At 42.7% G+C, this 72,089-nt stretch overlaps 2 protein-coding genes across 3 annotated transcripts; one reads left to right on the forward strand and one right to left on the reverse strand.

Annotated features, from left to right (window-relative positions):
- Positions 1 to 26,355: 26,355 nt before the first annotated feature.
- Positions 26,356 to 28,057, reverse strand: LOC117368191 (tigger transposable element-derived protein 1-like). Its single transcript, XM_033961579.1, has 2 exons — positions 27,591 to 28,057; positions 26,356 to 27,503 (listed from the first exon to the last, which is right to left on the reverse strand). The coding sequence occupies exon 2, from the start codon at positions 27,401 to 27,403 to the stop codon at positions 26,756 to 26,758; it is 648 nt and encodes a 215-aa protein (XP_033817470.1). The 5' UTR covers positions 27,404 to 27,503; positions 27,591 to 28,057; the 3' UTR covers positions 26,356 to 26,755.
- Positions 28,058 to 28,131: 74 nt separating this feature from the next.
- TMEM250 (transmembrane protein 250) lies at positions 28,132 to 33,490 on the forward strand. Of its 2 annotated transcripts, none has more exons than XM_033961580.1 (2): positions 28,132 to 28,455; positions 30,226 to 33,490. In XM_033961580.1, the coding sequence occupies exon 2, from the start codon at positions 30,360 to 30,362 to the stop codon at positions 30,777 to 30,779; it is 420 nt and encodes a 139-aa protein (XP_033817471.1). In that variant the 5' UTR covers positions 28,132 to 28,455; positions 30,226 to 30,359; the 3' UTR covers positions 30,780 to 33,490. The 2 variants fall into 2 exon arrangements, with proteins under 2 accessions (XP_033817471.1, XP_033817472.1); XM_033961581.1 differs by lacking the exon at positions 28,132 to 28,455 and adding an exon at positions 28,635 to 29,888.
- Positions 33,491 to 72,089: the final 38,599 nt, after the last annotated feature.

Raw genomic sequence — 72,089 nt, forward strand, 5'->3', positions numbered from 1 at the left:
TTCTTTCAAAAACTTTTAATGAATTGTTCACATTTCCATAGATTTATAGAGTGAACTGAATGCCTCCAAATATTATTTGTCACTTTGGCAGCAGCACCCAAAAAAAACCCTGGAAGATATTGCATTTAGAAATAAATCACAAATATATGCATCTTAAAAGAGTTTATTTTGGTCGTTAATGGTTGATGGGCACCCCCTTCCCCCCCTTGGGCAGGATTTAAAGTTAAATTATGCAAAATCAAAAACAAACCTCATAATACTTAATCAAACATGCATAAACCTGTCAGAACCAAATAAATTCTCTCAATTAACTCGCTTCAGATTGGGATTGCATTTACTAATTTAATCAACACTAGAATAATTTGAAAGCTGGGTAGTGATGAATAACAGTGCTGAAGTGCACATTAAAGCACGTTAAGGTAGTCTGTTCAGTTGTGCAATATGAGAAATGCTTTCTAGGCTAAGAAAAATATTACAAAACTGCCACAGCCCCCTTCTCTTCTAGGAACAATGATGTCTTTTTCTATCCTTATTCAGGTGTGAAAGGGCATTCCAAACCAAAAATTAATGGGCACCTTGAATAGAACTCTTTCATAAGAACATAAGAATAGCCTTACTGGGTCTGACCAATTCTCACAGTGGCCAATCCAGGTCCATAGTACCTAGCAAAAACCCAAGGAATAGCAACCAAGGAGTAGCAATCCGGGGCAAGCAGTAGCTACCCCCATGTCTGTATCAATGACAGACTATGGACTTTTCCACCAAGAAATTGTCCAAACCTTTCTTAAAACCAGCTACGCTATCTGCTCTTACCACAACCTCTGGCAACGCGTTCCAGAGCTTAACTATTCTCTGAGTGAAAAAAATATTTCCTCCTATTGGTTTTAAAAGTATTTCCCTGTAACTTCATCGAGTGTTCCCTAGTCTTTGTAATTTTTGACGGCGTGAAAAATCGATTCACTTCTACCCATTCTGCTCCACTCAGGATTTTGTAGACTTCAATCCTATCTCCCCTCAACCCTCTCTTTGCCAAGATGAAGAGCCCAAACCTTTTTAGTCTTTCCTCATATGAGAAGAGTTCCATCCCCTTTATCATCCTGGTCTCTCTTCTTTGAACCTTTTTTTAGTGCCGCTGCATTGCACAAAGGGCCTAAATTTAATAACAGGATATCCTTAATTATAAAGGCAATATAAAATAGACATCCGGATGCAGCCCCTTTAGTGTACAAATGCCCTTGCATACAGTTGCACTTGCTCTAACTGTATGTACTTCCTTTTTGAAATAAGAAGTCTGTTAAATTTTGGTAAGAAACTGAAACCTTGCCTCTTTTCTGTTTGCTACTCTCGGGATAACAATTCACTACTGGTGAATAGGTAGGCGTGGAAAGAAGTTGTAATTTTGAAATGCTTTTTTTTTTTTTTTTTTACTTTTATTGTATTTGCATTTATGATATGTTACTTTTATGTATTGTTTGTGTGGGGTGTAATTTTATATTCTTTTTATTGCTTTTATAAATTGTAAAACTGATTTGAAAGGTTGGTCCAAGATAATGGTATATAAGTTTTTATACATAAACACAGTGGGAGAATGTGGTGCAGCCTCGGCACCCTCGGGTTGTGGGTTCAAACCCACACTGCTCCTTGTGATCCTGGGCAAATTACTTAATCCCCCCATTGCCCCAGGTACATTAGATAGATTGTGAGCCCACCAGGACAGACAGGGAAAAATGCTTGAGTACCTGAATAAACTCATGTAAACCATTCTGAGCTCTCCTGGGAGAACACTATAGAAAATTGAATAAATAAAGTTATATAGTACTTGTCAAAGACTTACTCAATCTGCCCCCATATACCCTAAGTAGATCTCGAGGACTGGACTTGGGCAGCCCTGTTCTAGAGAGATAGATGCCATTGTGAGATTTTGGCACCATTTCTCATCATTGCCCTGAGCCAGGAGGAGGTGGAGACTTGAGAGAGAGGGGGGGAGATACCAAATCACAGGTTGGTGGAGAGGGAGAGAGATACTAGATCTCAGAGGTGGGGGCCCCAATGCAAAAGTTGGCTCAGGGCACCACGGTCCTGTCAGCCACCCCTGCCCTTTGTCCTTTCCTTTTAAGTGCATCTTGATCTACCAGCAGAACTGTAGTGCTCTGGGATCTCCTGCTGTGTGTGGGAGATGGCAACAGAGGTTCTATGTGCAGCATTTTAAAACAAGAACTGGCAGAACCAAGCTAAAGCATTAAATGAAAAGAGAGTTTTTGTTTGTTTGGGGTTTTTTTTATAATAATTTATATTCTGCATATCCTACAATTCTATGTGGATTACAAATTATTTAGGTACTCAAGCATTTTTTCCTAACTGTCCTGGTGGGCTCCCACTCTATTTAATGTACCTGGGGCAATGGGGATTAGTGACTTGCCCAGGATCATAAGGAGTAGTGTGGGATTTTAACTCACAACCTCAGGGTGCCAAGGTTGTAGCTCTAACCACTGCACCATACATTCCCACAATGGGGCACATGTTTTTCTTCATCCTGTTCACTTTCCGTGCACCCTATCACTATCAGTGCCTGCCTATAATCCTCAATACAACTTTGTGTGAATGTTCTTTGTTTACCGATAGCTCTGCTAGTGTGCTGGCGATACCCTGCAGTCTCTTACAGTAAAAATGAAATATGGAGAGAGGTCTGTTTCTAAATCAAACAGAACACATTAGGGAGACGTGCCAGAACTTGTATGCTGCCAAACTTTACTGCCGAGTCATGTTGGCTGACTTCATAACAAATGGGAAGAGAACTGGTTGCTATGCAGATTCACATCATGTTCATTGCTTCTCGGGCTGGATGTACTATCTATGCTTGATATATCAGAAACAGGCTAGGAGAACATCATTGATTTTGGTTTAAGGCACCTTTAAAACAGAAGAAAAAGAATATTGCCCATGATGAGGGTAGCTGCATAGCCACAGATGGGTCTTATGGGCAGAGATCCACCCAGTTTTGCTTCAGGCTCACATAGTGGCAGCATACATAGTAAGTGTAGCTAATGGGGATCCCGAGGCCCTGCCAACCGAAAAGTTCTCTCTGGAGTCGCACTGAGCAGCCTCATCCTCTGGACAGTCAGCAGTGTGTTTCCAACTGCCAATGCTGACACTTTCCCCTTCTGCACATGCTCAATTCACTTGGCAACCCCGCACTTTCATGCACAGGGGGTGGAGGAAGCTGGTTGATTGAACTGAGCATGCACAGGGTGAGGCGGAACAGTGCTGGTGTCAGGGACTGCAAACACACTGATGACTGGAACTTGTAAGAGAACTGAAGAGGCAGACTCTGACCTCTCCAAAGACAGCTGAGTCTGAATACCCAGACTCTCTTCTCACAGGACTAAAGAAGAACCTCTGGGGAATAGGCTGCCTAAACAGAGGGCACAGAGGCATGTCATGGGTCTCCCCATTGGAATTATATAATGGGCCGAGCAGCCATGCGTTGGAAATCCAACTCCAACAGCTGAACAAAAAACTGCAATATGGCTAACGTAACCATTTATTTTTTTCATCAAAACAGAACATCTATTAATTTTCAGTCCTGCCTCCAACCCCGCCCCCAATTTCTTCCATTCATTTATCATGTACACACAATATCTTATTAATTCATAATGGTAACCATAAATTTTTTTAAAAACCCACAAAGCACACTGTACGTAGAGAAAATGTTAATTATCATTTATGAGTCGTTTTTTTTTCAAAGATGTCAAGGCAGATGACTTTAAAATATGCAATGTCATCTTAGTAACTATAGAATAATAGACAAATAGAGTGCAAAATATAGACAGCAGATATAAATTCTCAAAACTGACACATTTTGATCACTAAATTGAAAATAAAATCATTTTTCCTACCTTTGTTGTCTGGTGATTTTATGAGTCTCTGGTTGCACTTCCTTCTGACTGTGCATCCAATCTTTCTTTCTGCCTCCTGCATGCTTCCTCTCCCCCAGACCTCAATCTATTCCCCATCTCTCCCTGTCCCTCCATGAGTCAAACTTTTTTTCTCTCCATCCCCCCTTTCTTTATTTCACTCCATCCCCCTTTCTTTCTCTCTCTCCATCCTCCCTTTCTTTCTTTCTTTCTCTCTGTCATCCCCTTTTTTTCAAAACGGTATGTATGGTCACCTTACGTATGGTCACATTAATTATAGGCTGTATTGACTCTGGGAAAACACAATCTCTCAAAATATTTTATGTAGGAACCAGAGAGAACAAATTACATACTACATATACTAACTCTCTGTTACACACTTTATTTATTAGATCATGGACCAATGGTCGGTGCTCTACACATTGGACTAATCTTTAATTTTGAATTATCAAAGATTACTTAGAGGAGGGGCCTCAGATCCCTGTGCACTGCCAGCAGTTAACTTATCAGCCTCACTAGAAAGGGAAACAACCTCATCGGCCTCCCTCCTCCTCCTGCCTAATGTTCTGAACCTCAATAGTTAGTAATCAAAAAACTTCAAACTTAGCTTAGGCAGAGAATGTTCAAAAAGTTCACGTAGTTGTTTAGTGAGAATATTGCTGTCTTCACTGGTCCACTTCTGCCAACGTGAAGCTAGCTGATGTTTCGCTATGTAGCTGCGTCAGGGCGGTGGACTCCTGTATGGAAAAAACACAGCAATATTAAAATGAGAAAAGTGAAGGACACCTCTCTCCGTATCCAAAACTTACTCAGCTGTATTCTCAAGCTCAAATCGGCAAAGATGGTGACTGCCTTGAATTGCTCAATTTTATCTGCATGCTGACATCTTAATGTGTGACATCTACAATGTGTCATAGTCAGCTGATCTGAATTGCAAAACTCTCCTGTCTGAATCTATATTGGACATTGTCCTTACACTTCAATTGTTGTTAAAGAAGCTCGGATTAATATCTGATGTAAATATTCAAACAAATAAATGTGAATATTCAAAACAGTGTAGATGTTCATAAAACAATGTAGATGTTAAATAAAACAAGTGCCACTCAATCTTGGCGTTCAATCCTTTGGGTTCTTCAGACTTCATGCGATAAATCCATTCCTGTTCTTTCCTCATTAAAGCAAGTCTCCTGTCACCCACCCCCTCTTCTCACTGGTGGCACATGATCAAGCACCAGGCATTGGAACTCTGTGGCTGAATGGCCCTGAGTGACATAATGTTGGACCAAGGGCTCCTCTATCCTATTACATGCCAAGCTGCTTCTATGTTCCCCTATCCTGGTGCAAAATGATCTGGTGGTTTGCCCGATGTATAGCTTTAAATAGGGGCAAATTATTGCATAAACCACATATAATATATCACAAGAAGTTCTATGCTGTAACCGACAGCTCATTCCTGTTTGTGGGTGAAGAAAGCGATCACTTACTTCTTTCGTCGTTTCACAAGTCTTACACCTGCCGCATCTTTTATGTTCTCCTGGTGTATCTGCTGTGTCAAATCTCCTGGAAGTATCCGATGGACACAATGTATCTTTGAGATTTTTTTGATGACTATAAGCTACTCTTAAATTCTTCCCAGTAAAGGGAGAATGTAGCTGAACTATAGACCAATTTCTCTTGATAATCTCAGCCACTTCACCAACTCCCCCTCCAAACGTAAGGACGCACATGGGGCACCAATCTTCTTTCTGCTTCAATCTTCTTTCTAACAATAAATCCCTATTCATATATCTAGCCCTAGTGTAAGCAGACTTCAATGTTCTGTCAGGATACCCACGTTGTTGCAATTTCTTACGTAATTCTGTGGCTTGAATTTTATAATTCTCCAATGAGGAACAATTTCTTCTAAATTGCAAAAATTGCGAGATAGGTAGACTGTCCTTCAGTTTTTGTGGGTGGCAACTGGTGTAATGTAGAAACGTATTTTTATCTGTTGGTTTATGATAAATTTTAGTTCCAAAGGCAATATCTGTCTTGGTAATCATCAAATCAAGGAAGGCTATAGAGGTATTATTTCTCTCTATGCTAAACTAAATGGCTGTGTGTCTATTGTTAATGTAACCATGGATTACAAAATAAATTTGAAATATGTTATAATTTACCCAGGGCAGAAGACCTGCTAGAAGTTTTTTTTCTCTAATATTTTAAAGTGAAAAGTTTTTTGTTGTTAGCCAGCAAAATTAATGCTATATTTGCCTGACTGACAGTAAGAATTCTAGAATGCTGATGTCTGCATCAGGTCTGATGATCTCGTGTAGAAGTAACAGTGCTGGTCAGGAATCTAAAACTGCCAGAGAGAGTGAGAGGAGTTGGGGAGTGATCAGTTTGGAAGACAGGTTGGTTTGGGGTTGCTTGAGAATAGTTTAAGATACATCGTGGGTGGAAAAAGTTTAAGGAATTTCAATTATCCATTCTTTTCTATGGGAAGTTAGTAAAAAAATAAAGAAACAAATATAATTTTCAGGGTGATAGAGTTTTGCTTCCTTAGATTTTTTTTAGTTAGGAAGTAGGTACGCTGTTGATTAGAGCTGAATCTCCATAGAGGAAAGAAGAAGCGCTGGTACCCAACGGCTGTGTAAATAAAACAACGGACTCCTGTGAGAAAAATTTACATCTTAACTCTGTGAGGATAAAATTATTTGAAAGGACTAAATTCTTTGAGGAAAATTTTTTTTTTGAAATCTTATAAAGTTATTTAGATATATATACTTTTTGTTAGAGTTGTAACAATAAAACCAACAAAAACTCTTATTCCTTGTATTTTTTATTTAAGGTAATTTTATATTTTTTGATAACTTTTCCCTCTTTTTGTTATAATTCTTACTTTATCTGGTTAGGTAACCTAAGATTAAAGGTTAAGAGAGTAGGAATTGGGAGTTCAAAGAGGGAGGGGTTACATTAAGCCAATTATAAAATTAATCTAAACACTCTTTAGTGCCTGCCCAGAGCATAAATATATCGTCTATGAAGCGTACCCATAATTTAATATGGTCCAAAAAATCATTTTGTGTAATCCGTTTTCATATACAAATTTGCGACTGACGGTGCCATAGTGACTCCCATCGCTACCCCTGATATTTGTTTGAAGAATTTTCTCTCATACATAAAGAAATTATTTTTCATTTCCATTTCTACAAGCCACTTGTAAGTACGCACTTAGGCTTAAGTTAGGCATAAGTTAGGCTTATGTTAGGCATAAGTTAGGCTTAAGTTAGGCATAAGTTATGCTTAAGTTAGGCATAAGTTAGGCTTATGTTAGGCATAAATTAGACTTAAGTTAGGCTTCAGATAGGCTTACTTTCAAAATTTCAACTTTCTGGCTGATGAATGGCATGTGCGCTTACTCCTCCCCTGCACCTTATCAGACACTGGGCTCTGCTTAAAGCGAAGAAAAAGCTGGTCTAAGTGTAGTTTATGCTTAATTTCAATGGAGTTTCAGCTTTCTTAGTTGGAGACTTCCTACAGACACAGATTAGGCGTGCTTTCAGCTTTCGCAATGATATTTCCTATAGTGAGTTTGAATATGTTTTTTTTTCTTCTTTTTCCCTCCTAATAGATTTAATAAGCCACCAAATCAACAGTAATTTGATTTACTCATTACACCACCTTAGTCTTTCCTGCTTAAAAAGAACCCCCTATTTTCTCAACAGTGCTGCAATCAGCTCTTCCTTGAAAGCAAAGAAAGAACATGAAAAACATATCATTATTGCACACATTATTTTATTTCTCAGCGCTTAAAAAGAGAAAAACCAGATACAGACCTTAACATGCATTTTCCCTCATTGCAAAATGGAACTCTTCAGCTTCACAAAGCTGACCTCATTGTGAGATCATCAAGCTGCACCTTCAAGATAGTATGCCACAATTAAAAGATGCGCTGGGTATTGAACTCACAATCTCTGCATGATCAGTATAGGACTTTAACCCATAGAGCTATATCAGCTGCTACTCAGGTAGATCTCAGTGCCCTTTCATATAATAGTTGACTGACCTGCATATGTATCATCTGATTAGCTATCATATCACAATCACCACAAAGAAAGCATTTCTGGCTCACCAGATTAATGCGCCTGGTTGTACTCTGTCCATCTCAAACTTCCTGGTTCAAATTCCAACTTTCTAACAGCTTCCTATTATCTATCATAAGAGGGTCTAGAACAGCGGTCTAAAACACGTGGGCCGCATGCAGCCCCCCAGGGACTATTTTGCGGCCCGCAATCTGTCCTCTCTACTTCACAAGTTTTCCAATTGTGGAGAGGACAATCGCGTACAGACCATGACTGCTTTAATTGGACTTGCAGAAGTCTCTCTGGAGGGAATGTCGGCAAATGGCTCGTGACTCGCCTAAAGCAGGGGTTCCCAATCTGCTTCCCTTCCCATCTCACTGCCTTCCCCCAAGCCACCGCAATCGGGGAACAGGCCAGCGCCGAGGTCTTCGCTCTCCCTGCTTATCTTCCCCAGCTCGAAGCCGACCAATCTCGCCACCCGACGTCAATTCACACCTAAACCACACCCAATCAGATTTGAAAGTTTTCTAGTAGGAAGTCTAAACAGTGCCTATGACATCAGAGGCTACTTAGGCATGCTTAGTATAGTATCAGAGCAGTGTTTTCTCTTTTAGGACACGTATTCTGTGTTAATGCTTATTTTTAAGACTTTACTTTTCTTGATTAATTTTTAACCTTTTCATTCCTATATCTGCCACAACTCTCTATTTCATAGGACAATTAGCAGCTATAGTAATTTGCAATTTTGATGTTTGTCTAACCTTTTTCATCTTTCCAGCAACAAATCTAGGTGAGAATGATATATTGCTAGCTATTTATGTGTCTTTATTAGATAAGAGCTCAGGCAGAACTGATTTCATCTTTTGGACTTCTTTTGGTGATTCTCCGTTAACTTTTTCTCCCCCTGAAATCTGCCACAATTCTCTCCATTCCACAGGGTCATTAGCAGGTCTGAGAATTAGTGATGATAATAATTGGTTCCAGGAATCTTGGCTGGAAAAAACCCCCCCATGCTGTTTGAAATTTTGGTGCCAGCAAAATGGATATGCAAGTTACATGAATATGTGGAACCTATAGCAGTGCTTTTCCTCATAGAGCTAAAGGTAAATCTTTTTAGAGTCATAATTGTTAGGTATCCTTATTATAAAAAAGGAACAGTGTTTCTTTTGCTTCTGTTCATTTAGCTGTTATTCTGAGACTGTGCTGCATTTTATTTTTCCATATATGACTATTTTTGCTTGCTTCTCTTTTCCAAGGTTTTACTTTTTTTTAAAAAAGTTTTCTAATGAAATAGTACTGTAAAAATTCTTTATAGTGCCATTACCCCTGATATGGGGTTACGGCATTATAGCTAAATATCAAAGCACTGATAAATGCAATTAATTATTTTTCTGTATACAATTTACTAAATAAAAAGCTGCATACCTCCCTGCTGCTGCTAATTGCAGCCCAGAAGCCTTCTTCCCAACGTTAATTCTGACGTCGGAGAGGATATTCCGGGCCAGCTAATTACTGCCTGGGGATCCCAAAACAGGATGGTCCCGTTCAAAATGGGATGTATGGTCACCTTAAATATGGCCCATAGTCTGCCTGCAATTTTGGCTTAGCAATGTCAAGGCAACATGACACAGACCATGTATGATTTTTGAGGCCTGAATACTGAGAAGCTGGCCAAACATCAGAAGCTGGGAATTTGTGAGGAGCTTACTGTTCCTCTGACTCCAACCTGGAAAGGCTAAGAAGCTATAAAGTCAGGAACATGTCACAGAAGCGAGATGCATGCCTGAAACACTAATGAAAATCAATCAGAAAATACCCCTTGCTGAGTGCAGGTGTGCTTCTAGCTAGCACTGCAGGTCTAATTGCCCAACTGCAGGAAAAGAAAAGAGTGGATCCCTTAGCAGCAAGGGGGAGCAGCTACAGAACTGGAAATCACCCAGCAAGGCTGAGGAGTCCAGGACGTCTAAACCATTCTCAAGGGAGCAGCATAATATACCACATTATGAGACCCAGTGAGCCTTGATTTAGAATGTCCTGGTGGCCCTGACGCAGCGGATGTTTTAAAATTCCCGCAAAACGCTGGCCGCGTCGGCAAACAAACACTAGTGACTGAATGAATCTTTAAAGACAAGTCAGCAACAAGATAAGTCTTTTTCTGGTCTATGTTTTTCAAATCCTGGCTTGCACTTATACACAGTACCCCTGAAAAAGTTTCTGAAGTTCGGGGTGAAGTTTTAGCTTTATTGAAATGCTTTAGAAAAATAAGTAAAAAAATATATATATCGGCCAATGATTGGAGCAGGAGCTGTATCACTATGCGGATTATCCTCAGTCTGTGATTTTCACTGCTGTGCGTAGTCTCCGATTCTGAGGCCATAGCCCTTCAAGTTTGTCGGGCTAACAATGCTGTTGTGTATTGTTTGCTATTAGCGGTATTTTCTGATTGATTTTCATTAGATTACTGTATACTGCTGGGGTGACTAGTTTTAGGTTGTGCCTGAAACACTGCCATGTCCTACCGGACACTGCCTGTGAGCATAGCCCTACCAACACAACGGAAGGAAGAACCTGGCTTTTGCCATTAGACAGGGAGATGCAGACTGGACCTGGCCGGCTAGCCCACAGTAACCATTCTGCCAGCCTAGGGACAGCCAAAGGAGCCACAACAGACAAAGAATCTAGTTATGACCTCCAGCAGCTAGAATAAAGTCCAGCATTCCCCGAAGCTAGGTGTAAGAATGCACACTCACAGGGAAAATGAGACCGTATGTACCTAGCGACTTGTGCCAGCCCAATCCTCACTTGTTGAGCCATGTGAACCAGTGGCGTACTTAGCATATGTGACACCCGAGACCCATCATTTTTTGACATCTCCCCCATTTATATGAAAAATATGATTTTTAGTAACAACCCACATATCGCACAACAAGAGTGTACCTAGGAAAAGGCAGCATCTTAAAAACTGCAGTGAGCACTAGAACACCAACATATACATTGTAAAACTAAAGAAGCCAGATCCCGCACAGTCAATTGATCCTGTACAGTCGATGCTATCAGAAAGCCATGTCCCTTTCATACACACAGACAGATACACTCTCACCCAATATGGAATAATCACAAACTAAAAATAGAAATATGTAGACAAAAGTTAAACTGAACCGCCAAGAAACCAGACTCTGCATACAATGCAACACCACAACACCACAAAAACAGTAATACATGTCCTCTAATAAGAACATAAGAACATAAGAAACGCCCTCACCGGATCAGACCGAGGTCCATCTAGTCTGGTGATCCGCACACGCGGCGGCCCATTTAGGTACTCCTTTTTGGAGACCTGGATTTACCGTATCCCTCAATATGATATGCAAGAAGGTGTGCATCTAACTTGCGTTTGAATCCCAGAACAGTAGTCTCCTCCACAACTTCCTCCGGGAGTGCATTCCAAGCACCCACCACGCGCTGTGTGAAACAGAATTTCCTGACATTTGTCCTAAACCTGCTGCCACTCAGTTTCAGTCTATGTCCTCTTGTCCTCGTCACATCAGAATGCTTCTTTTGGTCTATTTTATCAAATCCTTTTAATATTTTAAAAGTCTCTATCAAATCCCCTCTTAGTCTTCTCTTCTCAAGGGTAAACAGCCCCAGCTTCCTGAGTCGATCGTTGTAGGTCAAATTTTCCATTCCTTTGATAAGTTTCGTGGCTCGCCTTTGCACCTTTTCCAGCAGAGTTATATCTTTTTTAAGGTATGGAGACCAGTGTTGGACACAGTATTCTAAGTGCGGTCGGACCATTGTTCTATAAAGTGGCATTATGACCTCTTCCGTTCTACTCGTAATCCCCTTCTTAATTATGCCCAACATCCTGTTCGCTTTCTTCGCCGCTGCCGCACATTGTGCCAATGGTTTTAGGGTACTGTCAATCAGTACCCCCAAATCCCTTTCCTGCTCGCTTTTTGCTAACTTCACCCCCAACATCCTGTACTCATGTTCCTTGTTTTTCTTTCCTAGATGCATCACCTTGCATTTGTTTATATTAAAGTTCATCTGCCACTTTATCGCCCACGTTTCCAGCTTGTTCAGATCTTTCTGGAGGTCCTCGCAGTCCCTTTGAGAGCCAACCACCCGACATAGTTTTGTATCATCTGCAAACTTAATTATATTGCATGATGTATCCTCTTCCAGGTCGTTTATATAAATATTGAACAAGATAGGCCCAAGAACCGAGCCCTGGGGCACGCCGCTAGTCACTTTCTCCCAGTCCGAGAATTTCCCATTTATGCTAACCCGTTGCCTTCTGTTTTCCAGCCATTTGCCGATCCATCTATGTACTTCTCCTCCAATTCCATGGCTTATTAGTTTCTTCATAAGCCTTGCATGAGGGACTTTGTCAAACGCTTTCTGAAAGTCCAAGTAAATTATATCCACTGGTTTTCCACCATCCAATTGTTTGTTCACTTTCTCGAAGAATTGTAGTAAGTTTGTCAAACATGATTTCCCTTTCCTGAAACCGTGTTGACTATCCCTTATTAGATTGTGGTCTTCCAAGTGTTGTACAATGTTCTCTTTGATTAGTGTTTCAATTATTTTCCCTGGAACCGATGTGAGGTTCACAGGTCGGTAATTTCCTGGATCCCCTCTTGATCCTTTTTTGAAAATTGGGATGACATTAGCTATCCTCCAGTTTTCTGGTATTTGTCCAGTTCTAATTGACATGTTAGCCACTCTTAGTAATAGATCGCCAATTTCCTCCTTGAGTTCCTTTAAAACTCTCGGGTGAATTCCATCCGGTCCAGGGGATTTGTCGCTTTTTAGTTTGTCAATCTGGGAGTAAATCATGTCCAGAGTCATCTTCACTGTTGTTAGGCTTTCCTCTGTGGCCCTGGTGAATATCTTCCCTGTGTCCGGCATTATTGAAGTGTCCTCATTTGTGAAGACTGAGGCAAAGAATGTATTTAACCTGTCGGCAACCTGTTTATCCTCTTTAATTGACCCTTTCTTTCCATGATTATCGAGAGGTCCTACCGCCTCTCTTGCTGGTTTCTTTCCCTTTATATATCTAAAAAAGGGCTTGTAGTTTTTGTCTTCATGCGCTATCTTCTCCTCATAGACTTTTTTGGCGTCTCTTACCACTTTATGACACCTTTTTTGGTCAATTTTGTGACAGTTCCAGGCTTCCATCGTGTTTTCTCGTTTCCATTTTTTAAACGAGTTCCTCTTCTCCCTCACTGCGTCTTTTACCTCTTTGGATAACCAAGCTGGTTCACCATTTTTATTTTTACGCCTTCCGTTGTTTATCCTCGGAATGTGTAGATTCTGTGCTTCTATGATGGTGTTTTTCAGTAGAGACCATGCTTGTTCAACTGTTTGGATGTCTGCTATGCCCTTCTTTAGCCGTTTTCTAACCAAAGTTCTCATGCTGTCGTAATTTCCTTTTTTGTAGTTGAAGGTCGTGGTTTTACTCTTGATTGGTTTCTCTTTTCTGATGCCAATGGTAAAATTGATCATATTGTGATGACTTGTCCCTAGAGGGGCCGTAACTTCTACATCTGCTGCCCTTCCAGCAATGCCATTTATGACCAAGTCCAGGATTGCATTTCCTCTTGTCGGATCTCTTACCATTTGTTCAAGGAAGCAATAACCTAACATTTCAAGGAATTTTAACTCCCTGCCGCAGTTTGATGTTGCCAATTTCCAGTTGATCCCCGGAAAGTTGAAGTCTCCCATGATCGTTGTATTTCCCGATTTACTTCTCTGAGTAATTTCTTCCATCATTTCAATGTCTGTTTCCTCAGTCTGTCCCGGAGGTCGATAATAAAGACCAATTCGTGTGTCTGCTTCCTTTCGTCCAGGAATCTTTATCCAGAATGACTCTAGTTTACCATTTACTTCTGTATCTCCTTCACTAACCGACTCTATGTCTTCTTGGACATACAGGGCAATACCCCCCCCCCTTTTTGCCCAAACCTATCTCTTCTATATAGTCTATATCCTTTCAATGCCGTGTCCCATTCATTCTCTTCATTCCACCATGTTTCTGTTATTCCTATGATATCGAGTTGTTCTCTTCTTGCTAATTCTTCCAGCTCGCCCATTTTGTTTCCTAAGCTTCTGGCATTCGTGTACATACATTTAAAATGCACTAATTTACTGTGCAAAATATAAAGACAGTAGATGTAAATTTGAAAAAACTGATACATAACAATCACCACTTTACAAATTAACAAATAAAAATAAAACAAATAATGAGAAATAAGAAAATACCATTTTATTGGACTAATCCCCGTAAGCTCGGTCCCCATCCTCGCAAACCACCTGATTCCATCCACACAAGCCTTGAATTGTTTTATATTGAACTTATTATATTAAAGTATAAAAAGAAACAATATTCTGTACAATTGTCAAGGCTGATTTATAAATCAGCGTCTTCTCCCCACTCTCTCTTCCCCATTTCCCTTCAGCGTCCTCAGCCCACTCTCTCTCCACTTTCCTTCAGCACACGCACATAAAAACAAGCAAGTAATTTTATATCATTTTCATTCTATTCATTCATAGAAATTAAAGTCTAAATAATGCCAGTCACATAACAAAACATGATTTTACAAAAATAATTCCCTGCACAGTCAAGCCTGCAAGGATTACTAGATGTCTTTCAGCAGCTCTCTTCCCTCCCTCCCCCTTACCTTCGTGGCCAAGTCAAAATGATCTACCAACAATAAAATTTTAAAAACACAAAGCATACTTACGTAGAGAAAATGTTATTTATCATTTATATTCTGCGGGTTTTCAAAGAGGTCAAGGCAGATGACTTTATGCAATGTCACCTCAGTAACAACTATACAAAAATAGACAAATATACCCCCTCCCTTTTTACTAAACTGCAATAGCGTTTTTTAGTGCAGGGAGCTGCACTGAATGCCCCACACTACTCTCGATGCTCATAGGATGCTCATAGGCTCCCTGCGCTAAAAACCGCTATTGAGGTTTAGTAAAAGGGGGCCATAGTGCAAAGTATAGACAGCATATATAATTTCTCAAAACGGACACATTTTGATCACTAAATTGAAAATAAAATCATTTTTCCTACCTTTGTTTGGTAATTTCATCACTCTCTGGTTGCACTTTATTCTTCTGACTATGCTTCCTCTCCTCCAGACCTCATTCCCTCCCCCAACTTTTTCTTTGTTTCATCCTGCCCCCTTCTTTCTTTCTCTCGCCAAGCCCCCTTTCTTTCTGTATGTCTGTTTTTCTCTCTCTCTCTTCATGCCCCATTCCTTTCTTTCTTTCACCCTGCCCCCTTTTTTTCTTTATCTCTCCATGCCCCCTTTCTTTCTGTATGTCTGTCATTTTCTCTCTCTTTGTGCCCCATTTCTTTCTTTGTTTCGCCCTGCCACCTTCTTTCTTTCTCTCTCCATGCCCCCTTTCTTTCTGTATGTCTGTCTTTCTTTCTCTCTCTGTGCCCCATTTTTTTCTTTCTTTCTTTGTTTCACCCTGCCCCTTTTCTTTCTTTCTTTCTTTCTCCCTGCCCTCCCCCATGCCATCGCCATTTGGAAAAATGTTGCTGCCACCACCGCTGGGGAAAGGCTGCCAATGCCGCCATCGGGAACAGGCCGGCGCTGAGTTCTCCCTCCCTGATTTTCTTTCTCTTGGGGACGACCAACTCTCGCCGCCCGACGTCAATTCTAACGTCAGAGAGGATGTTCCGGGCCAGCCAGGCAGCGATTGGCTGGCCCAGAACGTCCTCTCCGACGTCAGAATTGACGTCGGGTGGCGAGAGTTGGTCGGCCCCGCGAGGAAGAAAAGCAGGAAGGGAGAACTCGGCGCTGGCCTGATCCCGATGGCAGCAGTGGCAGCCTTTCCCCGGTGGCAGCTTATTCCCCGGTGGGTGGCCAGCTGTGCACCCCCTTGGGGCGTACACCTGGGGCAGACCTCCCCCCCACGCCCCCCTTGGTACACCACTGATGTGAACCCAAAAGGTTGCCTTGCACTCCTGTGCCAGCACAACATTGAGGGCACTATGCCAGGAAACCCCAGCTCACCCACATAGGGGATGCAGCAACCACTCTAGTTATCCATAAGAACTACATCTGAATGGTCATTTCCGCTTCGATCAAAATTTTGGGTGTTATATTGGACCACCATTTAACTCTGGAAGATCACACAAATTTACTAGTAAAAAAATGCTACACAATCTTGTGGAAACTTCGGACGATAAAAATTTTTTTTGATAGTGCATCATTTAGATTACTGGTACAATCATCCATTCTGTCCATTCTGGATTATTGTAATATAATATATGTGGGACCTCATAAAAAGCTTCAAAAGAGATTGAGTCTTATACAGAACACGGCGGTCCGACTAATTTTTGGATTGAAAAAATATGACCATATTACTCCATCTTATCGACAGTTACATTGGTTGCCTTTTGAGGCTAAGTATTGTTTAAGTTTGGTTGTACTTGTTTTAAAGTACTGTTTGGTATGGCTCCTACTCATTTGTCTTTATGCTTTGAATGATACAAACCTAAAAGAATTACCCGAGGGCAATATTTATTTGTTTGCCCAACTATTAGGCCTTGTCATTATAAGAGATTTTTCGATAAATTGCTCGGTTTTCAGGCATGTAAAATAGATTTATGACTAAGCACTATTATTTCTCAGGTCCACTCATATATGTCCTTTAGGAAACTACTAAAAACTGATTTATTCGACAAATTTGTAAACTGATGTTCCAGAATATCAATTTGAAATTTGCATATTGATCTTATAGCTTGTACACTCTTGAGAAATTTATCGTATTTTAGAAAATTGCTTACTATTCATTTATTGTATAATTTTAGCACTGTTTTTAGAACATTGTATTTTTATTCATTGATTGTATAATTTTAGCATTGTATGTGAACCGCCTAGAACTATGTGGTAGGGCGGTATATAAAAATAAAATTATTATTATAATTATAAGAGAACCAAATAGACAGAGGTTGGAAATCCTGTAGGTGCGCCTGCCCCCACAGGGTCCACCAAGCTTGCTCCTGAGGAGAGATGCTGCCATACCCTCCCCTAGGAGCTAACAACAGAGGGAAAAGGGCAGAAGCTCCCAAAGGTACAATGTGGTTTCCAAAAGGTTATTCCCAAGGGGCTCGCCCTAGAAAAAAAAAAGAAGCCAAAACAAGTTCTGGACCAAACAGAGCTATACTGGGGAGACCAACTGTTCCTCCAGCCCAGCAGTGTCTCCTGGGTGGTCCAACCAGGGAAACCTAAAGTCCCCAAGTTGAAAGCTCCCCCTGAGCCGAATCCGGCTTAAAAAGAAAAATGAACATAAACCAGGCTGGAGCCCAAACCTGAGCCCATGCCACTCAGGCAGGCAAACTCTCCCTCACACACAGGAGGGGACGCTCAGAGTGCAAACCCCCCCTCCTTTTCCTTCCATCAGCCATATCAAGGTTCTGGCACCAAAAGGCGTCCCCGCGAACACCCAAAATCATAAAAAATGGCTGCTGCTGTCGCACAAAAAGGCACGTCAAATGCTATTCACATGGGAACCATGATTTCCAACTGTGACCTGAGCACAAAAATAACCAGAAAGACCTCAACACCACAAAGCAGGAGCATCAACAGGGCTGTCCTTACAAAGCAGAAGACCCCCCCCCCCCCTGTTACAGGTTTGGGAATTGCTGTGGGAAATTATCGCCACCGTAAAACCTTCTGAATATTCAGTCCGTCACCTCAAGAGCAGCATACTGCAGGCAATTGGCTCCTGAATGCCAGCATAACCATCCTCGGACCCTGATAACCCACCATGACGGAGAGGGAGGGAGAGGCACTCAAAAGGTACTCAGTTATTTATTTTGTAAGCAAAAAACATGTGGTACTCACCACATTGTCTAACCAGCACCAAGCAAAAACAAACTCCCACTGTCTGTCTAGCCTTGCCTCTAGTACACTGCACCCCACCTAGGTTTATTTATTTGTCAGTGAGAAGGGAGAAAGGAGTGCAGGATCAAGGCAAATGAAGCCACTGGGGATAGGTAGAGAATTGGCAACACCAGCTATACCAGTGGTCTCAAACTCAAACCATTTGCAGGGCCACATTTTGGATTTTTAGGTACTTGGAGGGCCTCAGAAAAAAAATAGTTAATATCTTATTAAAGAAATGACAATTTTGCATGAGGTAAAACTTTTTGTAGTTTATAAATCTTTCCTTTTAGATATGATCAAGAAACTGTTTTATTTTACTTTTGCGATTATGATAAACATACCGAGGGCCTCAAAATAGTACCTGGTGGGCCGCATGTGGCCCCCGGGCTGCGAGTTTGAGACCACTGAGCACCCTGTAATAGGCACCCAGGAAGCCTAATCACCTCGCTCAACTGAGTCAGCACAGCCAAAACAGGAGCCAAGCCAGACCAGACTGAACTACTGCTCTCCGGTCATGCTAAGCAGGAGAGACCATTCATCTGCCTGCAGAGATAGAGAATACTGGCTTACCAGCGAGCATACCATCCTGCAGGGTAGATGGACACAACCCATTTGTCTCTGGTTTCATCTGCTGCTGATGACAAGAAAAATTCTGTTCTCTTAGGCTTCTGCGGCTGGCATCATGATTGTAGCAGGTTTCTGGGTTTTGCTGCATCTGTGTAGAAAGAATCGACGTTTCAGCTATCATGCTGTGGCTTTCTTCAGGAAAATTCTGTTTTCATCATGCTCTCTTCTGTATTTTAGCAAAACTTTGACGTGGTTTCCACAATTCTCTGAATGCAAATGTTTAATGGTTTCTCTAGCTTTGTCATAACACTGCAGTACACAGGCATCTAAGTGACTGCTGACTTTTGACCTGTCGTATGCCTGTTTGTACGTATCTATGGTACAGGCATAGTAGGTCTTCCACCTGCCCTACACTGACCTTCATTCATGTCTGGCCTACTGCAATCCTTTCTTCAAATATTTAATGCACTATCTGAGCAGACAAGATTGAACTTAATGAATCTGCAGGACTTGAGGAACATTTCAGTCAATGTTTTGAGGACCACTGCATTAAAGCACGATATCTATTGCTGGTGTAAATGCCTGTACCTAGATATTAGCACCTATGATAGAATTATATATATATATATATATAATGTGTACCTATGTGCTCTGTCTAAACTCTACCCATGTCCAGAATAAGACCATTTGGACATGGGAGGGGCCAGCATTGTGATGGATTGGCTACCCAGACATGGCAACAGAGCAGTGGGGCCCCTTACAGGGCACTGCTGTGAATTTCACAAAAAGGGTGCCAGATAAACATCTCACCAGAACTCCCTTATAGGTTATGGTGAGCCCCCCAAAACCCACTATACCCACCTGTCTACAACCCCAATAGCCCTTATGGCTGCAGGTGGCACCTATATGGCAGCAAAGTAGGGTTTTGGTGGATGCACATGTTCCACCAGACATGTAGTGATTAGAATGGCTTATGAGCCTGGGTCCTCCTCTCTATGATTCACTAGCCCACCCCCCAGGCTACATAAGACACCTGTATGCAGCTCTACTAGGCTTTCCTTTACCAGATGCTGATGTTCTGGAGACAGGTATGTACGTTTTTATTCTGTGGGGGTGTGAGGGGGTCAGTGATCACTGGGGGAGTGTGTGGGGGGTCTTTACATTGTCTCTGCAGTGGTTATCTGGTCACTTTGGATACCTTTTTGGCATTTTACCAGTTTTCTAGCTCACAGCGTCTAGCTCACAACATTTAGTTTCATCCAGGAAGTCTTGTAAAACATTTGATTATCCCTGTAGGACAAAGTATAGGTCAGCCCACATCCCGCCCAAATATCGCCCTAATACACTCCTCCAGATACTCCCCTTTCAGCTCTGGGCGTACAGCGGCATTCAGAGGCCTAAAAAGCACCTCGATACATCCAGAAATTTGGTTTATTGGGACTTGGACAATCTGTCTTTTAGGTCGTCCAAGTGCCGACTTTGGCGGGTTTTTAGACGTGTTTAAGGTTTGATTATGAGCCCCACAGCATGGTAAACATAGCATGGCAGACATTGTTATATATACAAGCATAGCTTGACAAACATAGCATACTCTGGGCTCTTAACCCTTTGGGTCCTTATGTCATGAGTTCTTGTTCTAGAACTTCCTTGTATTGAAATCTGTGTGATGTCATGTATTATGTATAGTTTTGAGATATTTGAATGTTTCTTCAAGGTACCCATACCAAGTCCTTATATCTTATATCATACAGTTTATGATGCAGAGCAAACTATTAATCATTTTGGTAGTTCTTCTTTGGACTGCTTTTGATCTGTTTATACTGCATTCTTTTGAAGATATGTTGTTTAGAAATGGGCATAATGAACTAAATTCTATATAAGGCGCCTAAAAAACTGGTACAACAAACCCACTCAATGCCATTCTACAAATGGTGCTTAAAGTTAAATGCAATTTATAAAATAGCGCTTACACCCAGGACCCCTGCCTAACTTTAGGCATGACCATTTGCATCAGCTAATATGTGGTGCAAATCCTTGTGCCTAAATTAGGTATGAATCCCCCCTTATTCTATAACTACATCATAAATCCAAGGAATGCCCCCAATTCGCTCATGACCCTCCCATTTCGCACCCCTTTTTTGACTTGTGTATAAAATTTAAGCACAGATTCTACACCTAAATTTACATATGTAAATTTTAATTACAATTAATTAGCACAATTTCTCATTAACATCCCAATTATTGGTATTAATTGTAGGGTTACCAGACATCCAAGAAAATCCGGACATGTCCTCTTTTTAGAATAATAATAATAACTTTATTTTCTATACCGCAATACCAGAAGCAGTTCAGAGCAGTTTACAGAGGAAGAGACTGTACATTTACAGCAAAGTTACAGAGAATGATGTCAATTACATTGGAGGGGTGATTCGATTCCGTTAGTGAGTTGAGAATGGTTGGGTATGGCTGGAAATAGGTAGGTTATGCAATAGGTATATCAGAGATACAACACGGCAGAGAGGAGTTAGAGAAATTTGTCAAAGAGATAGGTTTTGATTGATTTCCTGAAGGCTTGGTAAGAGGACGTATTTGAAATGAGGGTGGTTAGGCATTTATTCCATTTGCCAGCTTGAAATGACAGTGTTCTATCTAGGAACCTCTTGTAGATGCATAGGCAAACAGATAGGTATTACTTGTGCAGGAGGTGCCTGGAAATATAAAATGGTGCGAGAGGTAGATCGGGGATGAGCCAGTTATGGTTTAGAAGCACAGGCAGGCAAACTTGAAGATGACCCTTGCCTCGATTGGTAACCAGTGAAATTTTCTGTAGAATGGGCTAACGTGGTCAGACTTTTTTAGACCACAGCAGTATTCTGTATGATTCTCAGACGTTTTATGGTTGATCCCAGGTATATGATATTACAGTAGTCCAAGGTGCTTAAAATAAGCGACTGAACCAGTAGTCGGAAGGAGAGGAAGTCAAAATAGTGTTTGATGGTACGTAGTTTCCAGAGAGTGCAAAAACATTTTTTAATCTGGGCGTTGGTATGGTCTTCGAACATTAGGCATTGATCCAGGGTGACTCCTAGGATTTTGATGGTGGGGTTGATTGGGTAGGTAAGCCCGTTTAGTTTCAGAGAGGTATTCGTTAGCTTGTGGTTGGGACTTGCTTGTATTTTCTGGATTTAGTTTTAATTTGAATTGAGTGGTCCATTGTTCTACCTTAGTGAGAACAGAAGTAGTGAGTTGTTCAGTCTCTTGTGTTAGTGAAATTATGGGAATGATGATTGTAATGTCATCTGCATAAATGTATGATTTTAGTTTTGAGTCGGATATCATACGGGCCAATGGAGAGAGAGGGAGCCTAGTGGGATTCCGCAGGGGTTGCTCCAGTTTTGGGAGAAGGTACCATCACTGTGGACTTGGTAGGTGCGGTTTTTTAAGAAGCCTGTGAACCAGGTTAGCACCTGTACCGAGATGCAAAGAGAATCAAGGCATCTGATCAGAATGTCGTGGTCAACAAGGTCGAAAGCACTGCTTAGGTCGAATTGAAGTCCCAGTGCGCTTTTTCCTAGGGAAAACAAATGGAAGAGGTGGTCAGTCAGTGATGCTAGGACAGTTTCTGTGCTGTAGTTTGTGCGAAATCCTGATTGAGAGTCGTGTAGAATGTTAAACTTCTCCTGGTGTTTTGTAAGGTCATGGTTAACTAGGCCTTCCATTAGTTTAAGGAAGAGAGGAATATCAATTGGTCTGTAGTTGGCAGCTGAAGAGACTGGTTCTTTGGAGTTTTTGATGATGGGAGTCACAAGAATGTGGCCGAGTTCCAGCGGGAAGTGGCCAGGCAAAGAGAGACCCAGCTGAAAAGTTCGGCTTTGAAAGAGGAGGGGGGCTGTTTTCATGGTAGTCAGAGGGCAATTATTTAGTAGGCAGTTTGATTTAGCGTATTTGGAGTAGAGCTTGAGGAATAGGTTCCAATCTGGGTTTTCGAAATGATTCCAGATCATGTCGGTAGTTGAGCCTTCATTTTCTAGGGTAAATAGGTTGATTGGAGGGTCTGAGCTTGTAGTTATAAGAGACGTTTTCAGAGTGCGAATTTTTTTGGCGAAGTGGTCGGCAAGGTTTACCGCTGGGGGTGGGAGATCTGTGTGGGAGCATTTATGTAGATCGATATCGAATAAGGAATTGACTATTTTGAAGAGTTCTTTGCTGTTCAGCGAAGGAGAATTGATTGCTTGGGAGTAATGTTTGCAGCGCTTTTCTTTGATCATTCTTTTGTACTCTTTTACTTTTGATCAACAAGTGTACCTGTCATTATTTTTTTTCTGATTTGCACCATATTCTTTCTAATTTACGTACTTCTCGTTTTAGAGATAGTAAGTCCACATCAAACCAGCTGGTTGATAGATGGTGTCTTTTTTTAGACTTTCAGTGGTGCAATGTTGTTGAGGACCTGATTACTGAAAATTTTCCATCCTTGGATAAAATTTGGGTCTAAATCCGGGATGGATGTTGGGCTATAGTGTGACCAAAATTTTATTGGGTTATTTGTCCTCTAGTCCAAATCCTTTTCTCTTTGTGACTGGTCCTTGGGTTCCTTTTGGTTTGTTTTTTTGCACCAGCGTAATTCAAAATTGCATAGGTAATGATCTGACCAGGGGGTGTTGGCCCAGGTTTCACCTGTAAAGCTTATACTGGGGGTGGTAGGGGCATTGGAAAGGAATGTGATCAGGTCTAAGTGGTGGCTTTTCTTGTGAGTTATTGTTGGAGGTGGTTTGGAGAAGCCTAGAGATGTGAGGAAGGAAAGTAGATCTGCAACATTAGAGTTTTCTTCCTGCTCGAGATGTAGATTGACATCTCCGACAAGAAGATTATAGGCGCCGGCTACAGAGTTTGTGAGGAGGAATTCGTAGAGATCTGCTTTTGCTAGGTTCCATTTGTTAGAGGGTGCGTAGAATACGGTAACAATCAAATTATCTTTATAGTCCTCTTTGGAGATTTTACAGGTGAGAATTTCCAGGTCATTGGTTTGTTTGGAGACCAAGTGTTTGAAACTGAAAGTGATCTCGGAGGATTATTGCTAAGCCACCTCCTCTCTTAACCTATAAAGTCATCCTGCTTATTTTTAAAATAAATCTCACAAACCAGCCTCTATTCCTTCATAAACTTCTTATCCCCCATAGCTCTCCACGAATTCTGAGGTCCACCGACCAAAAACTATTACGAATCCCTTCTATCAAAGAATACTATAATACTCGAAAAATAAATTTTACAGTTGTTGCCCCTACACTATGGAATGCATTACCTCAACAACTTAGAGAAGAACAACATTTAGATCAATTTAAGATCAATTTGAAGACATTTCTATTTCAGGATGCATTTTCTCTATCATAGTCTTTTTTTTTTATTTTGTTTTTTCTTCTTCCCTCTTCTCCCCATCCACTGTATTCATAAACTCGTCCGAATCCAATTCCTATATCCAACCGCTTTAAAAAAGCGACCCTACCCAAACTGTTTTTTCCCATCCCTACTTCTCCCTTTCTTCTCTAAAATATGTAACTTTCCCCCTCCCTTCCCCTCTTATCCACACGTTCATGTTAGTCAAATTATGTTTTAATGTTCACTCACTATATTTTATATTTAAACTTTTATAAATCTTATTGTAAACCGGCCAGATACTTTGTGATGGTCGGTATATTAAAAAGTCAATAAACTTGAAACTTGAAACTCTTTGAGTTTCTTGATAGGGGAATAATTTTGTAGTTTGAAGGTAGTAGGTCACCTATGATAGCGTCCTGATCAGAAATTAGCCATGTTTCGGTTAAAAGTAGTATATCTAGGTGGGATTCTTCTAGCCAGTCTTTGACCAGTTGGGCTTTGTTTCTAACAGAGCGAATGTTCAGATATGCACCAGTAATGGTGTGGTGTTCCGAAGGTGTTGGGGGATCAGCTCATTGTAAGTTTTAAGGAGACGTTTTTTTGTGTGATGGTCTAGAGAAGTGGCGGAAGGCATTAACTACGGAGATGGGGAAGAGACCTGATTCCATGTAGTCGTGGATGATACGGGAGGGGCAAAGTGATTTTTCAGGCCCCATGATTCTGTCCCATGTGAAGTAGGTTGGGATAGGTTCGAACGCTAAGGCTTTTGAGATCCAGTTTCTCGTGCTGAGTAGGTAGAGAAGGAGGACTGTAAGTTGTCCTATGGACTTGGTCATGTTTGCTCTGTGATTGATGGGGGAAATTTGAGAGGATGGAGATAGGTAGCTCGACAATAGTAGGGGAGAGGAGCAGGCTGTATTCTATGGGGAAAGGGGGGACGGTTGACTGCAATTCCCCTCGCTGAGCTGGCGGGAAGGTGGCCAAGGGTAGGGTCAGGATCACAGGAAGGTGTCAGGGTGTCCCGCTGAGGAAGGTGGAGGAGGTAGTTGGCTGACCCTGTGAGTACTTATGGGAATTAACCAGATATAGGAGTTAACCAGAGGTTGTAATAAACCAGATATTTAAAGAGGTTAACCAGATAATGAAATAGATGGACACTCTGGAGCTTGGGATAGTTTGGAGATAATTGGAGTCTTGTAAGTACGTAATATGTTATCAGTACTTAAGATGTGATGATTTAGCAAGAGATAAGCGAGCTGGTTTGCTGACAGATTTAAGTGTCCAGGCTGACTGGGGAAATGTAAGTTGATTATCTGGGTTCATGCAAGCTGATTATCTGGAGTCATGCAAGCTGATTATCTGGAGTCATGCAAGCTAATTATCTGGAGCATGAAAGCTAATTATCTGGAGTTATGCAAAATAATAAAGTGTAGTCGGCATGCATATACTTAGCCGCTTGGCCGGTCTTAGAAGTGGGGGGGATCCTCCAGAGCAGGAAGTAGGGCGCTCGAAGTAGGCCATCGGCAGTAGGTTCCCACGTCCACTGAGTGGGATCAGGTAGCTGGGTGGGCGGTGGTATGGAGTTGGGAGGCAGCACACCGTTCAGCTGGTCGAGATTAAATGCTCCTGGGAGGTACTGGGGGGGGGGGGGGGGCGGAGCACGCTCGGTCGCCGGCCCAGTGGAGGCAGATATCCAGGAGCTCTGTCGGGCGTAGTGCGTCGGTCTCGGTGGGAGCGAGGCAAAGACTGTCCAGGTGTCTGGATAGACTTTCCAAAACCTAGCAGTTTGTCTGGATTTTGGAAATCCCCGACAAACTCCAGCCGCATCTGAAGGGCCTCTGAGCATGCACGGATGACGTCACACACATCCATGCATGCTCCAGGCCCTCCAGACATGGCTGGTGCTCGTTGGGAAAGAAAGGAAGTTTGTGGGGGCAGAATGGAACAGGGCTGGAGGCAGAATGGGGCAGAATTCGGTGGGCCAGAGGCAGAACAGGGTGGGGCCATGTATCCAGGGTTTTGTGGCTAAAATATGGTAACCCTAGCTAATTGGCTTAAATTGGCTCATTGTTCAATTAAATGTGCAAATTGGGCATGTGCAATTTTTAGCACTTTTTATAGCATTCAGGTCATGCTTCCGATGAGGACTCACCAGTAATTTACAATCTCATTTCTGCTTTTGGCAATTCCTGTACTATATGCCTTAGCATGCCTCTGGCTTCAGCCAATGCTTTGCCACACTATTTTGCAATCTTGAGATCAACAGCAGCTCTCCTTCAATTCCTCTCTTTACCCACCCTTTGGATTTCTGCACCAAACAAGCATGGTTACACTTTTCCTACCAAGCACTTCATTACACTTCTCCCTCCGTATTCGCAGTGATAGGGGAATAGCAAGACAGCAAATATAGAAAACCCGCAAATAACTTTTTGTATGTTATTCGCAGTTTTCTATTAAAAACCATAGCAAATATTGAGAAAATGCAAATAACAAAAAAGACGAGATTGGCGATTTAAGTTGAAAACATTTATTGCAGCTTTTGAATAACACAGTGCTGTACATTAAACATGGGTAAATCAGTACTGTATAGAGTACTGTACAATAATTATCTCTTACTCAGTCGGTGTCTTCCTCCTCATCATCCAGGAAATGTACTACATGCAGTGCAGGAGGAGAAAAAGAGGATAAGTGAGCACCAGGTCCCTCCTCAGGCAGTGGAAGTGGATCCTCAGTATGCGGTGTAGGAGGAAGACAAAGAGATGAGGGGGATGCCTCCTCATGGGTGGAAGAGGTGGATGGAGAGGCAGTGGATAGAGGCAGTGACTCTAGGTATCTTTTGGAAATACATTGTGATTTCCGTCTGTCTCTTCTGCTTCATCATAGTTACTATATTCCTTGCAGCCTTGAAACCTAGTGCTCACTTATCCTCTTTGCTAATGAAAGTCCTCTGTGGCATTTTTTTCCAAAATAGATCAGTTTCATCGGCATTGAATGCCTGCTCAGGTTCATATCCCTTCTCTTCAATAATTTCCTTAAAGGTAGCAGGGAACTCTCTAGCTTCCTCTTGGTTGGCAGATGCTGCTTCTCCTGCCACTCTCACATTACGCAGGCCATACCTGTGACAGAATTTATCAAACCACCCTTTACTGGCCAGAAAGTCGATGGATTGTGACACTCCACCTTCTCTGCTCTTCAAGTTATCATACAACGACTTTGCCTTTCCTCTTATCATCACAGAGTCTACCGGAATTCTCTTCTTGTAGCAATCCTGCACCCACAGAAATGTTGCAGCTTCCATACGAGAGAGATTGACATCTCTCACAACATGTAATGTCTTCGCACCTGCTGGAGTAGCTGCTGCAACAGCTTCACGGATTGCTTTTTCATTCTTCTTTATGTATCTAACGGTAGATTCATTAATGCCATAATGCCGAGCAACAGCGGAGGATGACTTTACTCTCTGAAGCATATCCAATAATTCAACCTTTTCTTGTAAGGTTTTCACTTTTTTTTCCCTCTTGAGAGCACTTTCAGTAGTACCAGAAGTCTTGCGCTTTGAAGCCATAGTGGGAATCAGCAATTTCTCTGTGCAGTGCTGGGAAACAGAATTCTCTGTTTAAACGCTGAGGTTCAGTGATTTTCTCTGTGCAACTGGGAATCAACGATTTTATTTTTAAACGCTGAGGTTCAGCGTTTTACTCTGTGCAACTGGGAATCAGCGATTTCTTTGTGCATTGCTGGGAATCAGCGATTTTCTCTGTGCATTGCTGGGAATCAGTTGTGCATGCTGGAAATCAACGATTTTTTCTGTGCATGCTGAGAATCAGTGATTTTATCTGTACTGTATAAACGCTGGGAATCAGCAATTTTCTCTGTGCAACTGGGAATCAGCGATTTCTCAGTGCAGTGCTTGGAATCAGCAATTATATCTGTAAACGGTGTGAATCAGCGATTTCTGTGATGTAATTGGGGGGGGGGGGGGGAGAAGCAAACAACTGAAAAACTGTGAATAATCGAAACCACGATTGATGAAACCACAAATACAGCAGGAGAAGTGTACTTCAAAAGTCTGTGATGATCAAGTTGATCATGTCCTCTGGTGATAAAAAACCAGGATTAACTGGTAGCAAGCCCCTCTGAGTTCTGGCTTCAATACAGCAGAGTTCCTCCCCGATCTACTGGCGCGTGGGTGTGGCGACCTCCCTAGCGCACCAATCGAGCTGCAGGTGAACGTGCCACACGCATGCCCAGTAGATCAGATGACCTCAGCTGCCACTAGCCCGTGCACGTGTCAGCGTGAGTCTAGCAGCATCAGCCGGGGCAGACAGCAAGAGCGGCTGCGCTAAATTGACGAAGGCGGTACTCGGACGTCTTGGAGGATCCTGGGGGCGTAGTTGATCCCCGGAGAGGCTCCTAGATCGCACGGGAAAGCCGCAGGCCACGTTCTCTGGTGGCCCGCCCCCCTTTGACGCAACTATTTGTCCAATTCGCCTTCGATCCTCTGACACAACTTCCTGTTTCCGGCAAGGCGGGACGCATTCGAGGGGAAGAGGTTATGCCAGATGGGGCTGGTCACTGAAGAAGGCAAGCTGCCGGATTGGTGGTGGGCGATCTCAGGTATCGCTTTGACGGCAGGAGAGGGAGGGAGTCTTCAGGAAGAGATGTTGGGTCGCGATCCGGGAGGAGAGGGGGGGAAGCATGTTAGACCGGAGGGAGAGATGACAGACCACGGGGGAGGGGAGACCTGTCCTCTGAGAGGAGGGGTGCTCGGCGTGCGGGGGAGTGTGAGGATAGCCTAATGCGTGTGACTTGGTATCTCTGCATCAGTTCTTGACATGCCATAGCCTTGCACTGTTATGTGAACATTGGTCTAAAATTTGAAAGAAAAATGGTTGTCATAGTAGTTCACTTGACCTGACCAAAGACCAATCAAGAAATGTATGATTAGTCCAGTGAATAGCACTATATTTATTTTGTTTACCTTTATTTCCAAATAAACACAAGGAAAAAGGGGAAATTCTGTTGAGCTTTTTCCTCATATTACATGCCCCCACCTCACTGAGAGGTTTTTAAACTAAAGCTTAGCATGTGCTAAATGCTGCATGTCCCATCTTACACCTATGGGCCTAGCACCTTCTAAGATTTAACTAAGTGAATGACTGCAAGCTCCTTAACTTGGGGAGAGCTGCATGCAAAATCCTGTTTTGAATTTTAACTTAAAAATTTTATTCTATTTCCAACAAGATTTCATTTCCTCTTTCTGTATTATTTAGATTTAATGCATACCTTTCTGTCGGTAAGTAAGATGAGTTATAGTCAAATACATTAGGTATTTTCCTGTCCACAAAAGGCTTACAGATCTGGCTTTGTACCTGAGACAAGAGGGAATGAAATGTCATGCCCAAGGTGCAACAATGCGATTTTTAAACTGTAGCTTCCCTGATTCTTAGGCATTAGGCTACTCGGTTGAGTTACCTGTGTGACCTGCTCAAATAGGTACATTATTTTCTAGTGCTTTATCCAGCTACGGATTAGTATAAATAACTTCCAGAAGTAGGTTGTTTTTATAACTGTATGCTTGCTGTAAGTAATGAAGTGTACTGAGCAAAAAGGAAAAAATAGTTGGGGAACAAGGGATATATGATTCAGACATTTAAATACCTGAAAGGTATTAATAAGGAACCAAATCTTTTCCAGAGAAGTGAAAATGGTAAAACTAGAGGGCATAAATTGAGGTTGTGGGGAGGAAGACTTAGGCGTAATGTTAGGAGATTCTTTTTCACAGAGAGGGTGGTGGATGCCTGGAATGCCCTCCCGAGGGAAGTGGTGGAGAAGAATTTGGTGATATAATTGAAAAAGGTGTGGGATAAAAATAGAGGATCTCTAATTAGAAAACAAATGGTATAAATTAAAGAACTAAGGCTGATACTGGGTAGATTTGCATGGTGTGTGTCCCGTATATGGTGATTTGGTGGAGGATGGGCTGGGGAAGGCATCAGTAGGAACTCCAGTAACTTGGAACATGAGGATGTTTCTGGCCAGACTTTATGGTAGGTATCCTGAAAATAATGGGATGGTTAGATAAGCTGGAGTGAGCATGGATGGAAGCTCCAGCAATTGGAACTAGGACAGTACCAGGTGGACTTTATGGTCTATAGCTCAGAAATATCAAAGAAAAAAGACATTAATTTAATCATGAATTTATAATACATATAATTAATGGACAGACTAGATGGACCATTCAGGTCTTTATCTGCCTTCATTTACTATGTTACTATATTTTTTAACTTTTGAAATTTTGCAACAAGAGCACAAAGGAAGTATGACCAGGAAAGTATGCCAATTGTAACACTTAGTACATATATAAAATAATCTCTCTTTTTACAGGTAGATGCCATCACAGCAGCTTGTTCAAGAATTCCCAATGGAAACTAGCTTGGATCCATTACATCCTAATGGGTGAACTTTGATATGTGCAGTGGAAAACTTCCTTTAGGATTGTGTGAACTGTGGGGTGCCTGATGCCTGTAATCCCCATTCCCCGTCGGGTTCGTTCTTTCCACGGCCCCCATACCACATGTTTGCATTCTGCCTGTGGTCCAGTAAGGACCACTCACCTGGTGCGCACAAAGTACAACAACTTTGACATTTACTTAAAATCTCGATGGATGTACGGCTTTGTCCGCTTCCTACTGTACTTCAGTTGCAGTCTCCTCACCTCCATCCTCTGGGTGGCGCTGTCCATCTTGTTTTGCCTTCAGTATGTTGGCATTCGAATATTTCTACGCTTCCAGTACAAGCTGTCCGTCATCCTTCTCCTGCTGGGACGCAGACGTGTTGACTTTGGTCTCCTGAATGAGATACTTATTTATGGAATACACGTGACCATGCTGCTAGTTGGAGGATTGGGGTGGTGTTTCATGGTGTTTGTGGATATGTAGATAAGAGAAAAACATGTGGGCTAAGATATCTCTTGTTGCACATTCAAAGTATGAATATAATTTTTTTATTATGTTTATTTATCATCTGGAAGTTAGTTTTGGGCATATGCATGTCCCTGTATATGATCCCATTCTAGGTGGGATGATGGTTGAAGTAGAATCCATCTGGCCCAGCTACAAGGGGAAAGATAGTTTTGTGCAATGCAATCAGTGCTACAAATAAGATGACATCTGTTACAATGGAAGGGAGAGATGTAAGCAGGAACTCTTCTGGTGGTACTAGTTTCCAATTTGTCTTAAGATTTTGGTCCTATCTTATGTTTTTCTAATTTACCTGCATGCACTATGACATCAGTGACCAGATTATGTTGGTACATAGCAGTGGTTGACATCATTGGGTACGGCTCAAAGGAAAATTGCAGCACAGTCCTTATCGGGGATTTAACTTGGATTTTTAGGATGGAAATTGTGTTGCTAAGGATAAAGTGTGCTGGGGTAGGTTCTGGAAAACTAGGACGGAATCATCTCATGAACATGTGACAACAGATCTCACCAGATATTGATGAAAGTGTTTTCTAAAAGTGGTATGGTGAAGGTTGTGTGCATCCATAATGAAAAATACATATATTGTATGTTGGGAATGAATGAAACTTCCAAAAGAGGCATTATAAAAGCTAAAAAAACAACCCAGGCAGGTTTCTGGTTGTAATGGAAAAATTGGCCAGTAGGATCGAAATCCTATGTAAAAGGCAGAAGTGCCATGAAGAGATGTACACCTTGTTTTCAAGAAGGTGATGACCATAACAGATCCAGATGAAGCAGCCTGTCCTAGGACAGCCTAAGTTCAGATTTAGGGGCCAAGTAATCCTTCATGCAGCATTTTTCAATCTTATTCTGCAGAAAAGGTCAAAATGGCAATCGGATGCAGCTAAAGTTCCTTAGGTAATTATCAAACTGTCTGTTTTGGTATAAAGTTCACAGTGTCTGCTTTGGTGTAAAGTTTTCACCTATTGATTTTGCACTAGATTTCAAAGAGCAAGTGTACTTTCACTTTGAAAATTGCAGTTGATACAAACTATCTATGAACCGTTATACCTGATTTTTACTTGGGTACAATTTTTATGGAAATTAATGCACCTGGGGCTCATTTAGTTCTAGTGCATACTAATGCTGTTCTTAAATGTTATCTGCCTCTGGAACTGTTACATAAAATAGGGATAAGGTCAGGTCAGGGATTGAAAACCACTGCTCTCTCTGAGTAGGAGTCCTCCATCTACAGTCCTTCCAGTGGGTGGTGCTGTTTCACTATCACATTTTCAATAATGAGGGAACCTGCCTGTCGCTAGATATTGAAAAAAATACAATATTGAAACGCCACCTCACACTGGCAGCAGTTCAGTTGGAAGACTCCAGCTCAGTTTACTGGGAACACTGACTGAAACTCAATGCATATTTCTGTAATTTCAGAAGTACACATGGAATTGTGCTGCTTTATTTTTTGTCAATGTACTCATGTTTAAAAAAACACAGAAAGGCACAAACTGCATGTGGATACTTTTTTCTTGGCCATTTTCAAAATATAAAAATATGCATATATTTTTATCAGAAATAGTTGTGCAGCATCCATGACTAGAAAGTTTCCTTGTGCTTTGCAGCTATTCCATTTTGAAAAACTTCCTATAATTTGGGTATCTATTCATCAAAGTAGATGTTGACATTAAATGATGCTCATCTATGGCAAAGATAAATAACTTCCCATCTTAGTAAAAGCACTGTCTCTTTTTAATGCTTTATGAGTACCAGAGGTATGGCCAGGATTAGGATTTTTTTTTTGTTTTTTTTTTGTGAAGCCTGAAGTTGAGCATAGGTGAAAGATCAATAAGCAAAGCAGATGTTGGGACCATCTCCAGTTTTCTTTTTATTAGCCTGTGCTTCTGCCAGTGACTAGGTATGTCTGACTCCAATGTGAGGGAGCTGCAGCCCCCCTCCCCCATGCCCCTAATGGGGATATTTTGAATGATTCATTTCTACAGCAGTGCATGTGTGCATTAGGCATAATGCATGCTTGAAAGCATGTGTCCCTGCTGTATGCATGAATTGTACAGTGATGGGCCTTCCTGCTGATTGAGATGCTGTAGGGATGGAAATTTCCTCTTAAACTGAATCCCTCAGCAGAGCCCTGGACCAAACACAGAGTAGTCCCCAAGCTGTCACTATAACTAAGGACACGAGGTAATAACATTTTTTTCATGGACTTTCCTAGACATGAAACATGAATATTTAAAACATAGTACTATATCCAACTTTTGTAGCACAGAAATGGTGCATTGCTTGGTATGCCTGCCAAATCTTTCTGAGACAGACATTAAACATATTTTCTTTTCTGTGTGATAATTTCAATCAATTATGTTGGACTGGAGAAATTCTTCCTAGCAATTTTTTCTTAATATATGTCCCCTTAAACCCTTACTTGCCTGCTTCTCTTTTCTTTATTGTATCCCTGGGGAGAGCAATGATTGTGAGGTTTTAGATCACCTGAAATCTGAAACTGAACCATTTTCCGTTTGTAACATACTGTACAAAAAAAGATCAGCTGTATCAGCCACTCTGCCGAATGTGTGAAGGCAATACAGAATGGAAATTTTTTATTTGGGAATGAAACATCATGAAATCTAGTACTTCATGTTATTAAAGATATAACTGAAACTGCACTAGTGAGCTGGGGTTTCAACCTTTGTATCTATTGGCTGGATTTGTGGTGCATTTATAGTAAGTTCCCAAGGGAGTGGATGACTGACTTCTGACCAAAAGGCTGAGTACACTAGACAAGAAGTAGAAATTAATCCTGTAGAAGATGCACACTACAAAATTATACCACAATGTGCACTAAGGGCTAATTTTGATTTCTAGTGCAATAGGTGTGTCATTCTGGACAGTAGGATATTCTCTCCTTGTTTGCAAGCCATGTAGAAGGAATCCACGTTTTCAACTTCTTCTCCTTCAGAGGGCTCTGCTACCCCCTTCAGTTTTTCCTTCTGTACATGAACTGAGAGGTGTCATTCTGATCTGCTCTATATATTTCTTTATTAATTCAGTGGGGTTTTTTGCAGTTTGTGTGGATTTCAGAGCTTTCTTATGCAGGGGTAAGCTCTGCCTTTTATGAAGAAGCAGACTGGTCTGCAGCTGGCAGATTAATCCTTTGGGAACCTGCTTGGCCAGCCTGCAGAAAATTATATGGAGCTCTGGATTCGTACCCTTAGAAGCTTAGCTCGCTGTGATGGGGTGTATATCCCATTACTGGCCAGCAGAGGGTAGTCTCAGCAGCAGAAGGAGCTCATTTGCATATAGATGTTGCAAAGGTACCTGGGAGCTCTCTACCCACCCTGAGTGGAAAAGAGAGCTGGAAACAAGAGTTCCAGAACAAAGAACTGGGAAAAGCAAGTACTCCTGCAGCTCAGGTAACCCTTGAGGGAAGGAATGCTTATGAAAGCCTAACCTTGACAACCAGTAAAGGGTCCTCAGTGAGAGTGTCTGAGGGACTGGGGGAGGGGTCTTTAGGGAATGCAGACTGAGTGACTAGGGGAATTCTCAGGGATTAACTAGCCTGCCTGGTAGAATGACCGGAGAGTGCTCAAGCTTGACCGGTAGAGAGTGTCTGAGTGACCAGAAGAATCCTTAGGGACCAATATACCAGTGGTATCTTGCTTAATGGGGACTGATGGAGTGACCGATGGGGAGACTGGTGGTGACCAGCAGAGGAATCAGTGACCAGTTGGAATCAGAAGGGCCAGCAACTAGAGGGACCAGTGATGTCTAGAATTGGTGGGGACCCAAGAGACTAGCAACCAGAGTGATCAGCATTGGTCCCAGAGTGAGTGACCGGCTACCAGAATGTCCAGGGATGACCGGTAGTGACCAGAGTGAGCAGAAGTAACTGATGGTGAAGAGGACCAGTAGGGACCGGCAGAGACTGGAGTGATCTTTGGCAGCCAGAGTGACCAGGGAAGTGGGTCTGGAGGAGCCTGGTCATGTTTTAAAGAGCATAGAGCAATGAATCATGTAGAAGATTCTGGTGCTGGAAGAAGACCAGAGGAATCTGATACTGGTGGAGTGATGAGAGGTGATCAGTTGGCCTGTTCATACTTGCCTACTCAATTGCAGGGGCTTGAGTGCAGGCAGTTAGGCTCCCGCAGAGAGCTCAATGGGGCTCTTCAGGGTGCTAGCTATGATTTTTGCAGTTCTGTGGGGGTTGAGTATCAGTCTTACTGGCAGCCCGAAGATCTAAGCATTTGGAGGACTGAGGCAGTGATTCTTCTCCCACATCCAACTACTTCTTAAAGCTGAAGAAGGCTACAGCACCTTCAGAGCATATTTCTCAGTGAGTAAGGCTATTACAACCTATGGCCAAAATAGGAGGATGGAGTGTCTAAAAAAACTGTTTCTAAAGTTTTCTTCTACTTCCTCTATAATCCTGTTCTCAGAGTTCTTTATGTTTAGTTAAGGTGTTTAAACTGCTTTTTTGTACCAAAAACGCTGCCATGGTGGCCATCTTGGATTTCCCAGGTTGGGTTTTTTTTCAAAGTTCTCCAGACTCTTCAAAACTTCTTGTTTTGCCTCAAAATAATAATAATAATAATTTTATTCTTATATACCGCCATACCCAACGAGTTCTAGGCGGTTTACATCAATTAGGTTAGGATCCGCATTGACATACAGATTTACAATATATCAGGTTTAAAACATAATTAGCCGAGTTTGGCAGATGAAGAAGGAGGAGGGTAGAAGAGAGGGGGGAAAGAAGTGATCAAGAAGGAGGAGCTGAGCCGGGTAAAGGTCAGGCGATTACCGGAAGGGGGCGGTTAGGGGTCTTATTTGCTGAATAGGTGGGTTTTGAGTAGTTTTCTAAAGCCGAGGTAGGTGGGGGCCTCCAGTATCATTTGGGCTAGCCATGGGTTCAGCTTGGCTGCTTGGAAGGCGAAAGTTTTGTCTAGGAATCTTTTGAGGTGACACAGCTTTAGCGAAGGGAAGACGAACAGCTGAATTCTGCGGGATTTCTTGTAGGAGCAGTAGAGGTTAAAGTGGGGATTGATGTATCTTGGTGAATAGCCATTTACCGATTTGTAACAGAAGCATGCAAACTTGAAGAGCACTCTGGATTCGAAAGGCAGCCAGTGGAGTTGGTGGTAGAACGGGGTGATATGTTCCCATTTCTTTAGGCCATAGATGAGGCGAACGGCGGTGTTCTGGATCATTTTTAGTCTCCTGGTAATTTTCTTCGTGGAGTTCAGGTAGATAATATTGCAGTAGTCTAGGATGCTTAGAATGGAGGCTTGCACTAGAAGGCGGAACGAGGTGTCATCGAAGTATTTTTTTATAGTGCGGAGTTTCCAGAGTGCCGAGAAGCATTTCTTGACTATGAGGTCGGTGTGATATTCTAGGGATAAATTTTTGTCAAATGTGACTCCCAAGATTTTTAAGGTATGTTCGAGGGGGAAAGTCATTCCTTTCAGTTGAATTGTAGTGTCCCTGATTTTATCTTTGGGGGTGGTTAGAAAAAATTTTGTTTTATCAGGGTTTAGTTTCAGTCTGAATGATAGCATCCAGAGTTCAATCTGGTTGAGGATGTTTGTGATGTATTCGAGTAATTCTGGTGAAAAACTGGTTAGAGGGATGGCTATTGTGATGTCATCTGCGTAGATGAAAAATTTCAGCTTGAGGGTATGTAGGAGGTTACCTAGGGAGGCCAGGAAGATATTGAACAGAGTGGGGGATAGGGGGGAGCCCTGCGGGACACCGCAGATGTTGTCCCAGCTATATGAGAAAAAGTTATTCTTGAGTACCTTGTAGGATCTATTTTTTAGGAACCCCTGAAACCAGTTGAGGACCTGATCGGAGATGCCAATGTGTGCCAGGCATTCCAGGAGAATGGTGTGGTCAACCAGGTCAAAGGCACTGCTCAAATCTAGTTGTATGATTAAGGCACTAGAGCCTTGACTAAAGAGCGTGTGGAGATGGTCAAGAAGGGCGGCTATGATGGTTTCAGTGCTGTGATCCGCGCGGAAGCCAGATTGGTTGTCGCTTAGGATGTTGAATTTCTCTAGGTATGCGGAGAACTCAGCTTGTACCATCCCTTCTGCTATTTTGGTGAATAAGGGGATGCTTGCAATTGGTCTGTAGTTTGATGGGGAATTTGGTGATTCTTTTGTGTTTTTTATGATAGGGGTAATCATAATGTGGCCTTGCTCTGGCGGGAAGTTTCCTGTGGACAGTAGGGAGTTAATCCATCTCATCATGTTTGCTTTGAAGAGGCTCGGGGCGGTTTTCATGATGTTTGGTGGGCATGTGTCCAATTTGCAGAAGGAGTGGGTGTATTTGTTGTAGTAAGTATTAAAGGTTTGCCAGTCTATTGTTGAGAATTGTTTCCAGCTAAGGTCGGTTTTGGATCCTGGGTCTGGGTTAGGTAAACCAAGGTCTGGGAGAATGGGGAACAGTTCGAGGGGATTGGTCCTGGTAGGTAAAGTTGATCTTAATTTTTTAATCTTGGTGTTAAAGAAGTCTGCAAGGGAATTGGCGGTTAGAGTGGATTCTTCATGGATGTTTGTGATGGTTTTGATATTGTATAGGTCATTGACCAATTTAAAGAGGTTACTACTGTTGTTTTTAATGTTACCGATTTTGTGAGAGTAAAAATTTTTTCTTTTTTCGTTGGTGAGGTTTTTGTAGTTTTTTAGGGATGATAGGGATGGAGTCTGCAGGCTCTTTTTACTCCTAACTCATGTCAAATTTATGCTGGAAGAGTGCTCTTGCGCCACATGCAGTGCAACAGGTGAAGGGGAGGTGGAAGCTTTGGGCTTAGCTTGCCTTCATGTCTCTAGGGCTGAGGAAACATTGGGAAACCTGTCTGCCAGGAGAAAATCTCTTACAGAACCATGGAACAGCGGCTTACCTAAACGTGGAAGCAATGGAGCCCAAGAGACGTAAGGCCAAGTTACCTAAAGGAAACTCAGTGCTGCCTAATAAAGTCTTTTCTCCTGAATTTGTTAATTTAATGTGGAGAGCTTATTTGGACAACTGGGATCCTCATATGAGATCTGACAGTGAAGCAGGTGGCGTGGACTCTCAGGGCACATCTATCCCAATTCTGGAAGCTGACCAAGATCCCGTGGACTTTTCTGACCGGGGACTCTGAAAAGGGATCAGACTGTATGCCCTTGCTCTCACACAGTGAGCCTTCCCTGCTAGGAAATACTTGCCCCAATTTGTGATCCTGTATGCAAGAACGGTGGTGGCCCTTGACCAAGGGGAAGTCCCCACAATAGGCCAGCTGTTCAAGCCTGAAGGGTTGGTAGAGCTCATTATTGACTCTTTGCAAGAGTTGCAATTAGACCCCCAGCAGGCACCAGTGTTCTATCCTGAGCAGAATAAGAACTCAGCCTACAACATTTCCCTGGCATCCTGATATGAGTGTTTTAGTCACAGAGTACTGGGATGCTCCCGAGATCTCTTTAAAGGTAGTCAAAGCAATGGCGAAGCTGTATCCTGTGGCACAGGAGTGTCAGCAGATGTTTACTCAGCCCAAGGTGGATTCCTTGGTGGCCCAGGTGACCAAGCGCAAATCCCTGCCAAGTGAGGGGAGGTGTAGTATTAAAGGATAAGCAGGATTGCAGAGTGGATGTGTTCTTGGAAAGCTTTGGCCTTAGGGGTCAAAGCAGCTGCAGAAGCTTCTTTTGGGGGATGTGTTTGTCATACCAAGATGCATAGACTCACCCTAGCAGAGGTTGACCCTTTATCCCAGCTTATACTAGCAGTGGTGGATTATGTGGCCAATGCTCTCTACGACATCAGGGTCATGAGCAAAGTCTTGGCTTATTCAGACTCATCTCGCAGAATGCTCTGGATCACGCAATGGGCAGGAGACTCCACCTCTAAAGCTACACTCAGCAAACTTCCCTTCAAAGGAGAGATGTTCAGAAAGGATCTGGATGATCTTATTGCTAGCATGGCAGATCGTTGACCGAAATCTCTACCTGACAGATCAGTAACCACTAGAGGTTCTGGGCAATCTAATTTTCATGGTTCCAAGCGTTTATGTCAGTATTCAGGAGGAGCCTCATCTCAGAGATCCTATCAGGGATTGAGACACAAATTTACAGAACCGAGACAAAACCAGGCTTCCAGTTTTCATCTTGCTCCAGCATCCAAGAAAGTGCAATAATGCCAGGTCTTTAGCCTTTCCAGTGAGGTTAGGAGGAAGGCTCTGGGAGTATGCAGAGGACTGGGCTCAGATCTTAACAGACTGTTGGGTCCTAGAGATCATTCGGGGAGGTTACAAGCTCGAGATTGCCCATCCCATAACAAACTGGTTTATGGACTCCCCAGCAGGATGACCAGAGAAGGCAAGTAAAGTCTTAGCAATATGTAGAGAGTGGTAGAAATTCAGGAGATAGAGCACGTACCACCCAAAGAATCGGGCTCAGATCGATAACTCCATAAACTTTAGAGTGCCCAAGAAAGGCTTAGAAGATTGGAGACCCATTCTGTATCTCGCACACATCAATGGAACTTTGAAAGTTCCATACTTTCACATGGAAACAGTGTAATCGGTCATTACAGCAGTAGAGCCAGGGGAATCTGTGGCTTCCCTAGACTTGATGAAAGCCTACCTGCATATTTCCATATTTCTGGAGCAGAGAAAGTTTCTGAGATTCCATGTCCTGGAGAAACATTTCCAATTCTTGGCGAGCCCTTTTGATCTGACAACAGCATCACACATTCACCAAGATGATGGTGATGGTTGATGTGCAACTGGACTGGACGGAGAACAAGCAGTGAATAAAGTGGTCCAGGGCTTGCTGAGCATGGGCTGGATAGTGAATTTTCACAAAACTCAATTGTTTCTGTCCCAATCCTTGGAATACCTGAGAGTTCTATTTGACACAGCAGAAGGTCGTGTTTAACTTCCAGAGGTATGAAGACCGAAGATTTGCTCTCAGATTATAGAGGTGATAGCCAGGCCATCCCCGTCAGCTTGGCACTACCTCCAGGTTCTAGGCCCCTTGGCAGCCACTATAGATGCATTTTCTTGGGCAAAGGCTCATATGCGTGTCTCAGTGGTCTCCACAAATGGGGATTCTTCAAATGACACTCCCATGGACCCCGGAATCCTGCAACAGCATGCCCTGGTGTGCCTGTCCACAGTCATTATTGAGAGGCATGCCCCTCTCTCAGATTATAGAGGTGATAGCCAGGCCATCCCCGTCAGCTTGGCACTACCTCCAGGTTCTAGGCCCCTTGGCAGCCACTATAGATGCATTTTCTTGGGCAAAGGCTCATATGCGTGTCTCAATGGTCTCCACAAATGGGGATTCTTCAAATGACACTCCCATGGACCCCGGAATCCTGCAACAGCATGCCCTGGTGTGCCTGTCCACAGTCATTATTGAGAGGCATGCTCCTCTGGATAACCTCGTGGGTTATTCTGACAACAGATGCCAGCCTGTTTGGCTGGGGAGGCATTGCTGTGGGCACCTAGTCTAGGGGCAGTGGTCCGCCTCCTAGAGAAGGTGGTCCATCAACAGGCTGGAGCTTTGAGCCATTCAGTTGGCATTCCAGAAGCTGGAGAAGAGTCTTCCTGAACAAAGCATACGTCAATCGTCAAGAAGTCACCTAAACTACTTAGCTGCATCTGGAAGCCCACTTGTTGTTCTGATGAGCAGAACTCCTTCAAGCAATTTTCACAGTGTCTGTAGCAGGAATGTCCAGGCCAATTACCTCAGCAGACAGTGGACGTTATCTGTTAATTGCTGTGGATGCCCAACTTTTGACCTGGTGGGCCTTTCTTGCTTCAGAGTCCAACGTAAAGCTCCCCTAGCTTCTCATCTCAACATAGCCAGATTCCTGAAAGCGGCACTAAGGTTCAGACCACCAGTAAAACAACTGTTTCCGGCGCAGAACCTTAACTTAGTCTTACATGGACTCAGGTTTTGTATGAACCTCTGCAAGAGACGTTCTTGATGGATCTTACCACCAAGACCGTTTTCCTTGTGGCCATTAAATCAGTGAGATGGATGTTGGAGCTACAGGCACTGTCAGGCAGGGAGCCCTTCCTTAAGATCACAGGAGGTGGGAGTTTCCTTGTGCACAGTCCCATCCTTTTTACTGAAGGTTGTGTCAGCTTTCCATGTCAATCAAGAAATAAGATTACTAGCATTCCAGTCCAGAGGATTAAAGAAAAAAAACCAGATTCTGAGAGAGCTAGCTGTGAAGGGCGTCCTCTTACGTTATCTAGAGGTTACTAATGAGTTCTGACTGACTATCTGTTTCTGCTTACCAGTCAGGCTAGACAAGATGGATCTGCATGACCATCTCAGCATATATTGCCTGCAGCAAGCAATTGCCAGTCTCTTTGAAGGCTTATGCGACAAGAAGCATGGCTTCTTCCTGGGCAGAAGCTCGGGCAATTTCGCCTGAGATTTGTAGACCAGTGACCTGGTCCACATTGCATTTGTTCTCTTCTGGAGTCTGTCATAGGGTTTGTCTCTCCAGGGATTCAACACAAAGTTAGACAAGTTCCTGCTGAACCAGAACGTACGCAGGTAGGGCTAGCCTCAGGGCGCTGGTCTTTGACCGGAGGGCCGCCGCGTGAGCGGACTTCTGGGCACGATGGACCACTGGTCTGACCCAGCAGCAGCAATTCTTAAGTTCTATATGGCAGCATGGGAGGACTCCATCTTTGGGTCCTCAGTGTAACAACAGGCGCAGAGGTCCCACCCTAAATTTCTGGGACTGCTTTTGCATGCCCCTACTGTCCAGAATGACACATGTATTGCACTAGAAAAAGAGATTAGATTCTTATCTTTCTAATATAGTTTCTAGTAGATGTAGTGTTGGGGGCGGGGGTTCCAGAATGTGTTATTTACTCTGCCTGCCCCCTGTCTCAGGCCCATATGCACATAACTCATTGTGTGTTTAACAATGGTCACTAAACCAGTTTAGCGACAAAGTCTTACATCTATCGATGCCCAAAATGGCAAATTGCATTCTTTTCCATTATTTGTAGCAGCCTCCGATAATCGTATGTAAATACATTACAATGAACTAATCATTATTAAAATGAGCATTCCAATTGATGCACAAAATGAAGCTCTGTTTTTTTTTTTTACACTCCAAATCTCTGACAGGTTTGGAGGTGCTGGTAGTGTTTAAAAAAAAAGAGTGCTGAACAGCGCTTTTTTTTTTTTTTTGTAATGGGCATAGATGATATGCATGGGTTTACATAAGCACAATATCTGTCCCCATTAAAAAAAAGATCAGGCCATCCCACCCCCCTCCCAATGAGGTTCCCCAAATTTAAAAGAAAAAAAGAGTAGCAGGAGGGAAGCCCACACCCTCCTGCCTTTGGCATAACTGGACCTACACCTCATGACCTAACTTGACCCCTCCATACCTTATTCATGACAGCATGAGGGATGCCCACTCCCTCCTTCCTTGGCATATCCAGACCCCCCCATGAGCCAAACCCTCACCTCCCATACCTTATTCAGATGACAGCAGGAGGGATTCCCACTTTTTCCTACCAGCAGGCCCATGTCTTTAACATTGCGGGCCTTCCCTTTTCTGGTGCATCCTGAAATGCACTGAGAGGGGCCCAAGGCTCTGATTGGCCCAGGTGCCTAAAGCCACTTTCTTAGGAATACCAAGATGCACCAGGAATGTGCCTAAGACCTTGATTGGCCTTAGGTGCCTAGGCCAATCGGAGCCTTAGGCCCCTCCCAGTACATCTGGAAAGGGCAAGGCCTGCCATTTTGAAGAGGCGGGCCTGCCAGCAGGAGGGTATGAGCATCTCTCCTACTGTCATCTGAATAAAGTATGGGAGTTCAGGGTGGGGGGGGCAGTTGGACGATGCAGGAGGGAGTGCGCATCTGTCCTGATTTTCATGGTGGTGTTGGGGGTGAACCCTCCTGCTGTCATCTGAATAGGATAGGGGGGCTCGGGTCGGGATGGTGGAGGGTCTGGTTATGCTAAGGCAGGAGGGAATAGACTTTCCTCTTTTTGTAAGTTCAGGGGCTGTCATCAAGAGGAGTAACGACATTTTATTTTTTTTATAATGACAGATATTATTTGTGCGTAACACATGCATAACATTTGTGCCCATTAGTAAAAAAAAAAACAAAGAAAGTCTTTTCCAAACAGCTCAGCGGCAGGAGGCTGCTTCAGGGCTTCCCCTGCTGCTCAGCTGTTCGGGTTTCCCCTGCCGGTTCTGCACATCAGTTGCTTTTCCAACAACTGATCAAATGGGATTATGGCAGACCTTTGCGAAAGTCATTTGCATATGAAATTGAACATCGATTGCCGTTTTCAAATAGGACATTTACCGGCCCCATAGCAACCCACAAGATTTTTAACAGTGATTTTAGAGCATCTGAGCCTCAGACCTTAAGAGTATGAAGAATAATCTATCGCTATAACACACAGGGGAATATTTGAGCTCTATAAATGTTTCTGTTTAATATGGTTATTTCAAAGTTTAGTTTGTTCAATTACAATATTTAACGTGTTTGTTATACTTCTTTCAGAGTAGAACAGAAATATATTTCAGGGAGTCTCCCTGTACCCTCCTTCGCATGTGTTTCTATTTAAGGCTATCGCCTGCTTTGGTACAAACTGAAGGGGAAGGCAGAGCCCTCTGGAGGAGTTGGAAACCTGGTGTGGATTCCTTTTAGTGCTTGTGAATATTTATTGTGAATAACCCTTTGCGACCAGATTTTCCCTCCTGCACTATTCACTAACCTCTCCTGCGATCCGCTTCGAATCCATGCATGCAAATGAGGGGAAATACATGCAAAGTAGGCAGGGACGCGATTCACCAAACAAATTAGGGACACCGATTGGGCTGGCCGATCAAGAATAGAAGTGACTGCTGGGGACCAGTCGCACACATCTCTGCCGACTCTCCTGCTTCATTGCCGCCCTGCACTCTTTCCCCCGATCTTCCACTGTTGCCCTGCACTCTGCCTCCGGAGGTTTTTTCCCTACCCTGCTTTCTCCCCCAGTCAGTAAGAAATGAAGTGAGGTCGCAGCTCGGGGCTCAGGTCATTTGTACTGCTCTGCCTGCTCTATAACTGGGACGTGTTTCTTAGCTCTTGGCTGTCTTTAAAGCAGGATTAATTGCTGGAAGTGCACAATGGCGTGTCTTTCAGTGCTTATTGGGCAAGCTGACATGTCCTCTCTGCTCCCCCTGGCTCTGCCGCCTTCCCTGCTGTGCGAGCCCGTGGGTTTAAAGTGGGGCTGCACGCCACAGTGCAGTCTCATTTTAAACCCGTGGGCTCGTACTGCAGGGAAGGAGGCAGAGAGCAGGAGAGCCTGGGCGGCAAGAGCAGGGCTTGGAAGGGGAGAGCAGGAGAGTCGGCACGCGTGAAGTAAAGTTAAAAAAAATTTTTTTTTTTAAGTTGCGGCTGGTCTAGACACATGCGCAGAGGTCTGCCCCTGTGTTGGGATCGCAGACCTGCGAACCATGCCGGCAGATGTGCATTCCGATCGCCCCCATCTGCATATTAGAGTTTAGGGAATTCATCGGACCTGCCCTGATCGGGCCCAATCAGGCAGGTTCATGAATCTAGCCATTAGAAAGTTGTGCACATAACTTCTAATTAGTGCCAGTTAGTGTCTATTACGTGTTAATTGACAGTCAGCTTGTTAAATAATTAAGCTGAGTGCACAGATCGGCTATGCACACTGATTTGTGTGCATAACCTAAAGTGCTATGTACAGAATTTGGAGGCAATTTGGTACAAATAAAGGAGCAGTTGCAGTCTGACCTTTTATACTTGAAGCCTTCCTAAGGAGGAAACTTATGTCCCCTCAGGGACAATTTAGAAAGGTGCTACTTCATATTAATCAGATCACTGGCAGCATCAAAAAAATGGCAGAATGCACTGTGTTTGGAATCTGATTTTATTTATTGATTAAGACATTCCACGTACAGATGAGCCTTCTGAGCCCATATGACAGCTGAGTGAGTGAGATATTGCAGCACTTCTGAGACTAAATTTCAAATCCCATTAGCAGGGAGCAGATTAGTAATTAAAGCCACTATCATTTGAACATTTTCAGGGCCTGGCGTTTTAAAATGTGCTTGCCTTGAACAGGCTAATGTCAGAGGTTCTGGTTTAATAAATATCAGGGGATTTTCATATTGTTGAATGGCCCAAATCATAAAATCTTTCAATACTTCCTCGCAGAGAGAGAATTACAAACATTAGCACCCATTCAAAAGGTTTCTAAAGTGTGTTCTCCATTTCACAGCTTTACTGGGTTTGAGGATGCACTGCAAGCAAATCTCTTGAATATTTATTGTGAATATTCTGAAAACCTGGTTGGCTGGTGTCCCTCCAGGACCAGGTTTGGAAACACCAGTGGTGTAGCGAGGGGGGTGGTCTGCCCGGGCGTGGTCATCCTTAGGGTGCCTGCACCCCTCCGCCCCTGCACCCTTTCCCCATACCTTTTTAACTTCAGCGTGAGAAAGCAACAAACTTTGTGCCCACGTCATCTTCGGTACTTTCTCTGACGTCACTTCTGGGAGAAAGTGTCGTCAGAGAGCTCTGTTTGAAGCTGATGCGAGCAGCAAGTTTGTCGCTACTCACGCTAAAGTTAAAAAGGTATGCGGAAGTGTAACATCAAAACATTGCAATGTTTTGATGTTACACATCTGTATTATTTTCTGTTTTGTTGTAAAACCTTAATAAAAACTCATTGAACTTAAAAAAAAAAAAAAAAGGTATGCGGAAGGGGTGCGCACGGTGGAGGGTGGAAAGGGGGTACCACTGCCCCGGGCACTGGTCACCCTCGCTACGCCACTGGGAACCACCAGACTATTTTCAGTTAAAGGCACCCAAATTTGCTCCTTCAGAATTTATTGCATTTAGAAACTTGGGCTTTGCTCATGGCAGTGCACAACATAGCAAAGCATACATTGAATATGTACAGCAATCTTAACATGAACCTTCATACTGATACTGTAGCATGCTTTTACTGTACTGGGTACAATTATGCCATAAGAGTGGCATCGAAACTCTGTCTAAGATTATGCCACTCATTCTACATGATATCTTTTCCTCAGTCAATAGTGGTGAGTATACTGCAAGATGTATTTAGTTGTGGCTCCATATATTTTTCCTTGTTCTAATTAATTAATCTTTAAGGAGTTTGGCAATATTATGTCATGGACATCAGCCCTATTTCACTCAACTTTAGAATGTACAGTATACCACCGCGAAGCTGCCGTTCAGAGTTTGCAGCCTCAGTTGTTTGCAAGTTTTTCCTTAGAACCTTAAATAATAATTTTTCACAGAAACCGCAAATATCCTCTGCAAATTATTAATGACTTTTTTCTTGGCAAAATATAATTTTAACACTAATTTATTTAGAACAATAAAATTTACTAATTTATTAACTAAATTTAGTAATTTATTAACGTAAACTCAGCTAAATTTCCATGTAAATGTTTGGAAGTAACCAATCAGGAGGTTTGAAAGATTTGGTGGGAGGTTTGAAAGTAGCCAATCCGAGATGCATTCCCACATCATAACAGTTTACCGCGTGTAGCTATCTCGAGTGTTTTGCGATCAGGAGTACCATGTCAGTAAGTTTCTGTGATATTGTCAAAAAGGTAACAACCATAAGAAATAAGAATATCGTCAGGATGGAATCTGCCTTGGCATTGTGGAACACCGACTGCAGGAAGAACATCCCCTTGGACGGTAACATCATCTATGAGAAAGCACGGATATTGTACCATATTTAAGGTTTAAACTATAAAAATAGGCATTTTTTTTACCACATCCAATATTTGCAGTTTTTCACAATTCGCAGGTGCTCTAGGAACATAACCCCCGTGAAATTCGGGGGTCGACTGCATTCATAATAGAGAACTCCATTCATAATAGAAGAAGTCGTATATCCAAACTCATCAATCTATGATGACTCACAGTGAATGTACAGTAGTATCGCTGAATGAAAGAGCTCTTTGGCTTGTTTTCATTTCCACACTATCAGATGGGAAAACTAGCCCAGCTGGGCACTATAAACTTCAGATAGTGAGGTATAAAGAGTAAAGAACACAACACATTCTAAGAATAGCTCACTAATAACCAAAAAGGAACAAAAATGTACTGTATGTTTAGTACATTTAAAAACATGCTAAAAATGTCACAGAAGAAAGATATTTACACAGTACTAGTCACACCACATGAAAGTCCTGTTCACTGTGAAGATTCTGTCCCTTCATTGACCTCTAGGAAAGAGAGAGAACATATGCAGCTGAAGGGCTAATTTTCCCACACTATCATTCCTCTAGAACATTGGTCTGAAACTCGCGGCCCGGGGGCCACATGCAGCCCGCCAGGTACTATTTTGAGGCCCTCAGTATGTTTATCATAATCACAGTAAAATAAAACAGTTTCTTATCATATGTCTCTTTAGCTATAACTTACAATATTATTATTAAGACTTAGCTAAAAGGAAAGATTTATAAACTATAAAGAGTTTTACCTCAAGCAAAATTGTCATTTCTTCAATAAGACATTAACTATTTTTTTTTTCTGAGGCCCTCCAAGTACCTACAAATCCAAAATGTGGCCCTGCAAAGGGTTTGAGTTTGAGACCATGCTCTAGAAAGTTCATCCTAAAAAGTGGGCTTTTAATTGACGTCTTATAATTTACTCTTCCTATCTGTGTCATGAAATGTGAATCGTTGGTGTCATTTGTCAACAAAAAATTGAACATAATAGATTTTCCACTGGCAATTGGTTTGCCAGTAAACTTTAAAGTATGACTCACATCCCTACCAGCCCAAGTTATACTAGAAACAGAAGTTTGGAAATATGCATATACGTATCAAGTCTCAGGTACTGAGCAATCCAATCCACATTGTTGACATCCAGTTTTTATGTGCACTTCATCAAAGTGATTTTATTACTGTATCTTTTCCAGAAATAAGAATGCGCTTCCGGAGGATGTGATAGGTCAGAGTACATTAAGGGGATTCAAAGAGGGATTGGACAAGTTCCTGAAGGATACGGGGATTGAGGGATATAAATAGAGGTAGAGATAGGATTATGGAAGGGTATAGATAGAAGAATAATGGGGATTGAAAGGTTTTAGACAAAGGATCATGGACCTGATAGGCTGCCGCGGGAGCGGACTGCTGGGCGCGATGGACCCCTAGTCTGACCCAGCAGAGGCAACTTATGTTCTTATAATAACAAGGAACTTCTTTATCAGAACTGCCTTGCAGACAGAGAAACAGTTGTTTGACTCCATAGACATTAGAGTTTGACACGATATAAGTCAACAGTGACTGCTGTAATGGGCAATAGAGTATGACCTTTCTTACCCATCCATTTTCTTCGGTTGTCCTGCTCGACTTTACACCAAGGCTACTCAATTCTGGTCCTCAAGGTCCACAGACAGGCCAGGTTTTCAGGATATCCACAGTGACTATGTATGCACATCACTATCATGCATATTCATTGTGTGCATATCCTGAAACCTGGCCTGCCTATGGACCTTGGGGACGAGAATTGAGTAGCCCTGATTTACACCATCTCCCTTACCTGCCCTTACCAGGGTAAGTATTATTTAGTTTGGTAGTTCTCAAACCTGGTCCTGGAGGCACCCCGGCCATTCAGGTTTCGGGATATCCACAATGAATATTCATGAGAGAGATCTGCATGCAGTTGAGACAGTATGCAAATGTCTCTCGTGAATATTCATTGTGGATATCCAAAAACCTGAATGGCCGGGGTGCCTCCAGGACCAGGTTTTGGAACCAATGGTTTAAGTTTATTCAAGCATTTGCTATACTATTATTTGGGAAATTCAGAATAGTATACAATATTATATAGGGGGGCAAAACAATAAGAAATATAAACCATAAACACTATTCATTGTAGGACACTTCATAATTAATGGGAAGTTTGGACAGACAGAGAGAGACAAGATGAATGCCTGTCTTCTAGGCCCAGTTCATCTCCAAAAATCCTGGTGGTAATACTAGGTCTTCACACCTTACATTTAAGATATGAGAATTCTGTTCATAAAGTGCAAAGGAAGAAAAATCCAGAGTGATGGGGCAGTAAAAGAGAAAGCAAGTGCTTGATTTGCTTCATCGTAAAACTTTGACCCTGAAAGAAATTTATTTAATTTTCTATACCATTCTCCCAGGAGATCTCAGAACAGTTTACATTAACTTATTCAGGTACCCAAGCATTTGTCCCTGTCTGTCCCGGTGTGCTCACAATTCTATCTAATGTACCGGGGACAATGGGGGATTAAGTGACTTGCCCAGGGTCACAAGGAGCAGCTTGGGTTTGAACCCATAACCCCAGGGTGCTGAGGCTGGAGCTTTAACCACTGCGCCAGATTCTCATGTGATCGTGTTTGCCTAAAGGATCAAAAACAGCCTAAGGTGATTAAAGAGAGAAAAGGGATGGTCTGTAAAAAAATGCCCTGTAAAGGACAAGGAGAATTCACAGCCAGTAAAGAGGTGGCATGAATAAATTTACTAGTACGGTAAAAGCCTTATTACTGTACAGTGGTGCCTCGCACAACGAACGCTGCACACAACGAACTTACATTACATTACATTACGGATTTCTATTCCGCCTATACCTTGCAGTTCAAGGCGGATTACAAAAGATTTGACTGGACATTTTCCAGTGAAGATACAATTTTTTTTTTTTTTTTTTGACAGAGGAGAGATAGCTGGATAGATTCCTAAGGGGATTTAGGGGTTGGATAGTAAAATGACAGTGCTGAACTGTGTGATATGGACAAAGAGAATATTGTTAGAGTAGGTAAGATTACCATCTAATTTTTGGGTCTGTTTGCTTGGAAGGTGTTTAGGTGGGTTATTTGGGGACGTAATATCTTGAGGTAGGTGAAGAATGGTTAAGATATTTGGATGAATTTTTTGAAAAGCAGGGTTTTGATTTCTTTTCGGAATGTTTTCATGTCTTGATTCACACAACGAACTTCGTTTCACACAACGAACTTCACACAACGAACTTTGTTTCACACAACGAACTTCGTTTCACACAACGAAGTCGCCCGAGCTGCCGATGTATTGCATCCTTCCGCGCAGGCACTGCAGGCAGTCGTTAGTCACTGCGCTTAACTGCCCTCTCTCACTGTATACAGTCGTCCTTTTAAGATAAACTCAATATTTTTTATATATCATGGCTTCTAAAAAAAGCAGGAAGGTGATTTCTGTTGAAATGAAACGGGAAATAATCAGAAGGAGTGAATGTGGGGTAAAACAGTGTGACCTCGTCAAAGAGTTTGGCCTCAGCAAGACCACCATTTTCACCATTTTGACAAATTTATCTTTTTTTATGTCATCTTAGCATATTTTATGCTGCAGAACGAATTATTTTTTTTAACATGTATTGTTATGGGAAAACGCGTTTCACATAACGAACTTTTCGCATAACAAACTTGCTCCTGGAACCAATTAAGTTCGTTGTGTGAGGCACCACTGTATTTATTTTTAAAATTTTGTATTCCGTATATAACAAGTGGATTACAGCATTTATATACATGAATCCAATTATTACTATGTCATTACATCACAGACACAATTCTTTACAAATATTCAATCATAAATGACAGGGAAAAATAGAGAAGTTTGCCAAATCTTACAGGAATGCTCTGACAAACAAATGAGTTTTCAGAGATTTCTTAAAAGACTTCAGATTTTGACAGCTTTAATGTACCAATCAGAGCATTCCATAACCGAAGATCAGCCACAGATATTGCTGTCATCCATGTTTTTTTTATAATGTATCTCGTGTACTTACTCAAGTGTTAACTTCATTGCTGACTCTGAACGCAGAGAGAGATGGTAAGTACTTTAACACATTAAATCAGCGGTCTCAAACTCAAACCCTTTGCAGGGTCATATTTTGAATTTGTAGATATTTGGAGGGCCGCAGAAAAATTAGTTAATGTCATTAAAGAAATGACAACTTTGCATGAGGTAAAACTCATTATAGTTTATAATCTTTCCTTAATTGCTTCTGATAATTTCAGTTATACACAGCTGAAAGCAGTGCAACATGCAGAAAGTGAAGTTTAGATAGTTTTTCACTTTCTGCATGTTGCACTGCTTTCAGCTGTGTATAGCTGAAATTATCAGAAGCAATTAAGGAAAAATTTATAAACTATAAAAAGTTTTACCTCATGCAAAATTGTGACTTAGATTCTAAAGTATCAACTGCAAGAGACAAGATTTTGGTGTAATCCTCTAGGCTTTTTTTGTAGAGGGGAGAATCAATATCCAACTTGTGCCTGGAAAACTTGTGCCTTAAGTGTTCGGTGGTCGCGTCCACAACTGCCTTCAGCTCTCACCTCCTCTAGCACCGGGAAACAACTGCCATCTTACATCAAGCAGTCACCACCAGGAGAGGTGCCGAATTTCACGAGAGTTCACGAGATTACGTACACAAGCACAAGCTGCACTGCCTCCAGTGGTTACCTTACGTTCTGGAACGTTGCCCGCCTCACTGTTGTAACCTCATGCAAGCGCTTTCCTGAATCTGTATATGATTGTCCTCTCCATTCTACCTCACAATCGTGTACAGAAGCAGGAAAGCGCTTGTGTGAGTTTACCGCAGTGAGGCGGGCAACATTCCAGAACAATGGTAACATACCTAGGGCCTCAAAATAGTACCTGGTGAGCCGCTTGTGGCCGCCGAGCCATGAGTTTGAGACCACTGCACTAGATACTGTGGTGTGGTATATTAGGATGTATTTTTAATGGACATTCCTTTCTCTGTGCTATTTTAATTAGTTTTTTTCTGAACCACTTAGAACTGCATGGCAGGGTGGAATATAAAGTGGATATGACTTGTATACCACTTTTTTGTGGTTACACATTCAAAATGATTTACATATACAGGTACAGTACAATCCCAGTTAACCAGTCCTCAACTAACTGGCACACACACAGAAAAATCCTCCCTCCAGCCCCCGAAGCAGCAGTAGCTGGTCCTGACCCAATAACTTCCCCTCCTGCCCTCCAGACCCAAAGCAGCAGCGACAGCCGGTCAGCAGAGGCAGTGCTGTAAATAGGCTGCTTGTGGCCAGCCCCTGCAGGGCCTTTCCTCTGCCATGTCACTTCTGCCGCAACAGAGGAAAGGCCCTGCCGGGGCTGACCACAAGTACCCTGTTTACAGTACTGCCTCTGCTGACCAGCTACTGCTGCTGCTTCAGGAGAGCTGCAGGTAAGAGAGACTGGCTCTACACACACGGAGGGAGGGAGGGCAGATCCAGGGGGAGGTGGACCAAAAGGGTGTGTGGGGGGAGGAAGGGACATGGATGCTGGACCTGCAGGGTGAAGGAGGGGGGGGGGGGGGAGATGGATGGATGCTGAATCCATAAGTGCAGGAGGAAAGAAAGTGACTCAGACCAGAAAAGAGGGTAGGAAGGAAGGAACAGATGCTGGACCTACAAGTGGGGGTGGGGGATAATAGAGAGAAACACCCCAACCCTGTGATGTCCTGTCTGTCTGTCCAAATTAGATTGTAAGCTCCTCTGAGCAGGGACCATCTATTGAGTGTTAAATGTACAGCACTGCATACACCTTTCAGCACTATATAAATGATAAATAGTAGTAGTAGGAAGAGAGAGTGACTCAGACCAGAAAGGTGAGGTTGGAAGGGAAACAAAACTATTTTTAATAGTAACTCTCAAGCAACTGGAAACTACATTTACCCGGCATCTACCAATCCCTATGGGTGCTGGATAACTGAGAGTCTGCTGTACTTCTTTTGTACCTGGGACAATGGAGGATTAAGTGACTTGCCCAGGGTCACAAGGAGCAGCACTGGGATTGATCCCATAACTTCAGGGTGCTGAAGGATATTCCCACAATGTAGACAAGAAAGAACGAGTGGGCACAATAAAATTTGCAGTATGTCAAGATTATGAAGTAAGCGTTAGGCAGCTGGGGAGGTTACAACTCTAACCATTTACTGGACAGACTGGATGGGCCATACTGGTCTCTATCTGCCATAACATAAAACTTACTTGTATACCACATATACCATTAAGTTCTATGTGGTTCACAAAGACTAGTAATACAAATGAATAGACATCCGATTTCTAACTTCCAAAGTGTTCCCTGAAAAGATATGTTTTTAAGGCACGTCAAAATTGTTGATATGAAGTAAATATATAAGTTAAATCCCTAGTCCATGAGGCTGCCTGAAAAGATAATAGTCGTTCCTGAAATTTCTTGTATTTACATCCTTTCGCAGAAGGGAAAGAAAACAATGAATGAGTTTTCCTAGGATGTTTAGAATTTGTGATAATAAAAGATTCCCTAAGATACTCAGGAATTGAGCCTGTTAGTGCCTTAAAACAAATACAGCCCAGCTTAAATTTAACCCGTGCCTCAACTGGAAGCCAATGCAGTCGACGATAAAAATCAGTAACATGGTCATACTTAAGAACATAAGAATTTGCCTCTGCTGGGTCAGACCAGAGGTCCATCCCGCCCAGCGGTCCGCTCCCGCGGCAGCCCCTCAGGCCTATCACCTGTGCAGTGGTCCCTGACTATTCCTATAACCTATAACCTACTTCTTTAAATTGAAAATCAATCTAACTGCTGCATTCTGAATTATGCGCAGTCTATGATGGTTCTTCTGAGTACCTACAAAATGAATAATATTACAATAGTCCAGCTGACTAAAGACAAGTGATTGAACCAACAAACAAAAGGAGTTAATATCAAAATATGCTCTGATAGTTCTTAATTTCCATAGAGTATAAAAACCCTTTCGAACCAATGAATCGATCTGATTTTTCATTGTAAGGGTACAGTCTAGAACTACGACACGTATCTTTATAATTGACTGAATGCACTATAGTATACTTGTCCCAAGAAAGCAGGAATTCTGTCACCATTTCAGTGGATTCCTAACATTTGCATTCAACTTCATTCCCTTCAGCTCTGTATCATTGCCAGGCTGAAGAGGTGCATGGTGATTTATGTTTTAATTCGTTCTCCATTTTATAAGTAAAAGTAATCATTATCCAACCAACACAAAGCAAAATCTATAACCTAACAGCTGAATGTGATTTAAAGGCATTTGACTAGAGAGAATAGCCCTTTCCTTTCTATCTGTGGATCCTCCCTCTTGTTGAATTATTTCGTGCCCCACCCTTGTCCCCTTGAGTTGTGGATGTCCTTCTCTGCCTTCTCATGGAATAGAAAATCTTTATGACAAGGGATACCAAAACCAGTAGTATACTGAGGGGTGTTAGGAGGGGGGGGGGTCATGGGCCCCCCTGGGTACTTGCTTGAGGGGAGTACTGGAAGATCAGAAAACAAAAGCACGGGGCCTTAGTGATCTGGTGAGTATGTGGGTTTGCACAAATATAATCCTATGGCACTCAACCCCTTTTCCACTCTTCCAGCATCACCTATCTTTTACGCCCCTAACTCTTTTCTAATAGTAAGAGGACGCATGGTTTCATTTTGTTTCATTTCTGTCATTTTAGCGCATGCTAAATCATATGAATTCAGCATATATAGTTTTAGCATGAGTCATTTAGGGGCCCTTTTACTAAAGTGCATTAATTGCAAATTGACACCCTTCAAGTGCTACCACACTAATACTGATAACTGCTTTTGCATTATTTTTAAACAATTAGCATTTGTTAATTTGTGCCTTAGGAGCATTTTGGGCTAGATTCACAAAGCAAACCGATCATGTGCCGATCAGTTTGCGACCCCTTTGCGACCAGATTTCCCTCGGGCCCCATTCACTAACCTCTCCTGGAATTCCTCTTTGAATCTGTGCATGCAAATGAGGAGAAACGCATACAAAGTAGACAGGGACGCGATTCACCAACCAAATTTTCCAAACTGACTGGGCTGGCCAATCATCCCAATAAGCGACTGCTGGGGACCAGTCGAAAACGTCTTTCCGACTCTCCGAAGCCCTGCTCTCTGCACACCCTGCTCCGAATCTCTCCTGCCTGCCGCCCTGATGCTCTTCTCCTGCCTGCTCTGCCCCGAATCGCCGCCCTGTTCGTCCCCGGTTTTCTCCTGCCTGCTGCCCTGAATCTCTCCTGCCCTTCCCCGCACTGCGAGCCCGTGGTTTTAACCCGCGGGTTCAGGCAGGTTAAATACCACGGGCTCGCTGGGCTAAAAAGTATTTAAAAAGTAAAGTTAAAAAATAAAAAGTCACAGCTCAGACGGGTCTAGATGCATGCGGAGACCTAATGAATATGCATGGAGCAGATTTGCATGCCTGTCACTTCCATTATATGCAGATCTCTCTCATGCATATTCATTAGGGCTAGCCTGAAAGCCCGACTGGCCTGGTGGTCCTCCAGGACAGGGTTGGGAACCACTGCTATAGAGGACGCCGCTAGGCACCTACATTAGGTGCCGCTAGACACCCTAATTGCAGCTGCCTCGCAACGCCTAAGTTCAGGATCCACAAGGAACTTTTTGAAATTTATTTATCAATTTTACATTTTAACAAAATCAAACATTTTGTACAGAAAGATTGTATGTTAGTACAACACTTTAGGAAAACAAAAAAAAGTTTCAATAACTTCACTCTATTCACACAATTTCAAGTCCTCAATTTGATCCAAGAATCTATGAGTGAATGTAAAGGAAAATTCAAAGAATCAAGTGCAGGATCAGATTCAGGTTGAGCAGGAACCTCAATTAGACTTGACAGCAATGTTGGAAGTATCTGATAAAGATTTGGCTAAACCAGCAAATCTTCTATTATCTGTGGCATTACTGCCAGACAAAGAATGGATATTAAAAATGTTCTTTAAAAATAAATTCAAGGAGTTTCTGGGTTTGAAAATCCAAGTGTTCCCAGATGTTAGTAAAGAAACTCAAACTCAAAATTGTAGACGTCAATTTCTTTTATTGAAACCAGGTGTTGCTCAGTTAGGCAGTATTTTCTTCTTACGTTTTCCATGTAAATGTATAGTAAGGTATCAAGATAATAAATATGTGTTTTTTGAACCGGCTTAACTTACAACTTTCTTGACACTGAAACGTCTGGAAAAGGAAGAAACATTGGCTAGATAAGTAGACATATAAGCTCCTTGACCAGTCATCAGATACCTTTTTTTGTATAAAGTTTATTCTTTGAATTTTCCTTTACATTCACTCATAGATTCATGGAACTTTTTTCATTGGTTTAATCAGCATGGTAATTGACCGTGCTGGTTTTCAGTCAATCAAAAAATAAAAACATTAATTAAACAATTTAAGAGTTCGGCCTAGTGATGCCTACGTGGAGGTGCCCTCCTATGCCTAAGGATGCCTACCGACGCCTATCTGAAAAAAATAGGTGTAATTAGAGGGTGGAAAAAGGCGTGGTTGAGTTAGACATTGTTAGGCGTCTGATGTAAGTGCCAGTAAATTAGGCCAGTGAAAACCTGGCCTAATGGAGTGGTGCTTAACTTTAAGATGCCTAGCGCCGCCTAAGTCCACTTAGGTGCCTCTAGGCATGATTCTATAAATGGTGCTTAGCTGTTGATTGACAACCGCACCAAGTGGCACTTACATTGTAGGCACCGTTTATAGAATCAGACACCCATTCTATGAGGGTTCTTCAAAATGTTTCTGCACTTTCATATTTTTGCGGGAAATGGTTGGGGGGTGAGAAGTGGTAAGAGAGCGTGTTGTAGAATATGTCATGTGACTAGTCAGGCAGGCAAGCCAGCTCACCTTGCAGGTAGCAAAGAAATCTGAGATATTTAATAAATAGTGTTTAAAAACATAAAAGTGCAGAAACTTTTTGAAGATTCCTAGTAACTACACAAATGATGGCTTGTGGTGTGGTAACTACCCTGCATTAACTTCCATGGGCAGTCTATACCCTGCAATTTCCTGCCCTCTAACAGGGCAGGCAGCTAAGGCACAAATTAGTTTTCACCAGCTGTAATGCCACTGCAGTAACAGATACCATGCTCATATGATTAGGGTGCGTGTTAATTCATGCATTAACTGCGTAATGCACTTTAGTTAAAGGGCCCCTTATTAAAACAGAAGGTCACACACACATGAGAGGAACCCTTTCTTTGACTTATCTGCTGAAATGCATATTTTTGCTTTCAGAAGGAAACTCTAGCTGCTGTGCTCTGTGCAGAGTTACAGAGTTCACATGATTCGTAGCAGTATCAGATACCAGTCTTCACGAGGTTGTGTGTGATGCTGAATCTCCCACCAGCAGCTCCTAAGAATTTAGAGACTATCCAGAGGAGCCGTTTAACCATATAAAACAAAGCCCAGCAACAAGAAATAGAAAATGAAGTATGAAAGATATCAAATGTACAGGTCTGATGTTGAAACTCAGCATGTAACATTTCAGAAGGTTGTACAGTGCACAATAAATTATCATTTGCACTTATTGCCTGTCAGTCCCATCAGGGTGTCAAAGCAGTTTACAATGTAAAAGCATTTATGCAGCTATAATGGCAGTATAAAAATCCTAGTCATACTGGGGACAATCCGATATCAAGACACCTAGAATTAAATACCTGGAGGGTGTGTGGTAGGGGCCTATTCTATAAAGGTAGGGATACCAGACGTCCAGGAAAACTTGGACATGTCCTTTTCTTGGAAGATGGTCCAGGTGACCAGCTGGATTTAAATAAAACAGCTGTTTGGGTTTTCAAAGGGCGCTGAGCTCAGGGCCGCATCTGGAATACTTCCGAGCATGCGCAGATGTGATGCGATGACATCACCCACATGTGTGCTTGCGTGTGACATCATCACATCACAGCCGCACATGCTCGTAGGCCCTCCAGACGCGGCCTCCGAACTTGAGGAAAGAGAGAAAAGGTTTCTGTGGGGGCGGGGCCAGGGCGGAATGGAGAGGGGCTGGAGTGGAATGGAGCAGAACTGGGGGTGGGACCACATGTTCAGTTTTTGGCTCCACAAAATCTGGTAACCCTATATAAAGGAATGTACAGTAGGTACTTACTTCCTTTTATAGAATGCTAGCATAGCCAAGTTTAAATGATCATATTATTGAGACACTCACTCTATGCCAGCATAGATCAGTGTAAATTTGAGTACCTATGAGTGGCAGATACCCATGTAACTTACAGTATTCTTAGGGTTACCAGATTTTCCTTTGAGGAAATCCAGACCCATGACCACGCTCACAGGACTGCCCAGTTCCAACTCTGTCATACCCTGTTCTGCCCCCTAGCACCGCCCCAGATGGCATCCACACAAGCTTGGACGCGACACAATAACATCACATGCGATGTCATTGCGTTGCGTCTGTGCATGCGTGGAGGCCCCTTCCCGATACAATTTTATCGGGAAGCTTTTCAAAACCCGGACAAAGTGCTGGGTTTTGAAAAGCCATCTGGACCCCCAGACATGTCCTCAAAAGGAGGTCATGTCCGGGGAAATTTGGACCCTAAGTATTCTGCAAGCTATATTTGCATAGAAACATAATGTCAGATAAAGTCCAAATGGCCCATCCAGTCTGCCTATCCACAGTAACCATTATCTCTTCCTCTCTCTAAGAGACGCCACGTGCCTATCTCACACTTTCTTGAATTTAGACTCAGTCTCTGGCTCTATCACCTCCTGGAGCTCCTCCAATGTAGCACCCATGCTCCACAGCTGTGTTTGCACCACTTGCAAACATATGCTATATTACATTACATTACATTAGAGATTTCTATTCCGCCATTACCTTGTGGTTCAAGGCGGATTACAAAAGATTTATGGTCGGTCTGTTACAAGAGTTTCATAGACAACGGCGCGAAAGACAAAGGCGCGCCCAGACAATTGAGCGCAGCACAGAGGCGTGCGCCGCACTAAATTACAGTTTTTAGGGGATCCGACGGGGGTTTTTGTTGGGGAGCCCCCCCAGTTTACTTAATAGACATCGCACCGGTGTTATGGGGGTTGTAACCCTCCACATTTTACTGTAAACAACTTTTTCCCTAAAAACAGGGAAAAAGTGAAGTTTTCAGTAAAATGTGGGGGGTTACAACCCCCCCACCCCCCACAATGCCCCCACAATGCAGCGCGATGTCTATTAAGTAAAGTGGGGGGGTTCCCCCCCACGCTCCCCCGTCGGAGCCCTAAAAAACAGTAATTTAGTGTGGTGCGCACCTCCGCGCTGCGCTCAATTGTCTGGGCGCGCCTTTGTCCCGGCGCGCTTTTGACCTGACACCGTTACAAGAAGAGAACAGTGGTCATGACTAGTGAAGGAAGAGAATAGGGCAGGTATTTTCAGGGAGTTAAGAAGAAAATAGGAAGAATGAGGTTAAGTGGGGTGGTAACATGCATGAGCATTGGAGGCAGACAACAATTCAGAGGCAAACAGAAAGATTTACTCATGTAGTCAAAGATCATAATATAAAGGCCACTGTCTTCTTCACAGGTTTTTCCAGCTGACAGATACCCTCTAAAGAGGGTCTGGTCTCCTGCCAGACATGAAATGAGTTCACCATTATGAACAAGGTACAAACTTTATCTTTGTCCTAACTTGTAGTTGACACAACTGCAAATCTCTTTTTAGGTCCTTTGCAATCCTCTTCTTGTGTCCCTGGCAATCCTTTCTCTGGCAAGGCATACATTTAGCAAACTACCTTACAGGATACTGGCTGCAAACTTCTCAGTAGGTCCTTGCAATCTGTGGTTCCTTCTCTCTGGAACTCTTCTAGCTTTTCTCTGCTCTAGGGTTTTAACTCTACTGACTGAACCATATCCTAGAACTAGGCCTTTAAAGTGAGGGAATATGTTTAAGGGAGCCTAGCAGTTTTCTATACACTCCATTATAAGTGTGTATTTGTAGAACAGCGTTTAAGTAGCATATGCACAAATATGCACATGGTATATGCTAGTATTCTAAACGTTCATGCATAATGCATATGTAAATGTTAACACCTATTTTATAGAAGTGTCCTCATTGCGCTGCCTGTCCTGTCCATAGCCTCCAAAGATATTAGAAATGGTTGGAGGGTTGTTGGGCTGGGCAAGAGTTATTTAGGATCCCATAAAGAGACTTCATTTTTTATTTCAATTTAGGGCTCCCTAACATGAAGGACCTCTGGCTATTGCCCAGTTTGCTATAAAGGTGCATGAGTTATTTCTCTCCCTAAGCAGGCTCACAATCTGAGCTGTACCTGAGACAATGGAGGGTGAAGTGACTTGCCCAAGGTCACAAAGACAGTCATTTTAACATAGTATATGACAACAAAGACCAGCATGACCCATCCAGCCTGTCCAGAATGGGGATTAGAGTTGTACCTGTAACTTGTAATGAAGCTGGAGATCCTACCTGCCCCCCCTCCCCAATGGTCTGGGAACCTCAGTGGTCCAGATGAGATGACCATTCTCTTGAAACCTTTCCTTAGTCTGGGTACTCCAGTTCAGGGTTCCAAACTGAGCCAGTCTGGGTTTTTATCTTTTAAAACCACCAAAGCTTAATAGTCCAGTTCAAGGTTCCAAAATGAGCTTGCAATTCATTGCAGGGGAGTCAGCACAGTTTAAGAACATCACTGTAATCCATAGGTTATAAAGGAGGTTTCCTCTGGGCAGCATCCAGCCTCCTCTCAGGGGTAGCAAAGGGCTCCTTCGGTGCCTTAGACTCATACTGCAATCCATCTCTTCTGTGCTCCACTTCTCTCCATCAACCTAATCCATTGCATCTGGCTTCTGGTTGCCTCTCTTCTCTAGGTAAGGAGAGCTTATCATCAATTCAGGCTGGGGGGAAGGGGACAGCCCTAGGCCTTTCCTCTGTCTCTGTCAAAACCAGGGATGGCATTGCGTATTGCTTCTGAACCCAGGGGAACTGAGCCATTTCCTTCATTTGCGCCCCCAAGTGGCGAAGTGGGGAATAGTTCCTGGCTGATCTGCAGGGAATCTGTTTCCTTAACTGGGGAGTCTGGTCTAAGCTATCTTCAGATTAAAGTGCTCATAGAGGGATTTCCAGGGTTGCTGTCCCTCAGTCCTTGGTTCTCCCACTGCTTCCCCTGGAACCCCATCACAGAACTGTAAGTGTGTTACACCCTCTCCCCCTATGCTTTAGGATTGTGACTCTTGCCTATTTTAATCTGCCTCCTCTTTGCCTTTTTTTTTTTTTTTCTTTAAAGTGTGAACATTATTTAAGTTTTTCTATCAGTGGAAATGTTCTATATTTTCTTCTATTACATTTTGGGGGGAGTGTGATTTGACCCCTGGCTTGCAACCCACTTCTTTAACCATTTATCTAATTTCAACAGTGGTTCTGTGTGATTTGAAACTATATCATTAGTGGCTTATGGGGGAATTCTATAAATACGTAATGTTCAAAAATGGGTGTAGGAAAAACATCATTGCTAAATGGTATTTCATAAAGAGCACGTGACTGTCTCACCAACAGACATTGATCCCCCATTAAATGGCAGGCCTTGTACTTGTGATCTGGAGTTATCCATATGTTGAACTGATTTCTGCGTTGTTAGTATTCTCTGTCTTCTTGTGATATTGTTGGCTGTGTTATGGCTGTACTGCTTGTTCCAATAAAGATATTATTAAAAAAAAAAAAAAAAAGGGCACGTGCCCTGTAAAGAATCACATGTAGAGCTGTTTCCAGTGCCTAACTTTGGGCACCAGATTTATACCTGTTGACATTTGGTGTAAATGCTGGTGTCCAAGTTAGGTGCACTGATGCTGTATTCTATAACTACGCACTCAACTTTTCAGAATGTCCCTGACATGCCCAAGCCCCTCCCATGGCCACACCTCCTTGTGTGATAAACTCTGTGGGAGTTAGACACCCTGCCTTATAGAATATCATGCAGCCAGATGTGCATACAAATTTTAATGAGTGCCAAATAACATCGATAATGTTATTGATGGTTAGGAGATCGTTAACCAATTAATTTGTGCACACATATCTGCAGCGTGTGCAAATGTGGGTGCCATATATTGTGGTATGCGAGGTAGGCCTGCTAGGATTGGCTCTAGTATAAGGCCTATGCCTGGAGCAGTTAGTGCCCATTCTGACCAAGCTAAAGAACAATTTCCCTTTTCGCCTGCTATTTTCCCTAAGGCCAGCAGAGGGAGCTTAGGGGTTGAGCTTCAGACTTCCCCTCCCCCTCACCTTCCCAAGTCTTGTGACCGGAAATGCTTTGCACCTGGGAAGGTTGGGCGGGGCTGCAAGTTCCTTAATCTCAGGTCTGAGCAGTTGGAAAGGCAGAGGGAGAAATGGAGAGGTGGAGAACAGTCACAAGGAAAGTACTGGCAGCCTAGCTCAGGACTAAGAGCTCTGCAGGACCAACAAACCCCAGAATGCATGGAGATTGTTGAAGCTGGCACTGAGATGACTCCTGATCTCTCTGAAGTTCCACAAGCCATGGAATTAGAATCAGAACCAGGCCAAGATTACATGCTGTCTCACTTTCTGTTTAAATCATTTGTAACTAATTGTGGACTCCTGATACTGGTGTATGCGCCAAAACACGGCCCTTATCGGGTCCCTTTATTGTAGGGAGAAATTATAACACCAGCACCTAAACTTAGGTGCCAGTAGGCACCCTACTGACACCTATATTAATTGAAAAACATCATTATAAACGGCAAAAAACATCAAGGTTGAGGCGCCTGCTGATGCTTAAATAAAAGAATTGCACCTATGTAGGCGTTGTAGGCCACTGAACACCAAAGTAGGCAGGAGGAAGTGGGCATCCCTCATACCGATGTTTGGTGGGGATGGAGGGGGGTCAAAGGGGTTTGTCTTCAGGCAGGAGAGAGTGGCATTCCTCCTGCCGATTTCAGATGAGGAGGAGGCGTGGGGGGGGGGGGTCTTCTGCCAGCCGCAGCCAGCTAAGCTGGTTGCGACAGGGGAATTTCACGCAATCAGCTGAGCTGGCAGGACATCCTGGTTTTGGTGAGCACTGCCAGCTCAGCTGATTGAGGGAATTTTTCTGCCATGATCAGCAGATGGCAAACTGCAATCTAGTGGCAAAGATAAGAGGCTGAAATGTAGGCCAAGGTTTTCTGGCCTACATTTCAGCTGCCTATCTTTGAGTGAATCAGACGTAATTCTCTAACCGGTGCTGTCGTTTGACATGCAATCGGCAGCCACTTTTAAGGCGGCTGTCAATATGGGCGCTAGTTAGATAATCTATAAGTTAATAAATACTGATTATTCTTGAATTTAATCAGTTAGTCAGCTTTGGTCATTGCTGCTCTTTTTTTCTCTGTTTATTGTTTGCAGACATCTGTCTCCCCCTTTTTATTTTTGTTCACCTTACCGAGGCACTAGGTTCCACCACTAAGTGGTACCCAGTAACTTCCAAGGCGCCTCCAGGGACTCCGAGATTCAAAGCTAGTATCCAGATATGGGCTGGCACCAAACATCTAGGTCTAACTGAGCCCACAGCAACCAAATTTAAAAAAAAAAAAAAAGCAGTACCTACTACTATTCTATAATGCTACTAGACATACTGTACATGGTGCTAAACAAGTGTATATGCTGATACCTGTTCCTTGTAGGCTCACAATCTAAGGTTGGGGGAGGGAGGGGTTGTGCCTGGGTCAATGGAAGGTTAAGTGAGTTGCCCAAGACCGCAAGGAGCTGCAGTGAGAATTGAACCCAGTTTACCAGGATCAAAACCCACTACACTAACCACTAGGCTATTCCTCCAAATCACAGGGTAAATATTGACCCTCTCTTTTCCAGAATAATGAAAGGTAGCCCATCAGGGCTTTGCTAACATCCACTTCATATGCCACTAAGTTGGACGAGAGCATCTCTCCACTCTCAAAGGCCGTCAGATGTTGATTTCATCTTTGAATTAATTTTGGTTTCATTAAGGAGTGTGCAGGGATCAGGGCAACATAACAGAGAGAATTCCCAAGTATGCCTCTGGTAAACAGGCACATACCAACCTGAGGACCACAAGCCTTAGATCAATAAAACAAAAGGATTAAACATGGTAGAAAAAGGGCTGTAATTTTTGCTTTTTTTTTGGTAGGAATGGGGAGGGGCTTCCAGTGTCTGTTCTTTAGCCTCTTCTCTCTCATAATATTACATCTGAGCCATATTTCTGAGTGTTCTCAGCCTCGCCATCTATCAGGCCCATATTTACAGTCATTCATTACATTAGGGTAGGATGTGCATTTCAGTCTTCTTGCTTGGAATATTAATGACTGTTCTTGACTAAAATACCCCATGAATATTCATATGAGAAAAATCAATCAATTTGCTTGCCAGAAACAGTAATCGAGTGTGCTATGGAAAAAAAACGATGCGTGCCATCAAAAGTAATGTTATTAAGCCCAGTGTGGGTAAATCATTGCATGGGTTTTGTACAGGAGTCAGTGCTCTGATCCCCAGCTGTATATAATGATGGCATTACCTCTTTACTAGAACAACACAACCATATGTTGGACTCCTAAGGACACTTGAGTGAATGGGAAATCATTATGGTGTAACATTTAAGGGTTTGATATTAAAGGGAAAAAATAGTTTTCCTTAAATAAGAATATAAAAGCATATTTGCTATATTAGGTCAGACCCACCTGAATACATCAAGCCCAGTATCCTTTCTCTTTCCCCATCCTTCCATTTAGCATGACCCCCTCTCTCTACCCCAACCCTTCCATCCTGCATCTCCCCTCTACCCCTTTTCCATCCAGGGTCCCCTTTTTCTCCCCCTTCCTTCCATTTAGTGTGATGACTCTTTCTGCCCTCATCCATCCAGCATCTCCCCATTCTCCCTGCACTTTGATCCATTTCTTCTCACAACTGGTCACCATACATGAAGAAGAACACGGTACTACTCGAAAGGGTCCAGAGAAGAGTGACTAAAATGGTTAAGGGGCTGGAGGAGTTGCCCTACAGTGAGAGATTGGAGAAACTGGGCCTCTTCTCCCTTGAAAAGAGGAGACTGAGAGGGGACATGATCAAAACATTCAAAATACTGAAGGGAATAGACTTAGTAGATAAAGACAGACTGCTCACACTCTCCAAGGTAGGGGGAACGAGAGGGCACTCTCTAAAGTTAAAAGGGGATAGATTCCGTACAAACGTAAGGAAGTTCTTCTTCACCCAGAGAGTGGTAGAAAACTGGAACGCTCCTCCGGAGTCTGGTATAGGGGAAAATACCCTCCAGGGATTCAAGACAAAGTTGGACAAGTTCCTGCTAAACTGGAACGTACGCAGGTGAGGCTGGACTCATTTAGAACACTGGTCTTTGACCTGGGGGCCACTGCGTGAGCGGACTGCTGGGCACGATGGACCACTGGTCTGACCCAGCAGCGGTAATTCTTATGTTCTTATGTTAGCCCCTTTCTCCTTCCCCTTCCCATGTTACCTCCTTGACTTCTGTTCCCTCCTACTGCTGCTTCTGACATGGGAACGCATTACTGAGGGGAGCAGAGCACTGTTGACTGTGTCGGTCCTCTGCCCCCTCTGTCATCAATTCCTGTTCCAGGGCAGAGGACCGGCACAGCTGACAGCCACAGCGCACGCTTCAGCAGAGTAGCCCTGCGTGTATTTCTTCTTGCTGTCGACGATATCCGGACTAAAGCATAAAAATAAAAAAGCCACGCAGAGGCCCGACAGAGCCCTCTTTAAAAGGACGTCTGGGGAAACCTGGACATCTGGTAATTCACAAAAATATGTAATCCTCTAGACTTCTGGAGAGCAATTCTTTAAAGGGGCACCTGAAGCCTATTTTGTCGAGGAAAGTAGGTGTCTACTTTCCTCTATAGAATACTAACATAGGCACTTAGGCCCGGATTCTCTATAGAGCATCGATATCAGCGGCCACCAATCGTGTGTCAATCACATGACGGTGCTATATGAAGAATTGCGCCTCTGTGTAAGATAGGCACTAGAAATGTAGGCCAGGGTTTTCCAGGCCTACATTTCCAGTGCCTATCTTTTTCATAAATTGCACCTACATAGGTGTTTCAGGTCGCCTAACGCTACTTCGGGCATTAGCCATGCCCATAGTGGCGTTAGTAACATATAACATAGTAAATGAAGGCAGATAAAGACCCGAATGGTCCATCCAGTCTGCCCAACATTACCCTCTCTTTAAATTACTGATTTAGTTTAAATTTTCTTTTTTCTTAGCTATTTCTGGGCCAGAACCCAAGGCGGCCTAATGTGCCAACTGAGGCCTGATTCTGGCACTGATTTATTAGGCACCGGTGGGCACCTTGAAACTCAGTTAAAAGTGTTGTTTGAACAGTGTTTTTTTACTGAGCTGGGGCACCTACCGGTACCTAAAAAATCAGTGCCAGTTAGAGAACCTGGACCTTTATGCCAGTAGCATAGCTAGGACTAAATGGGCCTCAGGCAGGAAAACTAAGATGGGCCCCTATAATATCATCTCTCCCAAGGTACTGGGGTCTAAGGGAGGGGGGAAGTTGAACCTCTTCAAAGTTCCAGTGATCAAACGCTGCCAAAAACAAACACATTCTAGACCTCTGTTAAAAAAAACTATCATAATACTATTTTCATATTATCATAATAATATCATAATAAAGCACCTTTATAGCTAGGATTTATTCTCACAGTTCACTAGTGAGGGAAAAGGTTCTCTTTTGCTGCTCATATAAAAATATAGAAACATAGTCCTGAATTTTATATACGATGCCCAGATTTGGGTGTCTAAATTTGCACATGATCCCGAGATGCACATGCAACTTAATTGATTAGTGAGCCATTAATGAGCAATTATTGATGTTAATTGGCATCAATTAGGACTTGTGCACACATCTGACTGTATGCTATTCTATGACACTAGGTGTCTCAACCCTGTAGCATGCAATTCAAAGGAGGTGTGGCCATAAAAGGGGCATGGGTGTGTTGGGGCATTCCGTAAACTTGGAATGTTACAGAAAAATGGGTCAGCGTGCCCAGCTTGGGTGCCAGCATGGACACCATTTCAGCAGGAAGACGTCTGGCACCTAAAGTTAAGATGCAAGAACTGGTGCTAAGCCCTATTCTATAAAGAGTGCACACCCTTCATAGAATCACGCTTAGCGCTGATCTCTTCTAGTGCTCATATGTTTATATCACCATTCCTTCAGAAGCTATTATCTATATATGCATACGTATGCCTTCAAGTCTTATATAGTTTTTAAATCCTTACAATTTCTTACTTATCTCACCACTGGTTCTCATCAGGTCCAAGGGAAGGAAAAGCCTCAGGTGATTCATAAAGCAACTCTGAGGCTTTTCCTACCCCCAGACCTGATGAGAACCAGTGAGATAAGTAAGAAATTGTAAGCATTTAAAAAGCTATATAAGACTTGAAGGCAGTATATATGCGTATATTACTTCTGAAGGAGTGGTGATATAAGCATATTACTTTAGTAGGTGTGTTGCTCCATTGTTGGTGCCATATCTCAAGAAGATATAGCGGCACTAGAAAAGGTTCAAAGAAGAGCGACCAAGATGATAAAGGGGATGGAACTCCTCTCCTATGAGGAAAGACGAAATCCTGAGTACAGTAGAACGGGTACAAGTGGATCAATTTTTTACTCCTTCAAAAAATTACAAAGTCTAAGGGACACTCGATGAAGTTACAGGGGAATACTTTTAAAACCAATAGGAGGAAATATTTTTTCACTCAAAGAATAGTTAAGCTCCGGAACGCATTGCCAGAGGATGTGGTAAGAGTGGATAGCGCAGCTGGTTTTAAGAAAGGTTTGGACAATTTCCTGGAGGAAAAGTTCATAGTCTGTTATTAAGAAAGACATAGGGGAAGCCACTGCTTGCTCTGGAATGCAGCTGGAATGTTGCTACTCTTTGGGATTCTAGAATCTTGGTACTCTTTGGGGATTCTGGATGGAATGTTGCTCTTTGGGGTTCCGGAATCTTGCTTGCTCTGAGTTAATGGAATGTTGCTACTCTTTGGTTTTGGCCAGGTACTAGAGACCTGGATTGGCCACCGTGAGAACGGACTACTGGGCTTGATGGACCATTGGTCTGACCCAGTAAGGCTATTCTTATGTTCTTATGTAAAATGTATGAGCAATTTTTAATCTACTACCCAGTGTTTGCTTTTGCTCAATTTTGAGCGCCATGTGTAGAATGCAGCCCATAGTATACAATAGCAGAAAACAAAACAACAACCTGCCTACCCATCTTCACTTACTTCTCAGTCCTACAATCCTCTCATTCACTGATTAGCACGAAATCAGTAGCAAGGCTCAATTTCTAGGTGGAACAACTTGGGACACGATTTCATCACTTCTTTTCTTTTATATCTTTCTTTTAAATATTTATAGCCCGCATTATCCTACAGTTCTAAGAGAGGTTTAAATTATTAATATATGCACAATAAAACAGCACACAGGACAAAACATACAGAAAATCATCCAAAAATTACATACTGCTTTAGATGGCTAATACAATCATTATTAACATGCAGCAATGCAATAATATAAAACACTAATACTTAGGTGTGATAAACTTGAATGAACAACTTAAGAGTGTAGAGCAGCAGAGATATTCAGGTCCAGCCACTCTCTTCCACACAGTTTACTGAAGAGGGGACAGGTTGAGCCTGGAGCAGAGCATAAAAGAGTGACCCTAATCCAACCCCTTTCCTCTTTTGCTTCTCTCTGTGGTTACTCTGCCAGTCCTATATCTCCACTTCCATCTACAAATTAAGGTCTGCTCAGTAAACAAGGTTTCAGAAATGGTCTTGATTAGATGTTCTGGCAGAGTTGTAAAAGTTCTTTAGATAACAATAAACACAGCAGAAAGCTTTGCACAGAGATTTCCAGACCTTCCGACTAGCTTTTTTGCTTGAAGGGCAATTTTTTCTCCTTTGAATGAATATAGACAGGTTAAAAAAGACCTGCTAGTTAGGGGTGTGCATTTTAGTGTGTTATTTCATTTAGTACTCACTAAACAAAATAAGCAATTCAGGAATATTACGTCTATTTTGAAACAAATGAGAACAATACAGTTTAGGGGGTGAAGAACTTATGTGCACAACACTTAGGTGTGATTGTATTTGATGATCTTAAGGTGGCCAATCAGGTTGAAAAGGTGACAGCAAAAGCTAGAAGGATACTAGGGTGTATACGAAGAGGTATGGGCAGTAGGAAAAAGGAGGTATTGATGCCCCTATGTAAGACTTTGGTGAGACCTCATTTAGAATATTGTGTACAATTCTGGAGGCCACACCTTCAAAAAGATATAAAAAGGATGGAGTCAGTCGAGAGGAAGGCTACTAAAATGGTGTGTGGTCTTTGTCATGAGGTGTATGGCGCTGGTGGCTATAGGTACGCCACGCATGCGTATTAGTAGTGGACCAAAATGACATCACAATCACCATTAATTTTATTTTAACAAAATGTAGATGTTAGAAAAAAGAATGCCAACCTGCATTGCTGTTTAAGCCAAAAGGTTTTACAGAGTTGAGCTGGAATATCCACCCAGCTTCCCGTTGTGATAACTTCATTTGGCGATCACCCCCCCCCCCCCCCAGTTCATGTTTAGTTTCTTTGTCAATGCACAGACATTTCAGCTGTTTAAACTCATGTTTGAATTCAAGACAGTGTTCAACTATTGGAGCGCTAATTTTCTTTAATTTTAAATTGGATTTATGTTCACTCATTCTTATTTTAAAGGGGCAAATTGATTTGCCGACATACACTTTTGCGCAAGGACAGATTATCACCTATATGACAAAATCTGTGTTACATGTCAAAAAATGATGGATATAGTGAACTTTCTTATCACTTTATGCTGATTGTTATGATTATTATTTAAGTGCTTAATACACGAGTTAAAAATATTTTTTCAATCGGCCACAAGAGGTTTTTTTGGACCTATGATAGAGAACCTGCCCTACTGTTAACCAAGGTGTGAATTGTATATTCTATGTGGAGCAGGCTTCTGAGGTCTTTTCCTCTTGTTTAATGAATCACAGTTGTGTGTGGAACCTGTGTTATTGATTTGTCATTCACAGGTTTTTGTTTTTTTTATTGCCAGCTGTGGCGGAATTAGCTTCAATGCTCATAGGAATTCCATGAACGTTAGGACTAATATCGCCTTGGCCGGCGATAACCTAATGCACCTTCATAAAAATGGGGTGAGGAGGAGGTTAGTAAGTTAGGTGCCATCGACTTGTGTTCAAATCCTAGCAATTTGAATAACAGATCTAAAAAGAGATCATCTCCATGGTTGTTTTCAACATGTCCAGCCACCTAATTGCAGGTTGCCCTCTTCGCCTGGTTCCTTCGATCTTCCCAAACACAATGTCCTTCTCCAATGATCGTTCACTTCTTACAGTGTGACCAAAATAAGACACTCGTAACTTCATCGTGTGGGCTTTGTGTGACATAGCTGGTTTGACCTCTTCCAAAATCGATTTGTTAGTTCTTCTGGCGGTCCACAGTACGCATAAAACCCTTCTCCAGCACCAAAGCTCAAAAAAGTCAGTCTTCTTTCTGTCTTGTTTTTTGTAGTGTCCTGATTTCGCATCCGTAATTGACTGCTGAGAAAATGAATGCATGGACAAGTCTGATCTTTGGAGTGTTTTTTTCCCTTGCTTTTTTTTTTTTTTTAAACATTTTTATTATTTTATTAAATACAATAGTGTAATACATTTAATTGAAAATAGCAAAATATTACAGAGAATACACTATTTCAAACTAATATTATAGAATCACTAGTCTTATAGCCTGTTACATTAACGGATGCTAGAATATATGTGTGTGTGTCTGTCTTTATTTTTTTTCTCTCTCTCCTGAGCTGCTTTCTGTATTTCTGTCTTTTTTTTTTTTTTTTTTCCTTGGCTGTCCACCGCCACCCCTTGCCTGCTCCCCCTGTCCATTGTCCCTTCCTTTTACCTCCCCTGTGTCCTCCACCACCCCATCACTGCTCACCTTATCCAGCATCAGCCTTTCTCCCTTTGTTTTACCTCCCTCTGTCCATCATCACCTCCTTCCTGCTCCCCCTGTCCAGCAGTAGGCCTCCCTTCATTTTTCTGCCCCCCACTGTCCATCAGCACCTCTTCCCCTGTCCATCAACCCCTTTTTCCTGCTCCCCCTGCCCAGAAGTACGCCTCCCTTCCTTTTTCTGCCTCTCCATTTCCCTGTGCAGCAGCATTTCCCTCCCACCCCACTTCCCTGTGCAGCATTTTTCTCCCCCCCCCATACCTTCCTCCTTACCTCCATGCCCTACCATGCTCTCCCCCTCTGCTCCCTTTCCTCCTTCAACTTCATCGGGCAGAAGCAGCAGCAGCATTTATAATTAATTGCTATTGCCGGCTTCAGGTCTTCCTCTCTGGCGGGTCCTGTCTTCATGAAAACATGAAGTAGGCAGGACCCGCCAGAGAGGAAGGCCTGAAGCCGGCAACAGCAGCGAATTTTAAACGCTGCTGCTGCCCGAAGAAGCCAAGCCTTAACCACAAAGCTGGGGGGAGGGGGGTGGTGGAGGGTTTTAAAAGGTACAGCGGAGGCGGTGCAGGGGGGATTTGAAAAGCCATCGGCGGTGAAGTATGCCGCCTGCATACTTCATGGCCGACGGCTTTTCAGGACTTTAAAAACTTGCCTGTTTTATTTTTAAATGCCGTCTGGGCTCGGCCGCCGCAACCTGCAGCTGCCGACAGTCGCCGCGGCCAGCAGCCGCCTTGGGCTGCCGACATCCGCTTCGGGAGGGAGAGAGAGAGAGCTTTGCGCGCATGCGCACTCCTACCTGCAGTGCCCTACAGCGCACGGCAAACGGAACACGCAGATGGGAGTGCACATGCGCGGCTAGCGTTTTATTATATTAGATAACTATACCCAACCCCCTTCCATCAATTATTAATATTAACAATACTAAATATCTTTAATATGAAATTTTAATATCCATTTGATTACTTTGTCAATTGTCACTTAACACCCCAATATTGACTTTAATTGGACTTAACTGAAAGTTAGGCACCTAACTTGAAAAACATGATTTTATAAAAAGTAGGCGCCAAAGCACCTACCTAAAAGTGGGCATAGTTATGAGTAGATCATGGGTGTGTTTTTGAGTTAGGCGCCTCTTTGTTAATTAGGTGCTGTTAGATGATTAACACCCCCCCCCCCTTTTTTTACAAAACTGCCAGCTGTGGTGGTAACAGCTCCAACGCTCATAGAATTCCTATAAGCACTGGAGCTGTTACCACCGTGGACAGTGCTAAAAAACCGTGCTACAGTTTTGTAAAAGGGGGGGTGGGGGGTAACTTAGGTGCAGGTATTTAGGCAAAGATAACCCTGGCATAAATAGGGTGCGTCTAAAGCTAGGC

Source organism: Geotrypetes seraphini, chromosome 10, assembly GCF_902459505.1.
Source record: "Geotrypetes seraphini chromosome 10, aGeoSer1.1, whole genome shotgun sequence".
In the NCBI taxonomy this organism is placed as follows: Eukaryota; Metazoa; Chordata; class Amphibia; order Gymnophiona; family Dermophiidae; genus Geotrypetes; species Geotrypetes seraphini.

What these genes read in the sequence shown, in the direction of transcription:
- LOC117368191 (XM_033961579.1), bottom strand. Translation starts at nt 27,403, where the DNA reads ATGGCTTCAAAGCGCAAGACTTCTGGTACTACTGAAAGTGCTCTCAAG.
- TMEM250 (XM_033961580.1), top strand. Translation starts at nt 30,360, where the DNA reads ATGCCTGTAATCCCCATTCCCCGTCGGGTTCGTTCTTTCCACGGCCCC.